Source organism: Sphaeramia orbicularis, chromosome 8, assembly GCF_902148855.1.
Source record: "Sphaeramia orbicularis chromosome 8, fSphaOr1.1, whole genome shotgun sequence".
Classification (NCBI taxonomy): Eukaryota; Metazoa; Chordata; class Actinopteri; order Kurtiformes; family Apogonidae; genus Sphaeramia; species Sphaeramia orbicularis.
In genome coordinates this window covers 51,945,448-52,017,536 of record NC_043964.1, presented here as the reverse complement: position 1 = coordinate 52,017,536, position 72,089 = coordinate 51,945,448, and the positions used below count along the sequence as shown (strand labels likewise).

Below are 72,089 nucleotides of genomic sequence, written 5' to 3'. Positions count from 1 at the left end.
TACTACGCTGAATATAACAGCAGTACTTCAGTCAAGTGACTCACTGTTAGTTCACCTGCAGTAGACCCCCTGTCCAGTTGATGGTGAGTGTGAATATTAATCAGAGTCAGTGTCAAGTTTGGTGTCGTTGTTTTGCTGAATTTCGCCAAAATTAGATGCTACTTTGCTAGTGCAAACTGTGAAGATAGCCGAGTCTCCTTAGTTATTTTAGAAAGTCCAGTAAATGTGATGGCATTGATAAATGCGGTGAAAAAAGAGGGACTGATGCGGTGGAGGATGAAGGACAAGCAAGGAATATGCCAGTTCTTATGGCATTTGGTGTGCTATATGTACGCATTTTCTACCTTTCATGTGTTATTTGATGGCATGTCAATTTGTGCCCAGATCTGTGGTTCACATAACCCCAACCCTAACCCTCAGTGCATGGGATTTGACACTGCGTGAACATACACAAGGACATCTTATAATGTCTACAGATAACACACCAATTAAAAGTGGCGTATATAATTATGGGAGTCGTGGTATCATGTTGGTTTATCAGCCAGCAGCAACTACAGTTGCTGCATCATTGAGATGTTTTTGAACATTAAATACTACTAAATATGTCTCATTATCATTAAAAAATAAAAATTTGAAATGATGGATAATAATATGTTATGACAGAATTTTTACGACCCTGTCTGTCAAAATGACGGACAATAAAAATATCTAGCACAACCTCTGCTCCGAAGCCCCACTCACTTCCCTCTGCCTGAACTCTGATGCTCTCCTCCTTTCACCTGATGCACGTGTGACAGGTTAAAATGCCTTATTAGGGACCGAGCCGAAAGGTAAGGCCCTCTCACAGTGAGAGGCCTTGCCTGCAAGCAAGGCCCTATTGTTATTCGTTTGTTTTTATATTCTTTTTCCGTGACGCTTTAAAGTGGATTTTGACCCCCCGAACATGCTCAAAAACTCACCAAATTTGGTACACATGTCAGGTCTGGCGAAAAATTTGATCAAATGTAAAAATTATACCCATAGATGCCAAAATGAGCTCTCTAGTGCCCCCTAGATACACAAAATCGGCCCTAGTGCCCAGTAGGAATGTCACAGAAACATGAAACAAATGCCAAAATGTTGGTCTGATTGAGCCGACAAATCCTACACTGACACTCATGAGCTAACTCCAACAGGAAGTTGGCAATCTGCCTTTGAAATTTACTCTAAGTTTCTGCAATTACTGCTTTTTCATTTTACACTTTTGACAACAAAGTTATACCTCATTAAATTCCCACAAGTCTGCAGAATCCAAAAGTGAAAGAATTTTTCAGATACGACCTACGGTTATGGAATAATGGCGATTTTTTCAAGACTGTGTTTACTTTCACATTTACAATGACAAAGTCCCTATAAAAATCTTCCTGGTGCATGTTTGACAATGCCTCTGTTTAGTGCAGTGGTTAGTGTTGCTGCCTGGTTAGTGTTGCTGCCTTGCTGCCAGAGAGACCCTGGTTCAAGTCCCAGACTATCCAAGTAGGAACTTTTTTTTTTTTTTTTCCTTCTCTCCCCCCTCACATTTTAAAACAGGTTTTGCTGTATTGTATTGTTGATACTGGACATTTTGCACACATTACAAAGTACACGGAGTACATTTTTTTCAAAATAAAACCCTTATCAAAAATAATACATAATGTCTATTAAATAACTTCTTTTCATTTTTATGACCAAACGCTCAACTGTTTGTCCAATGTTTCTTCATTCAAAAGTACTCTTTCTCACAGACACACATGCTCACACAATAAGGTTTTTCCAAAATAATAGCCTTAAATGTGATAATTTATCACTTTTATACTGAGTTATTCATACTATTTCAATTCATTTTTCAAACTGATTCTTTCTCTCACATACAAAACAAATGCACATACACACAGTGGTGTTTCCAAAATAAAAGTCTCATTTAAAGGTGATGGTGGTTTCAGCAGAGGGTCGCTGTTGTTCTGTACAGAAACCGACCGGCAGAAGCTTCACTGTGTCAATAAACAACTTCCAATCTGACTCAGCAGATCTACTGTGTGGTGTGCCCCAAGGCTCTGTCCTGGGACCAGTGCTATTCTTAAGCTATGTCCTCCCGCTTGGCCACATTATCTGACAGAATAGTGATGTCTCCTATCATCTATTCGCAGATGACATCCAGATATACTGCTCCTTTAAATCCTCTGAGCCCCACAAACTGAGTTCCTTAATAAACTGCTTGTCAGAGCTGAAGCAGTGGCTAAATGATAACAGCCTCCAGCTGAACTCCAGCAAAACAGAGACCCTCATTATTGCCCCGGACGGTGCAATCCCAGGGATCAAACATCACCTTGGAGACCTGAGTTCTTCGGTAAAGACCAAACTGAGGAATCTGGGTGTCATCTTTGACCAGGACATGTCTTTAGAATTCTACTCCAAACACCTAGTCAAAAACTGTTTCTTCCAACTCCGCAATATCTCCAAACTCAGATCTATGGTGTCCATCAATGAGCTCAAGATGATCATTCACGCTTTTGCGTCTTCTCGCTTAGACTACTGTAACAGCCTGTTCACATGCTTAAACAAGAAGGAGCTTGCCCGTCTACAGTTTGTCCAGAACTCTGCTGCCAGGCTTCTGACCCGCACAAACAGGAAAACCCACATCACTCCCATTCTTAAATCTCTCCACTGGCTCCCTGTTTTATATCATTTTCATTTCAAAATTCTGGTACTAACTTTCAGGGCTCTTCATGGCCAGGCCCCTGCATACATTGCTTCCCTGATCCAGCCCTACAGCACCACTTGTAGCTTGAGGTCTTCAGGACAGCACCTGCTGATGGTTCCATGCACCTGTTTTAGCACATGCGGTGACAGGTCTTTTAAAGCTGTGGCACCACGTCTATGGAATGACCTGCCTCCATATCTACGGTCCATGGACTCTGTAGAGAGCTTTAAAAAACACCACAAAACCCTCCTGTTCAAAAAGGCTTTTTAGTCTCCCACCTGACCCAGGGCCACCACAAACTGATTACACTCTATGTATTCATCATAAAGTACTCCATGTGTCCACCCCCCCCCCCCTCCCCCTCTCCCCCAGTCTCTCTATATCTCTATCGCTCTCTCTTTTCTCCTCCTTTACTCTCTCTCTTTAACCCCAACTGGTCAAGGCAGACGACCATCCTTCAGGAGTCTGGGTCTGCTCGAGGTTTCTGCTGTTAAAAGGAAGTTTTTCCTCGCCACTGTCACCAATCACAAGTGTTTGCTCCTGGAGGATTCTGTTGGGTCTCTGTAAACTTGATTTGATTCTGATTTGAATTGATAAAGCACTTTGTGACTCTGTCTGTGAAAAGTGCTCTATAAATAAAATTTACTTACTTACTTTTAATGCTGCAAAATTATATCTGAATGCCATGATCATGTCACATTTAACGTACTGGCTCACAAGCTGGGGAAAAAACAATAGCTCTACACTGAAGCCACTGGAAACTCTGTACAAGCAAACTCTTAATGTCTTGGACCTGCTCTGTCCCGGTCATGTGCTGTTGTATCCTTGGGCAAGACGATTCACCCTCCAGTGCTGCTACTCACACTGGTGTATGTAGGCATGGATTGGCAGCCACTCTTCCATCAGTCTCTTGATAGTGTGAATGAATAATGGATCCACTTCTGAGTTGGGATGATGTAATAAAATACAGGAACATCTGTCTGGTCTTCAACATCCTACATAGTTTAGCTCCTCCTCCACTGAATTCATTCATAAACCATAATAATATTAGTCAGATCAGCAGAAGCACCACACGGGGTGACAAATGCCGCGTTTCCACTACGTGAAACCAGCTCGGCTCGACTCGACTTGGGTACCAGATACTATTCCTGGAGATCGTTTCCATTACAGGATACTACCCACTTTACAGTACCTGGTCATCAAAGCGGTGCGGCGCGTTACTTCCATGTCGTCTGCTCAGAGAGTCGCTGATAAACCTACTCGTTGTGTGTTGTCTCATCAAACTCATGCTGACTTTTTACATAGGACACAAAAGACTGGATTTCCTGACTGAATGGTGTAGTTTTTCGGGCTGTCATCATGTGGCTTAACCTACCGCTACATTTACTGTAAACTTCCGCATCTGGTTTTTGTAAAACGGCAGGCAGAGACAACTGTCTGACCAATCAGTGGTCTGCAGTGTTTAAACGTCATGTTTTAGTGTCTGGTCCCCAGTCTTGGATCCCTGGCGGAGGTGATACCATAAAACTAGTACCAGGTACCAGAATCCAGGTCCTTTTTCATAATGGAAACGCAAAAAGGCCAAGTCGAGTCAAGTCAAGTCGAGCCGAACCGATACCACATAGTGGAAACGCGACATTATTGGTCCCATTCAGGAAAAGCACATTTAGTCAGTTATCATTCTGTTAAAGCAACACAAAACTGGAACTCACTTCGCACCCACACTAAAGATACACATACATACTCAACTTTTACCACCAAATCAAAAACATGGTTTGCAGACAACTACACCTGTACACATTAACCTATGGCTCTGTGTTATTTGTGTCACGATCATGGATGCTGTCTGTCCATATATGATGTGTGTTTACATCTCTGTCTGTGATTCTGTGCTGATGTGTTGTGTGATTACTAACGGCACTGTACCCGTGGTGCCATTGTACGATAGCATGAGAGACTAAAATCGCCTAGCATACCTCACAACATTTGAATACGGACATAAAATTGTGCCTAGTAGATAGTCAGGTAATGTTTCTATTCATTTGGCGAGGCTGATGAAAATCCGTACAAACGCACTCCTGTGCTGCAACATTGATCGATCGGACACAGAACGTGCATTATATAGTAGGATACTGTATGTACTGCTTCTGTTTGTTTGGATTATACGTGCGTTCTCTGTATGATTGGACTGATGCTTCACGGTTCTCTTTTATCTTTATTGATTTATCTTGTCTCTAAGCTGTCTTAACTCTCTCTTTTTAATTAATAAGCTGTAATACATTGTTTTTTTGTTGTTTTTTTTAGTGTGCCTATTGTCATCAGGCCGGGGACTACAGCAGGATACTAGCCATGTTGGCTAAAGCTGTCCCTTTTTACTATTATTGATACAGTTCATAAATTGGGACTGTCCATGATAAAGTAATAATAATAATAATAATAATAATAATAATAATAATAATAATAATAATAATTATTATTATTATTATTATTATTATTATTATTATTATTATCATTGCTAATAATTTTAAGGTGACAAAAGTGTAAAATGCCACATCATACGGTATAGCTTTAACATGTCCCTATGGTCCAATTCATTTCAACCTTTTCTAGGTAAACGTCCTTATGTCCTCTGCTGGAACTGACCCCTGACTTCAAACCTATCTGATGCCATCTTGTGTAGGTGTAGGTTAGAAAGACCTGACATCTACTGGATGTGCTCCCAGTGATTCCCCCAGTACATTAAAGGCCTGGCAGGCCACCAGGCCTTGCTTGAGGCAGGAGAGAGGCAGGACCACAGCAGGAGGTCCAGAGATGATCCAGGGAAAACCTGTGAGGCGATAAAGCACAGAGACTCCGGGGAAGAAGTCAAGTCAGTAACATGTATTCACTGGGGCATAAATAGAAGAGAAAATTAGGAGAGAAAAGGTCAGGGAGAAAGAGGAGCAGAGAGGAGGTCAGAGAGGAGGAGGAGGAGCAGAGAAGAACGCAGTGTATCCAGATGAGTCTCCAGCAGTCTATAGCAGCAGAACTAAGAGCAGCCTCAGCTGCCCTAACTATAGGATTCATCAAAAAGGAATGTTTTTAACCTACTCTTAAACATAGAGAGGGTGTCTGCCTCCTAGACAGAGGCAGGAGGTGGTTCCACAATTGTGGAGCTTGATAGCTGAAGGGCTCTGGCCCCCGTCCTATTTTTGGAGATTCTAGGGACCACCAGTAAGCATGTTGAGAGCGTAGTGCTCTAGATGGATTGTACGGAACTAAAAGCTCTTTCAGATAAGTAGGTGCCTGGCCATGAAGGGCTTTGTAAGTGAGGAGGAGTATTTTGAAGTCTATCCTGGCTTTTACAGGGAGCCAGTGCAGAGAAGCCAACACAGGACAAATATGGTCTCTGATACTGGTTCTAGTCAGTACACGGGCAGCAGCATTTTGAATTAACTGAAGGGTCTTTAAGGACTTTTTGGGACAGCCTGAGAGAAGTGAGTTACAATAATCTAGGCTGGATGTAATAAAAGCATGGACTAATTTTTCTTGTCGTTCTGCGTTAAAATATGCCTAATTTTAATAATACTATGCAGATGAAAGAAAGCAGTTCTAGAAATCTGTTTTATGTGAGAGTTAAACGATAGATCCTCATCGAAAATAATGCCTAGATTCCTCACAGTGGTTTTGGGATCCAGGGTAACACTATCCATGGTGACTACTTTGCTGGACACTGCATCCCTAACAGTTCGTTGGCCAAACACAATGACTTCAGTTTTGAGTATAACAGCAGAAAGTTGTTGGTTATCCAGTCTTTAATATCTTTAAGGCACTCCTTTAGTTTTGGCTAGCTGATTGGCTTCATCAGGTTTAATGGATAAATATAATTGGGTGTCATCAGCGTAGCAGTGAAAGTTGATGGAATGTTTTCTTATTAAGTTACCTAAAGGAAGCATGTATAGGATAAACAGTATTGGTCCAAGAACCAAGCCTTGAGGTACTCCATAACTAACTGTAGTGCACTGAGAGGATTCATTATTAATGTTAACAAAGTGAGAACAATCTGTTAGATAGGATTGAACCACATTAATACCGATCCTTTGACACTAATAGAATAGAATGCCTTTATTGTAATTATTCATATGTACAATGAAATTAAAAGAGACAACTGGTTTGTAGTGCAAAACAGTATAAAAGAAAAGTATAAATATATATACGGAATAAAAACAAGCATGTCAACCACCCAAGAAACAGTAGAAATAAATATATATTGCATTTTGACGCTGGCTGAACACTAAGGATGTATGTTAAATATGTATCTTTATTTGAAGTATTGTCATTGCAATGTGTTCAGTACCCGTATTGCACTTGGGTAATACAGGGTGAGGAAGCAAAATTTACAATGAACATTTAGTTGTTTTTTCTCAGCAGGCACTACGTCAATTGTTTTGAAACCAAACATATATTGATGTCATAATCATACCTAACACTATTATCCATACCTTTTCAGAAACTTTTGCCCATATGAGTAATCAGGAAAGCAAACGTCAAAGAGTGTGTGATTTGCTGAATGCACTCGTCACACCAAAGGAGATTTCAAAAATAGTTGGAGTGTCCATAAAGACTGTTTACAATGTAAAGAAGAGAATGACTATGAGCAAAACTATTACGAGAAAGTCTGGAAGTGGAGGAAGCAACAAAAAACGTACCAAAGCTTTTATTAAAGCTCTCAAATCCAAAATCCTAAAGGATCCAACCAAATCCATGAGAAAAATGGCAATTGAACTTGAGGTAGAAAACAAGAGCGTTAGAAATGCAGTAAAATATGATTTGAAGTTAAAATCTTACACAAGGACACCAAAACACTTGTTGACAACAGCAACAAATCCAACTTTAGCAATTTTTGGGAATCATGTTTATGGCCACCTTCTAGCCCAGATCTAAACCCTCTGGATTCTGCTATTTGGGGCGTTTTAGAACATGCTACCAATAGAACATCACACAGCAATGTTGACTTTCTTAAAGACACTATTAAAGAAGAATGGGAGAAGTTGTCACCTGAATATTTGAGGAACACTTGCACAAGTTTCAGGAAGCGTGTGAAGGCAGTTATAGAGAAAGAAGGAGGACACATAGAATAAAGACATTTTCTGTTATGTAAATTTTCTTGTGGCAAATAAATTCTCATGACTTTCAATAAACTAACTGGTCATACACTGTCTTTCAATCCCTGCCTCAAAATATTGTAAATTTTGCTTCCCCACCCTGTATGTGCTGCTAAATCTGGAGGTGAGGGCCAGGATGGACCTGTACCTCTTCCCTGAAGGCAACAGTGGGAACAGGCTGTGTCTGGGATGTGAGCCGTTGAGGGTGATGCTTCTGGCCCTGCGCAGACACTTGGTGTTATAGATGTCTGACAGAGAAGACAACTGGACTCCTATGATGCTCTGGGCTGACTTCCTGACTCTTTCCAGAGCCTTCTTGTCAGCCTGAGAGCTACTTCTATACCACACTAAGATGTTGTGGACAAGGATGATCTCCACAGAACTTCTATAGAAGGACAGCAGCAGTTCCTAGGACAGGTTGACCGTTTTCAGTGACCTTAAAAAGTACAGGCGCTGTTGTGCCTTTTTCACAAGGGCACTGGTGTTAGTGCCCCATGAGAGGTCCTGGGAAATGTATGTACCCAGGAATCTGAAGTCACTGACCCTCTCAATGGTGTCCCCTCATGAGAAGAGGGGGAAGGGAATCCTCCCTCTTCCTCCTGAAGTCCAGCACCAACTCCTTTGTTTTCGAGAAGTTGAGTGCCAGATTATTAAGGGAACATCAATTGTTCCAATGGTTGCAGAAGGATGTGATGGTCGACAGTGTTGAAAGCCACACTAATGTCTAATAAAACCAGTATAGAAACTAGACCCTTATCCGAAGCAGTTAGAAGGTCATTGGTGACTTCGACCAGTGCTGTTTCTGTACTATGATGTTCCCTAAAACCTGACTGGAAGTTCTCAAATAAATTGTTAGCTTGAAGGAAATCACATAACTGATTGGCTACTATTTTCTCCAGAATCTCTGACATGAATGGACGGTTCAATATGGGTCTATAGTTAGCTAAAACTGCAGGGTCAAGGCTGGTCTTTTTAAGAAGAGGTTTGATTACAGCAACTTTAAAGGACCGTGGTACATAGCCTGTTGATAATGACAAGTTAATCATATCAAGGAGGTGGAGCAAAGTAAAGGTAAAGTATCTTTGATGAGCTTTGTTGGAACTGGGTCTAAGAGACAGGCAGACGATTTAGATGAAGAGACTATCGAAGTTAGCTGACTGATCTCTACGGGAGAAAAGCTATCCATAAAACCAGATGGCTCAATAGTTAACTCTGTGGTTTCTGGGTCTGAAGGATTTAAAGGTGGACTATAATTTGTAGGATAAGACGCCATTAATTTGACCTCTGATGAGCAAGGTCTTAATGGTGAAGAAGTTCATAAAATTATTGCTATGGAGGGTAGCAGGAATACTAGGCTCATATGCACTGTGGTTCTTCGTCAGTCTGGCTACAGTACTAAACAGAAACCTGTGATTGCTCTTGTTTTCCTCAATTAATGATCAATAATAGGCTGCTCTAGCAGAACAAAGTGCCTTCCTGTATTTAGACTGTCCTGCCAGGCTGAAAGGTGTTCTGTTAATTTAGTAGAACGCGACTTTCTCTCAAGTTTTTGGGTATGCTGCTTTAATTGGTGAGTATGAGAACTGAACCAGGGAGCATGCTTCCCTTGATTTACAATCTGATTTTTTAGTGGAGCAATTAGATCTAATATTTTTCGCAGAGAGTCTGCTGTATTATCAACAAACTCATCAATTTGAGATGGATTAAAATTGACTGAATTGGGGGAAGAATCCGCTGTGTAATTCTTTTTTTTTTTTTTTTTTTTATGGGCTCAGCTGGCTGACAGGCAGCTGTCTGTACCGATAAGGCAGCAGCCGACACCAACTGTACTCCCAGTCATCATTGCCCATTTTTCTAACACCTTTGCTTGTGTATCCTCTTTTATTTGGACATTTTACCAGGGAGTATCTCACATTACTTTTTTTTTTTTTTTTTTTTTACTTCTTGTCTTGTCCAGCGTTCTAACAGCAGAATGGTAGTCTGGTTCCTTTTGGTGCTGAACAAATTTGCTTTGCCAAGGGTAACTTCATAAAGTATATGAAGCGCCCTTTGATATTCTACTGTGATTATTATGAGTTTTGTTGAACCACATTTCGATGCTGGACCTGACATGGGGGGTGGGGGTGGGGAGGGTAGAAGAAGGGGAGAAAACAAGAGAGAAGAAGGTGGCAAAGACCCTCACAAGAAAGTATCAACAATACAAACAGCAACAACCATGGAGACAATTATAATGATGACAATAACTACAACCAGAACTGAGTAAACTGGGCAGAAGAGAGAGAAGAAAACAAAAAACACAACAATGAGATACATAAGACCTATAAAATGAAGAATATAAGAAAGCATGAACAAAATGTCGTATACCACATTCGCACAAATAATACCTATAACAAATAATACCAGAAACAAATCCACACATCAGTTGTTCACATTCATCTGCTGTGACAGAGTGAACCAGGCAAACAGACTGAGGTGAAGAACACACACATGCAACCACAACCGCACTCCCTCCAAGGATCAGGGACCGACCAAGAGGGCCCCAAGGCCCGGCCATCCAGCAGACACCACAGAGGGGGGATCCAGCCCACCCCCCCCCCGACAGGCAACAGTGTGCCCGCCCCGAAGATGGTCGAGGGAGGCCCCCACCAGAGGCCCCACAGCAGCCGAGCACAGGCCCCAGGAGGCCAGGGACGCCAGACGCCACCCCCGGCCGGGGGCCGGCCACCCAGGGACAGGCAAGGCGCCGGTCCCCGAGCCCCACGAGCCCAGGAGCCACCCATCTCCCCAGGCAGGGGTCCCACCCAGCACACCGGGCAGCCAGGCCGGCCCAGACCGCCACCCGCTGCAGGCCAGTGCGCACCCCGATGCCACAGCCAAGTGCCCTGGGGGCCCGGAGGCCCACCTCCCCATCCCACCAAGCCCAACCCCCAAACCCCACACACACCCCAGTCCCCCACTCACCCACACAAGCATATGCACACACACCCACTGACTCCAAAACATACACACCACCCATCCCACATGTTCGACCATTCACACACACACACACACACACACACACACACACAGACACCCACAAACACCTCCACCCATGCCCATACACCCACCTACCCACATGCACGCCCACACGTACACATCTACATGTGCACACATACCCACACATGTACCCACATCCATCAACAGCCCCTCCCACCCACCTGCACACACCAGACACGTGTATCCGGAGTGCTGCCCCCCCCAGCAGCGAGCAGCCCCGCTGTGAGTCCCCCCAAGGTGCGGCACCCGAGCGCAACCCCAGCACCAACCGCAGCCCAGGGCAGCAACACCAGCCGCCAGGAACCCCACCGTGGTCCACCACCCCGCCAGCAACCGCCACACCCCCGATGCCCGCATACACACATCTTTCCCGGTCCCAACACGACCTGCGGCGGGCAAGAGAGCGGCTTTTTTAGTGGAGCAGTTAGATCTAATATTTTTCGCAGAGAGTCTGCTGTATTATCAACAAACTCATCAATTTGAGATGGATTAAAATTGACTGAATTGGGGGAAGAATCCGCTGTGTAATTCAGATGCAGGATTAGATTGAGAGCTGCTGGGATTTCCTCAAATTTAGATATAGCATGGTCTGATAAATGTCTAGTATAAACACTTTTGGCAGGGAGGGAGTCACTGAGTAACAGAAATTCAAAGGTTATTAAGCAGTGGTCAGAGAGGAGAGGATTTAGTGGAAAGACTACAAAGTCTTCAAGTTCCACACCATTCGTCAGGACTAAGTCAAGGGTGTGATTAAAGCAGTGAGTGGGTTTATGTACATATTGACTAAAGCCTATTGAGACTAATAACAGCATAAATGCATTACTGAGACTGTCGCTATTGTCGTCCACATGAACATTGAAATCTTCCCAACAACAATGACTTTATCTGTTTTAAGGACTAGACTGGAGAGGAGCTCGACGAACTCTGATAGAAATTCAGTGTATGGAGCAGGAGGACAATACACTATAGTAAATAGTATAGGCTGAAGCAGTTTATGGATTGGGTTGGATAGGCTAAGACTAAGACTTTCAAATGAGTTAAAGTTAGGCTTAGGTTTGGGATTTATTTGTAGACATTAATTAAAAATAGCTGCGACTTCTCCGCCTCAGTCTGAGCCTCGAGGAATCTGATTACTACAGTGAGTAGGAGGAGCAGCAGTAGTAGAAAATATAAACAGCAGAAGAGTGTAAATGTGTATTAATTTGTCGGACCTGATGGAACGCATTACTCAGAACTAGATCCGTGGAGGAGCGGCTTGGTGTACCGGTTCACCCCCCCCCCCGTAGCTTTCCACCTGGATCTGATGGAAAGCTATGGGGGGTGGGGGGGTGAACTGGTACACCAAGCCGGTCCTTCATGGATCTCGTTTATATTTTCTTTAATGCTGGCAAATGTCATTTTATTTGACTTCATTAATGCCACCTCCCATTACCGCGTCGTGTCCTGTCAGGAAGCCTGGCTACAGGCTCCGAGCGCTGGCTCCTGTCAGGCTTGCACACCGGTGAGCTTGGTGGGCTTGATACGTGTGCGAAGCGGGGCTTGGAGGTCGGAGCACAGCTTGGTTCTGAGTTCTGTAAATGAAACTAGTTCCATGATCTGTAAACAGAACCGGTTACGAGAACGGAAAAAAATTCACGCTCCCCTGAGGGCTTTTCAGCAGCACAGGTAGAAGGAGCTCCTGCCTGGATCAGGGACCACTGTCCGACTGACACAGATAAGCAGAACCAATTTATTATTTTTTTCAGGAAACAGTATCTCAAACTCAGAAAAACAGAGCCAATTTTTTTTTTTTTTTTTTCAAAAAACAGTATCTTGTAAATTCAGAAAAACAGAGCAAATTTATTTTTTTCCCACAAAACAGTATCTCATTAACTCAGAAAAACAGAGCAAAAAAAATTTTTTTCAGAAAACAGTATCTCGTAAATTCAGAAAAACAGAACCGAATTTAATGTTTTTCAGAAAACAGTATCTCATTAATTCAGAAAAACAGTGCCGATTTTTTTTTAAACTTATTTTTTCTCGTAATTACGAGATAATTATCTCGTTAATTCAGAAAAACAGAGCCAAATTTAATTTTTTGTGTGAATGCAATACGCTTCCGTAGGAAACACAGCCTTTAGAATGAGGGTAAAAAACTGAATTTTTTGTGACTTTCTGTGAAAACATCTCATTTGAGAAAACAAACTCACTTTGTTTTTCTTGTATAATTCAATCATAATTAAATGTTGTTACACCAAAGTTTAGAGGAGAAGGAGTAAGTTATGCAGCTCCATCTACCACAACTACTTCAGAAAAACATTTAGGAGAAACCTTAGTATGAAACCTTCCCTTTATTAAGTCAACTAATCTTTCCTCCATGTTTATACAGTTTAACTGTTGTTAATGTCGTTAATGATACTTTACATTTTAGTGAAATTCTCCGTTATATTGTCTTTCTCTCCACAGAATCTGATCTCAGGATTGTTCTGTTTGGGAAAAGTGGAGACAAGAAGACCAAACTTCTTCATTTAATCCTTGGGAAGCAAAGTTCATCGTCCTTAAAACCCCACCCAGCCAAAGAACATACAACCATTTATGGAGAGTGGAGAGGAAAACGACTAACAGTGGCAAAAACTCCAGACATCTCCAGTCTTACAGTGGAATCACTGGGAAAAGCAGTGAAGTACATGACACCTGGACCAAATGTTCTTCTGCTGTTGGTGAAGCCATCAGATTTCATTGAGGAGGACAGTCAAACACTGAGGTCCATCCTGAGTTTGTTTGGTCCAGATGCCTTCAAACACTCCATCGTCGTCTTCACACATGATCAGAGTAAAATGAGTTTCTCTGCCAATGAGCTCCTGAAAGACTGTGGAGGAAGACACTACAACATGTTAAAAGAAGACCGCAGTGTCTTAATGGAGATGATTGAAGAAACTAAAGGTAACAGCCTCGTTCCTCTGTCCACAGTCACCAAACCACCTTTAAACCTGGTTCTGTGTGGGAACAGAAAATCAGAGAAGACTTCAGCAGCCAGGGCCCTTCTAGGTCTGACTGAGCTTGGTTCAGGTTCTTCAGAGTTTGTTAAACATCAGGTGGAGGTCTGTGGACGTCGGGTTTCTGTGGTGGAGCTACCTGTCCTGAATGGAAGACCTCAGGAAGAAGTGATGAAAGAGTCATTCCAGTCCATCTCCCTCTGTGAACCTGAGGGTGTCCATGCCTTCATCCTGGTCCTACCAGTGGGTCCACTCACCAACGAAGACAAGGCAGAGTTAGAGGCCATCCACAACACATTCAGCTCTCGAATCAGGGACTTCACTGTGATTCTGTTCACTGTGGAGTCAGATCCTACAGCTCCAGCTGTGGTGAACTTTGTAAAAAAGAGTAATGACATCCAGGAGCTGTGCCAGAGATATGGAGGAACATCTGTCATTGTCAATATCAGAGGCAAACAGCAGGTCTCTGAGGTGTTGGACACTGTGGACAGAATGAGACTGACCAAGTACAAACCGTCCTACACAGCAGAAACATTTGGACGAGTCCAAATAGAGAAGATCACTGAGCTACAGGCTGAAATTAAAGATTTAAAAAACAAACGCCAAAACCCCTGTAAGTATTTAAATGTGTTTATAAAATGTTTGATAGAACAATAGTGTGTGTGTCAGCAGTGGTGCCTTTAAGTAACTGGAGCTTTGATCATGTTACAGGTGATGAAAATAAACAGAGTCCAAATTGTCTGAGGATTGTGTTGATTGGAAAAACCGGCAGTGGAAAGAGCTCCTCAGGAAACACCATCCTGGGAAGAAAACTGTTCAAAGCTGACTTCAGTCAAAGATCAGTGACTAAATTTTGTCAGAAAGAAACAGGTCACGTGGATGGTCGTCCTATCACTGTAGTCGACACTCCCGGTCTGTTCGATACAAACCTGACCAATGAGGAGGTCCAGGAGGAGATGGTGAAATGTATCAGTCTTTTGGCTCCAGGACCACATGTCTTCCTGTTGATGTTACAGATCAGCAGATTCACACCAGAAGAAAAAGAGACAGTAAAACTCATCAAAGAAGGATTTGGGAAGAATGCTGAAAAGTTCATCATCATCCTTTTGACACGTGGAGATGACCTGGAGGCTCATGGGAAGTCAATTGATGAATACATAAGAGACAAAAGTGATGATTCATTTAAGAAGCTGATCTCTGACTGTGGAGGAAGATACCATGTGTTCAATAACCAAGATAAAAACCCCACACAGGTCAGTGAGCTGATGAAGAAGATCGACTCCATGGTGAAAGAAAACGGAGGAAGCTGCTTCACTAATGAGATGCTTCAAGAGGCTGAAGCAGCGATAAAGAAAGAGATGGAGAGACTGTTAAAGGAGAAAGAAGAAGAGATGAGGAAACAGAAGGAGGAGCTGGAAAGAAAACATGAGCAGAAAATGATGGAAATGAAAAGACGAATGGAAGAACAAAGAGAAAAAACTGAAAGAGAGAGAAAACAGAAAGAAAATGAACTGAAAGAAATGGAGGAAAACATTAAGAGAGAACGTGAGCAGAGGATGAAAGAACAGAAAAAGGGAGAAGAGGAACAGAAAAGAAAGAAAAAACAAGAAGAAATTCAACGGCAGAAGTGGGAACAGAAACTTCAAGATCTGGAAAGAAAGATAAGATCAGAGTTAGAATGTAAAGAAACCATCGATAGAATACTGGAGGAGAGCAGAGAAGAAATGAGAAAACAACGAGAGGCCTGGGAGGAAGAAAAGAGACGAGAATGGAACAAACGAAAAGAAGAGGAGGAAGAAAGAAAAAGAGAGGAAGAAACAAAACTTAGAAAGCTTCAAGAAAAATATGAGCAAAAGAGAGAAGAATATGAAAGAAAAAGAAGAGAAGATGAATGGATCAGACGAGAAGAGGAAGAAAAACAGAGAAAAGAACTAGAGAAGAAATATCAGAGAGAAGTGGAAGATCTGAAGATGAAACATAAAGAGGAGGCCAGAAAGAAAGCAGAAGAATTCAACGAATTCGCAGAGAAACTCAAAAGGGAATTTGAAACTAAAAAGGAAAAATATGACAAACATATGAAGGGTAAAGATGAGAAGTACGACCTGTTAAAGGCTCTGTCTTTCCACAAAGAAAAAGAAAGGATGAAAAAACACCAGGAGGAAATCAACGACTTGGTCAAATGTATAAAGAAGAAGAGAAACAATGTGACAAAAATCAGTGAGTTACTGAGTAAACAGGAAAAAGAAATGGAGAATGTCAAAGGTCAGGAAGAAAAAGAAAAACTGCTTAAAAAACATGAAGCAGAAATAAGTGAACTGATAGAGACACTCCTGCAGGAAATGAACGCTTGTTCACTTCTTTAAAAAAAACTTATTTGGTTTTTAGAACAGCACCAGAATAAGAGTGCACTTTGAAATCTTATTTTTTCTGTTGTTTCCATTTTCTAAGTGCATCTTTAAACACACAGTGACACTGTATGAATATATGTATAACTGTAATAAATATCACTGTCACAGGAAATCATCAGTGCACAATGACTCTTGGGATATTGTAGGTTCCAGGGGATCTAATGTCCCTCTGCCTTTGAAATGAGACACAGCCTCCACACTGAATATGAGCATAGAGCCTGGAACTTCCTGTTGCCAGTAGGTGGCACCGTGTGAATTTGATCATGTACATTTTTATTCCAACAACTTCAGCTTTGTGACAGAACATCTAAATTGTCCACATCGCCATGGCCACACATTTCAAGGAAAAGTCACCATTTTCTGAACTTTGCATCTCAAAAGTCGTTATCTGAAGTCACTGGCTCTAATTGTGGGCAGTTTGTTCATTTTAACTCATTTGTTTCTTCTTTTTGGTTCAGGATTTGGCTCCTAGTGGCTGGACCTGTTCCATATTTATACTAAATTTAGTCCATTTAAGTCAAACCATCTTTGAACATCTGTACCAATGTTATCAGGCCATTTTACCACATGGTTAAAAATATTATTTTCACCACTGCCTTGGTCAACAGAATAACTTCCTTCACTTGAAATATTCACTATTTTTGGGACAGTGTGGTTTTCAGATGATGATTTATATGAAATGTTCATATCAGGTGGAAGTTTTCTTTTATAATCTAATGTTTTCTGTTGATTTATTTCAGTAAAATACATATAAATACTTTTCACATGCTGTTATAATAGTACTTGGGTGCACTGCTGTTTGCTATTGTTTATTTCTTTTTTATTATCTTTGTGTTCAGGTGTAACTCCAGTTTATTTCATATCTGTTTAGTGTCATCACATGTGATGTATTTACTCCCAAAACCTTATTCTACAAATGATCAGAAACAAACTAGAGCCCAACCGATATGGCATTTTTGGGGCCAATGCCGATACCAATACTGGGGGTTAAGAAAAAGCCAATATCCATTATGTCCGCCGATATCCAATATTGGCTGATAACCAATATATTGGTCAATATATGATATATGAACATTGATCTACACAGGATATAATAATGTTATATTAGATAATTGTGAACAGGTGGATTAACAGTTGCATAAATCTTTGTTTATCTCACACAGATAATTGACCCAACTTTCAAATGCTGAATAATAGTCTGATATTAGCCTAGTATGTGACCTATGGGGAACCACAGGTTGTAGATGTGGTAGTTTTTATGCTGGGGAGAGCAGACTTTTGAAAAAGATGTGAGTCTATATTTTATAAGTAGTGACAAAAAAATTGTTTGGTTAATCATTCTTTAACATGTAAGCCACACCTAATTTAATGAGTCCAACTACAAAGCAAGCAATGGAATCACAAAAACAATTAGAGCAAAAAATATTACCTTGCACAAAATTATATTTTCCCTCACAAAGTTTGATGTGTCTGCCTCATGGCACTACAAATTCCCATGTGGACTAAGGACTAAACTGAGCATGTGCAGAGTGAATTAGGTGAGTCCTAAGTTGTTCCTGATTGGAGCCATTGCAAGAGTTACATCTGACCCGTGTTACAACTGTGCCCAGTCTCCCCTACACTATTACTACTCAGTTGTGCCTGCAGAATGAGATTGTGAGGTAGACAGGAGGTGCACGGACATGGGTGTGTATAGTTCATAAGATTGGGGGGTGAGGGGTGTTAGTCGGCACCAGAGCAGGGGGGTGGGGTGGGGGGGATTAGCTTGGAGGTCCATCCTTGTCGGAACAGGGGGGTAGCGATCCGTGAGTCCGTGATTGTGTGCATGTGTGTGTGGGGGTGTGATAGCTGATTGTCCAAACAGATCTGAAAGTGAAGCTGACAGGCTTTACTGCTCTTCTAACTCTCTGGGCAGCACACACACACACACAGGAGCAGCGAGTGACAGAATCTCCATAGTAAAAAAGTTAATGAATCGGTTACATATTGGCCGATGTTAATTTAATCGGTGATAAACTATAATCGGCCCGATTAATCTGCTGGCCGATTAATCGGTTGGGCTCTAAAACAAACCTGTTCATCACAGACTTTGTACTCTATATTTTACAATAACACATTTAATGTTTAATTTTTCTTAAGGGGGAGGTGTAATTAATTCATGTCTTCTTTTAAAACAATGTAAATTTCCACGTTGTCACATTTGACAAGAGCATACGTTTAATTTTAATAAACATTTAACGAAGATCATTTTTACTCCATAATGAATTCAATGATTATACATTAAAATCATCATTGTGTGCTGGACTAATAATATGTATTATTCATATAAAACTGTAAAATAAATCCTGTGAAGTACTTTATATGATTCTGATTAATAAATGAAGTCTGTTGTAGAAATTTGCATTGGTTAAATTAACAGTTTAAAACATTTTATTTGACAGTTATTTGGTTTTTCCTTTTTTCAGTTCAGAGTGCAGACACATTTTCTGTAAATCACATTTTCTGTAAATCTTAAATTCTTTAGCGTCAAACCTGAACCACTACAGTAAAATCAACTAAACTTACCGTCAGTTTCATCTCCACAAAGTGTCTGTTCATTTAACACTAATTGACAGGAAGTAGAGACTCTTTATGTAGTTAATATTTAACATTTTTCAACATGAACAGCATTAACTCCCATAGTTTCCATGTTCATTTGAATTTCTTTTTGTTTTGAAACATATCGATCTAAAGTCACTGAGAAAACAGGGATTTAGATTTGCTCCAATCAACACTTTAGTTAAAAGTTTCAGAATAATATTAACCAAATGAAATTAAATACATTTTAGAAAGGTTTATGAATGAAGGCAGATACTGAGGAGTGTTTTATCTAAGTTGAGAATAAAGTATTTTTGCTTAAAAGTTTGTATGTAGAAATCCACATTACTAATTATTGGCTTTTATTTTTTTGTTTTGACCAGTTTAGTACAGATACAGTCTAAAGGACAAATCAAGAAAAATACAGTTAAGAAAACAGCTGAGAGAAACATAAGTCAGATAGTAGATGAAACCGAGGATAAAAAAAAATAACAGTTTTCCAGTTATAAGATGAAAATAAACGTCCTGAAGACAGAAATATCAACTCACCTGCTCCAATGACAGAGTAGTTTGGAAATGATTCATAAACTCATTCTAATATAACCCAACAAAGATCTGAGCTTCATTTATAACAGGATAAAACACTGTAGACTATACTTAGCATCAGCATTAACGTCTTAGCTCATTAGCATTAGCATTATTTCGCTAATGTGCTAACGTTAGTCCGTCATAGAGTCCAAAAAAGTCCATTATCGACCCAAACACGAGGCTCATAACGAAACAATAAACCAACTCACCGGAGCTGAAGTATGTCCTCTGTACACCGAAGTCAAATCCACTTCATTCTGTTTCTTTGTTCTAGTTTCTTTCTGCAGCTAAAAGCAGTAAGCGCGCAACCTGACCCCGGTTCAAAGGTCATTATGTGACGTAACTACCGGAAGAGCGCTAGATCATTTTATTTATAGTAAAATTGTTAACTGTTTAGTGTTTCCCGTGATGACAGTCACATTATATGGCAATATTTTTCGTTTTTTATTTTATTTTATTATTGTTATTATTATTATTATTTTTTTTTTTTACTTTACTTCACATACACTTTGTGCTTCACCCTCTGCACCACTTGGGGGCGGTAATGCAGCATAAGAAGGAAACGGAAGCTGAGCTCCTGTGAGTCAGTGAAGCCGGTCTGGACTGAACACTGGGACTGTTAGTGTCTGGTGGGTCTGGGCTTCTTATTATTCCTGAAACCTGGTGGAGCAGCTGATGAGGAAACATGGAAGACCAAGTTTAAAGATGGATTCTGACAGAAGGAGGTGAGTCATTTACAAACTCATGAGCGGAAAGTCACGGTGTTATTGTTATTGAACAGGCAGAGTTTAATTCCACTAAAAACAGCTGTTTATTCAAATTAAAAGGCAAAGTTTCTCACTTTAAATAGGATTTAGACTCTAGTATTAAATCCATAGGAATATATATTTGTCTTTTTTTTCTTCCCTTATTTTGACTGGTTTTGTTGTTTAGTTGTAAACTTTTTGTTTTCAGGTTCAAATGTGAACCTCCTCTGTTTTTATTGTAGTAGGAGTAGCGATATATATTATTAGTATTATTATTATTATTATTATTAGTAGTAGTAGTAGTAGTAGTAGTAGTAGGAGTAGTAGTAGTAGTAGTACTGTAGTAGTAGTAGTAGTAGTAGTAGTATATAGTTGTAGTAATAGTATATTATTATTATTATTATTATTATTATTAGTAGTAGTAGTAGTAGTAGTAGTAGTATTAGTATTAATAGTAGTAGTAGTATTAGTATAGTAGTAGTAGTATATAGTATTAGTATTATTATTATTTGTAGTAGTAGCAGTAGTAGTAGTATATAGTATTAGTATTATTATTATTATTATTATTAGAAGTAGTAGTAGTAGTAGTAGTAGTACAGGGTGGGGAAGCAAAATTTACAATGAACATTTAGTTGTTTTTTCTCAGCAGGCACTACGTCAATTGTTTTGAAACCAAACATATATTGATATCATAATCATACCTAACACTATTATCCATACCTTTTCAGAAACTTTTGCCCATATGAGTAATCAGGAAAGCAAACGTCAAAGAGTGTGTGATTTGCTGAATGCACTTGTCGCACCAAAGGAGATTTCAAAAATAGTTGGAGTGTCCATAAACACTGTTTATAATGGAAAGAAGAGAATGACTATGAGCAAAACTATTACCAGAAAGTCTGGAAGATACTATTAAAGAAGAATGGGAGAAGTTGTCACCCCAATATTTGAGGAACACTTGCACAAGTTTCAGGAAGCATGTGAAGGCAGTTATTGAGAAAGAAGGAGGACACATAGAATAAAAACATTTTCTATTATGTCCATTTTCTTGTGGCAAATAAATTCTCATGATTTTCAATAAACTAATTGGTCATACACTGTCTTTCAATCCCTGCCTCAAAATATTGAAAATTTTGCTTCCCCACCCTGTACATAGTAGTAGTTGTAGTATCAGTATAGTAGTAGTGGTATTAGTATAGTAGTAGTAGCATATAGTAGTAGTAGTAGTAGTTGTAGTATATAGTATTATTGTTATTAGTAGTAGTAGTAGTAGTGGTATATAGTAGTAGTAGTAGTAGTAGTATTATCAGTATAGTAGTAGCAGGGCAGTAGCACCAAATTCTGGGCCCATACACAAAAAGTCCTGATGGCCCCCCCACCCCGACACACACACACACACACACACACACACACACACACACACACACACACACACACACGTCCACCCATCTGCCAAGGGCCTTACCCACCAACACAATGGCTATATCACAGGGCTAACATTATGATTTAACCATAATTTGCAAGTCTGCTTAAGCTACTGTATAAGAAAACACAACCACGCAAGACTGTATTTACCCATTATATTTCCTGAGTGAACAAGAATGGGCCAAATTTTTCAATAGCCTATAATAATATGACATAAAAGGTAGCCAAACAAAACATGACTCAATAGTCATTTTCCTGTAAAGAAACAAAAAAGGCAAAACAAACAGATTTGAACAAGTATTCCAAAAATAAAAATAGCACAATTCTATACATTCCAATTTACTCTACAGAAAATGCCCACTGACGGGTCTTCTTGCTGGCAAAATCCCTGATGAGGTCTTTAAAGTCCAATGCTCTTGCCAATGTGCTTTCATAGCCTAACAAGCAAGGTGCGTTTCTCAAACTCTGTGTGGAGTGAACCATTTTGCGCTTTTCTCAAGGGGTGTTCACAGAGTAGTGACAGCAGTCTTTACTTTTTTGGAACACAATAACAGACCAGTTTATAAAATCTAATGCGTGAAGCTTGCATATAAGTTGATATTTATCATGTAATTTTGTTGAACAACAGGAAAAAAATACTTAAAAAAAAAAAAATCTTAACTTCCCATGGGCTCCCCTCTCCCTTGGGCCCCCCCACAGCTGTGTAGGTTAACACCCCAGATCAACGGCCGTGAGTAGTAGTAGTACTTCTTTTGACTGCTGTTTAGTTGTTTGGTTGTAGACTTCTTGTTTTCAGGTTCACATGTGAACATGTTCTCTGTTTTATTGGCTTTCAGATGGTGTTTTTCAGAGTTTTTCTGCTGTGTGTGCTGGGTTTTTGGATGGGAGGGGTTGTCCATGATGATGTCAGCAGAGGGGTGGGAGGGGTTGTCCTTGATGATGTCAGCAGAGGGGTGGGAGGGGTTGTCAATGATGATGTCAGCGGGGGGTGGGGTGGGGGGGGGGTGTCCATGAGGTGTTGGATATGGTGGAAAAGATGCAAGAAGACAGATGCAGATGCTTTCCAATGTAAATGTTTTCCAGAGCTCAGATAGAGAAGGTTTGAGAGCGACAGGTCATTACCACTAAACTGAATGTCCACTTTTAACCTAAACCTTCTACTGATCTAAACTGTTTAATTCCTGTTGATCCACTAATCCTACCAATACATGGAAATAATTGGTGTAAAATACAGTTCTTCCTCTTTTCATGGTCATCAGATATGAACCATTTGGATGTTCAGAGGCTCTGTAGTTACCGTGGAAACACCATCATCTTCTACAACATTGATTCACCAGTAAAACCCATGGAGCTGCTGGTTTTTAGAATCAGTTAATGATTCTGAACTTTTACTTGAGTTTTCTGTGCTCCGATATAAGAACTTTTATGTCCACTCTTTTGTAAATATGTAGTCTATAGAGTTTTATTACAAACTACTGTTAGTACTGTTTTTGTTTGGCGGAGAACAGACATATTGGTCACTTCATATGTCTGTCTGTGTTCTATCGATCACATTTCTATCATTATTGATATTAAACCATGACCAAATGATTGTCCATATTCTCTGGTCGACCTGATTCCAACCAGAACTAAACATGGAGAATCAGCGTTCAGTTTCTATGCTCTGTATATCTGGAACAAACTACCAGAAAATATCAGGTCTGCTGAGAGTCTGAGTTCTTTTAAGTCAAGGTTAAAGACTCACCTGTTCACTGCTGCCTTTGACTAAAAGGCTTTTGACTTTTTAAATTTTATATTCTCCTTCGAAACTCTGCACTGCAACTCTTACTTTAATATGTGTGTGTTTTTATATTTTAGGGTTTTGTGTTGTTTTCTTACTTGCTGTTTTTAATCACCTTTTACATGTTTCTTTTATAATGTTTTAAATGTGTTTCTTTTTCCCTTGTCGTTGTGTTTCAATGTCCTGTGTTAACCACCTTGAATTGCCTTGTTGCTGAAATGTGCGAAACAAATAAACTTGCCTTGCCTTGATTCATTTTTGCTAATATTAGGCAAAAGTTTTCTTTCAAAGGCCTCCAGGAAATGCACTGCCAATGGCATTTTCTGTCACGAGGGTGGTTTGGACCTAAATGCAGAACACCGAACTCCTGAATCAGTTCAGAAACATCTTTATTGAAGTCACTCATCACAGGGATCAGAATTAGCCCACTGGACCAGAGTCATGTGCAGGAGGCTCACCATGGCAGCCCCAGCAGAGACCAGGTGACCGGAGCCGGAAGAATCCACTGGATGCACCGGGGAGCAGGTGAGGAGCAAGGAACAGGTACGACAGGGACAGGTGTGGGGTTCAAAACCAGAAGAGCCGATAGAAGCCAGGAGCACAGAGACAGGGGACATGGTCCAGAGCCGAAGGCAGGTAGGTTTGCCAGGAGGCAAGAGAGGAGAACAGGTCAGGAAAGGAACAGGTCGGGTAGGTTTACCAGGAGAACAGGTCAGGAAAGGACCAGCTCAGGTAGGTGTACCAGGAGAACAGGTCAGGAAAGGACCAGCTCAGGTAGGTGTACCAGGAGAACAGGTCAGGAAAGGACCAGCTCAGGTAGGTGTACCAGGAGAACAGGTCAGGAAAGGACCAGCTCAGGTAGGTGTACCAGGAGAACAGGTCAGGAAAGGACCAGCTCAGGTAGGTGTACCAGGAGAACAGGTCAGGAATGGACCAGGTCGGGTAGGTTTACCAGGAGAACAGGTCAGGAAAGGACCAGCTCAGGTAGGTGTACCAGGAGAACAGGTCAGGAAAGGACCAGGTTGGGTAGGTTTACCAGGAGAACAGGTCAGGAAAGGACCAGCTCAGGTAAGTTTACCAGGAGAACAGGTCAGGAATGGACCAGGTCGGGTAGGTTTACCAGGAGAACAGGTCAGGAAAGGACCAGCTCAGGTAGGTGTACCAGGAGAACAGGTCAGGAAAGGACCAGCTCAGGTAGGTGTACCAGGAGAACAGGTCAGGAAAGGACCAGCTCAGGTAAGTTTACCAGGAGAACAGGTCAGGAATGGACCAGCTCAGGTAAGTTTACCAGGAGAACAGGTCAGGAATGGACCAGCTCAGGTAGGTGTACCAGGAGAACAGGTCAGGAAAGGACCAGCTCAGGTAGGTGTACCAGGAGAACAGGTCAGGAAAGGACCAGCTCAGGTAGGTGTACCAGGAGAACAGGTCAGGAAAGGACCAGCTCAGGTAGGTGTACCAGGAGAACAGGTCAGGAAAGGACCAGCTCAGGTAGGTGTACCAGGAGAACAGGTCAGGAAAGGACCAGCTCAGGTAGGTGTACCAGGAGAACAGGTCAGGAAAGGACCAGCTCAGGTAGGTGTACCAGGAGAACAGGTCAGGAAAGGACCAGCTCAGGTAGGTGTACCAGGAGAACAGGTCAGGAAAGGACCAGGTCGGGTAGGTTTACCAGGAGAACAGGGCAGGAATGGACCAGCTCAGGTAGGTGTACCAGGAGAACAGGTCAGGAAAGGACCAGCTCAGGTAGGTGTACCAGGAGAACAGGTCAGGAAAGGACCAGCTCAGGTAGGTGTACCAGGAGAACAGGTCAGGAAAGGACCAGGTCGGGTAGGTTTACCAGGAGAACAGGTCAGGAAAGGACCAGCTCAGGTAGGTGTACCAGGAGAACAGGTCAGGAAAGGACCAGCTCAGGTAGGTGTACCAGGAGAACAGGTCAGGAAAGGACCAGGTCGGGTAGGTGTACCAGGAGAACAGGTCAGGAAAGGGCCAGGTCGGGTAGGTTTACCAGGAGAACAGGTCAGGAAAGGACCAGCTCAGGTAGGTGTACCAGGAGAACAGGTCAGGAAAGGACCAGCTCAGGTAGGTGTACCAGGAGAACAGGTCAGGAAAGGACCAGCTCAGGTAAGTTTACCAGGAGAACAGGTCAGGAAAGGACCAGCTCAGGTAGGTGTACCAGGAGAACAGGTCAGGAAAGGACCAGCTCAGGTAGGTGTACCAGGAGAACAGGTCAGGAAAGGACCAGGTCGGGTAGGTTTACCAGGAGAACAGGTCAGGAATGGACCAGCTCAGGTAGGTGTACCAGGAGAACAGGTCAGGAAAGGACCAGCTCAGGTAGGTGTACCAGGAGAACAGGTCAGGAAAGGACCAGCTCAGGTAGGTGTACCAGGAGAACAGGTCAGGAAAGGACCAGCTCAGGTAGGTGTACCAGGAGAACAGGTCAGGAAAGGACCAGCTCAGGTAGGTGTACCAGGAGAACAGGTCAGGAAAGGACCAGGTCGGGTAGGTTTACCAGGAGAACAGGTCAGGAATGGACCAGCTCAGGTAGGTGTACCAGGAGAACAGGTCAGGAAAGGACCAGCTCAGGTAGGTGTACCAGGAGAACAGGTCAGGAAAGGACCAGCTCAGGTAGGTGTACCAGGAGAACAGGTCAGGAAAGGACCAGGTCGGGTAGGTTTACCAGGAGAACAGGTCAGGAAAGGACCAGCTCAGGTAGGTGTACCAGGAGAACAGGTCAGGAAAGGACCAGCTCAGGTAGGTGTACCAGGAGAACAGGTCAGGAAAGGACCAGGTCGGGTAGGTTTACCAGGAGAACAGGTCAGGAAAGGACCAGGTCGGGTAGGTTTACCAGGAGAACAGGTCAGGAAAGGACCAGCTCAGGTAGGTGTACCAGGAGAACAGGTCAGGAAAGGACCAGCTCAGGTAGGTGTACCAGGAGAACAGGTCAGGAATGGACCAGCTCAGGTAGGTGTACCAGGAGAACAGGTCAGGAAAGGACCAGCTCAGGTAGGTGTACCAGGAGAACAGGTCAGGAAAGGACCAGGTCGGGTAGGTTTACCAGGAGAACAGGTCAGGAATGGACCAGCTCAGGTAGGTGTACCAGGAGAACAGGTCAGGAAAGGACCAGCTCAGGTAGGTGTACCAGGAGAACAGGTCAGGAAAGGACCAGCTCAGGTAAGTGTACCAGGAGAACAGGTCAGGAAAGGACCAGGTCGGGTAGGTTTACCAGGAGAACAGGTCAGGAAAGGACCAGCTCAGGTAGGTGTACCAGGAGAACAGGTCAGGAAAGGACCAGCTCAGGTAGGTGTACCAGGAGAACAGGTCAGGAAAGGACCAGGTCAGGTAGGTGTACCAGGAGAACAGGTCAGGAAAGGACCAGCTCAGGTAGGTGTACCAGGAGAACAGGTCAGGAAAGGACCAGCTCAGGTAGGTGTACCAGGAGAACAGGTCAGGAAAGGACCAGGTCGGGTAGGTTTACCAGGAGAACAGGTCAGGAAAGGACCAGCTCAGGTAGGTGTACCAGGAGAACAGGTCAGGAAAGGACCAGCTCAGGTAGGTGTACCAGGAGAACAGGTCAGGAAAGGACCAGCTCAGGTAGGTGTACCAGGAGAACAGGTCAGGAAAGGACCAGCTCAGGTAGGTGTACCAGGAGAACAGGTCAGGAAAGGACCAGCTCAGGTAGGTGTACCAGGAGAACAGGTCAGGAAAGGACCAGCTCAGGTAGGTGTACCAGGAGAACAGGTCAGGAAAGGACCAGCTCAGGTAAGTTTACCAGGAGAACAGGTCAGGAATGGACCAGCTCAGGTAGGTGTACCAGGAGAACAGGTCAGGAATGGACCAGCTCAGGTAGGTGTACCAGGAGAACAGGTCAGGAAAGGACCAGCTCAGGTAAGTTTACCAGGAGAACAGGTCAGGAATGGACCAGCTCAGGTAGGTGTACCAGGAGAACAGGTCAGGAATGGACCAGGTCGGCCACAGAGGATCAGACAGGAGGTAAACACTGGAAAGTTTCACATCAAGGCAGAAGAACAATCTGACAGAGAACTGAGAGCAGAGGAGTGAACGTATTCTGTCAGTCTGATAGACTGCAGCTGAGTTCACAGGTGAACAGGGTTGGACTGATGAGGTGGGTGTGGCTGAGAGAAGGAGGGAGGAGCAACAGAGAGACAGACATGTGACCAGTTTCATTACATTGTTTGTCCTTTGTACTATCTTTATGCTGGACTGTTCTGTTGCTGCCTTGACCACAAAATTACCGTACTTTCCAGACTATAAGCCACTGCTTTTTTCTCGTTTTGAGCCCTGCAGCTTATCCAAAGACGCAGCTCAAGCATAGATTTTTACGGGCTAACGGCCACAAGGGGGCGCTCTAGCAGGAAGCGCAAAAGTGAGACAGTCAGGTGGAAGAGGTGATGTGAAGAGGAGAAGTTTTAAGATTAACTTTTAACAATCATTTTGCATGTCATGCACAAACTCTCATCATGGCAAACACACCAACAAATGCATATGATGCAGCAGGGGCGATTCTAGGATCAGAGGTTTAGGGGTGCTGAGCACCCAGAGGGCTGCTTGGCCAGGCAAGAGAAATTTCACTGTTTAGTACATTTTAACGCAATTTCAGACCATTTTTCCCACATTTGTGAAAGAAAAGTGTAATATTTTTTGGGTATGAGAAACTCTGTGACTAAACCATCAAATCTGATAAAAGTTTAAATGCTGAGCCACAGTAAAAGAGGAATGGATTAGAATCATAAAAGAAATAAACTCTAACCCTAATTTCTGGTGGAAGACAATCCTCCATTTTGATACAGCAGCTCCTTTACCTATACCTATACCTATACCTATACCTATACATATACATATACATATACATATATATGAGAATGGGTTGAACTCCAGAGGAATATTAGTGTCAGATCGACCAGATCTACTTCAAACACAGTCTGTACATGACAATACATTCACTGTACAGATTCTATCAGTAGAACATTTAGAAATCTGTATAAATGTACATAAACCAATATGTATGTGGAATAACACTTTATCATATACCGTCAAAACATCAGCGAACCAGCACTTTAGTCATTGGTTTTCCAATTAATCTGATTAAAATCTGTAACATTTAACACATTTGATCTGAGGCAGATCATTTCTAATAAACTCTAGACCAGTGTATGTGTTCAGTGTCTCTGCTCTCCTCTCTCTCTTTTCACTTTAACCAAAAGGCAAATAACCAAACAATGTGTTTTATATCTAATAAGAGATATAAAGTGATACATTTATTCAACTGACAACATCATTGTCATAGAATATTTGGTTGCTGTGGAAAATGAGGTTACACAACTTGATCTTATACTCTTACCTGAATCTGACTCTTGTTTTTTTTTTGAGAAAAAACCAAACAAAAAAACAAAAAACAAAAAACAATTGTTTGTTCCTGTCTACACACACACACACACACACACACACACACACACACACACACACACACACACACACACACACACACACACTAGGAGTTAATGTTCATGCAGTCAGATAAAGTGGGTCTCTCCTTGTCTTTAATCTGAACTCATGCACAGACTCAACAGCAGCTTCTCTCAGTCCAGTTCAAACAGAGGACAGAGGTGGACTGAACCACATGGAACATTTCCTAGACAGAAAAAACATCAGCTAACTCCCACCTAACAGTATAAACAGGGATCTACATTTAAATGCAGCAAAAATAGGGACTGGTGACAAGGGAGTAGGTGTGATTTGGACATTGGTGGGGACACAAACGTGCTCCAAGGCAGCACTCCAGAAAGCTGATATTTTTTTTTGTATTTGCAATCATAATTTCACATCATGTCGAGCTGATCAAACAAGCAAACAATCATAGTCAGAAAAAAAATCAGTTATTGACATGTTTATAATGCATATCTGAATATCTAAAGACAATACAAGATTTTAATGCATTCTGCAAAGTTATTCTAATGACTAACATATGCATCATTATTTACCTCACCTGTGAATTTCCAGCCTCTCCTCCTCTACCTCCTCCTTCTTCTCCTCTTCCTCCTCCCTCCTCTCTACTGTTTGTCACCTGACAAAAATATGTTGATTCATGACATATGAACAGATTATGAATACAATGATCATAGAGTTTGATGGTAGTGTTATTGCCTGAGCAAAAAAAGGCTTTTAGTTTCAATTATTACATGTAATTTATTCCCCCCAAAATACGGATAAAATCACAGCTAGAATCACATTTAGAATCTGAGGTTTTATTGTATTTTCCCCACAAATTTTCTTTATGTGTGTTTTTTAAACAGTTGCTCTCTTCCATAGAAATACATGAAAATAATAAGTAAAATAACTTTAAAAAGTGTTTCTGTTTGGCATTAAATAGTGTTTTTATTCAGTATCTGTGATGTTGAGCCTCTACAGTTCTAGACCCTTGAACTAACTTACACTTTGACTCCTAAAGAAGTGTCTTCTGACCGGTTTTCTTTTCTTTGACATCTTTTACATCCTAATTACCGAGCACACATGCACGGGGGTGCGCACACACAAACAGACACATGTATAAATGTACATGTAAATGACTCCACTGATATTCAAATCCATCTAGCTGATGTGACTCAGGCAGAACAAATGCCAAACATACTGACAACTTACGTAGCAGGTTCCTTTTACAAGTAGATGGAGTGACAGTGGGGACGGCCAATCACATGTACGTTAGCAAAACCAAAGAGCCAATCGGAGAGCGACATTTACATTAGAGGTGGGACTTCTAGCAGAGACCGACTGTTAACCCTTTGTGTGCCATAATCATTGACTAAACACTATGAACAGTGGTTGTATTGGTAGTGACTACACAGTAGTGGATGGATATTGGTAGGGACATGTCCCGTGCTGTATTTTTGTTGTTAAAATATTACATTTCAACCATATACTGTGTATGGTTTTGACATTTTTCTAGCATGTTAAGAATGGACATAAAGTAAACAAGAAAAAAGAAAAATTTCAGCAACCTTATAATATTTTAGGGGTGCTGGGAATCAATATAGGGGTGCTTCAGCACCCCAAAAATGGGCTAAAAACGCCCATGCTGATACAGCTTTTAAGTTAAAACCAATCGATGTGTCTGTCCAAGAAGGAAATAGAGCTGCAGCACACAACTGCCATTGAGAGCACCAACGAAAGAGAGACTGAGAAGGTGTGTGACGGAGCCTTTCTGAAGCTGTTCAACTGTGACACTGAAGAAGACGACTGCAGTGGTTTTAATGAGCAGAAGGAAGATGAAGATAGCGATCAATGACTTTTCTGGGTTTTTGAACCAGCCGTGTTACTGCCGTTTTACTGCCGTGTTACGGGCACTGTTTGGAAAAAAAAAAAAGCAGTTAAGGTATGGAAATAAATATTTATATAATCTTTCTGTCTACCATCTTTCTGTGTAAATATCTCATGTTACATCATGGACACCTGTGACTTATAGTCAGGTGTGCCTTCTATTCAGGTGTGACTTATAGCTCGGAAAGTACGGTACTCTGATGTGGGATCAGTAAAGTCTAATCTAATGTAGTTTCATGCTCCGTTAAATAAATATACCTGATTTTTACTGAAAAATCTAGATAATAACACTATAATAAAGGGATGTAAATTATGTATGAAAGGTTAAATATAGTGAAATATGTATTTGGTGGTTTTTGTTTCTTATAATTTTTCTGCTCTGAGTTCATATGATTGAAAAAACACAAAACATTCATTCTGAATCAAAGCAAATGTAAAATTGGGACTAAAACAAACCAGATTCTCCTCAACATCACATGACGTTTGATATTGATGCAGACGGGAAAATAGGATGGAACTACAGGACAAAAGAAACATTCTTGGTATTTAAGAGTTAATCCTTGGATGTATAAGTGTATAAGGTCAGGTTGGTTTACTGTCATATCTTTGTAATGAAAAGTTATTATTTCATATTCCAGATATTCCTCTAAAACAGGTAACTGACATCATGACTTTTAAATTTTTAACTTCACTTTTATATATCTGATGTAGTTGTAGTTTTAGTTTTTCTATCCAGACTTCCATTTACAACATCAGAACCTATCTATCTATCTATCTATCTATCTATCTATCTATCTATCTATCTATCTATCTATCTATCTATCTATCTATCTATCTATCTATTTTTTTTTTCTTAAATGGGGAAAAAAATATTTCACATATGAAATCATTGTTTTTTTGGACCAGAATATAATCCAAATGATTATTTTCAACAACACAAACTGACTATAGTGGTATAAAAACGGGCTGATTTCCACTTGTGACACCACTTGACCCACTGATCTCTTTTGCGCTGTTATACTATTTGTCTTTTTTCGTTTTTGCACTTTACAGACGGTCCCTGAGCTCAGTGTGCTGAGTCCAGTTCGGATCGGTTCGTTTTCATGAAAATCCGAATCCAGTTAATTCTCTACGTTATTCCAGCCACAAATATATGTGCTTTGTTCTTCAGCACCGTCATATGTACAGGTTATTTATCCCGGAAGCTGAAATCTACGCGTAAAGACGCCTTTTCATGAAGTTGCGCAACTTTACTTTCTTATTTCCTCGTTAGTTTTATTTGTGATCCTCTGTCGGAATCAGCAGGTGAGTGAACTTTCTAAACACCAGACGCATGTGAATGAACAAATGAAGTACAGCCCATGTTTTAGATGCACTATTGTGTAGGGTTTAGGTTAGGGACACACAGGAGAATATTCTGTCTCAGTCCAGAATGTCCGTCCTACCGACAGCTGTCTGATGTGGGGAATTAGAAAACATATCCTGAGAAGTGTTTTTAATGACCCTTTTTGTTCATTTTGTCATAATTCGGATGAAACATTAACTCATTTGTTTTGGGAATGTGCTTTTTGTCAGACATTTTGGTGTGATATCAATCTTTTTTTTTAAATAGAAAGCTGGATATTTCTCTAAACTTTAAAATTGAAGATATTTTATTTGGTTTCTTTATTACTGATTTGCCTGTTCGGAAATTGTTTATTCTGAATCTCATTTCCTTTTTAGCTAAATTTCATATTCATACAAGCAAATTTGCTAATCAAAAACCCAGCTTTGTAGTCTTTAAATCTTATTTGAAATCTTATCAAGAGACTCAACTTTTGCACTAACCCTAAAGCTATGAAAACTAAAGCCTTATGTAACGAATTTAAGTTGTAATTTATTTATTTTTATTTTATTTATTTATTTTTCTTTCTTCTTGTTTTGTTTTTTTTTTTTTTCTTTTAATTTGCTTGCCTATTGTGTAGTTGTATTTGATTCTTCCTGCCTCACCTCGAGCATTATGTTATGTTTTTTTTTTTTTTTTTCTTCTCTTCTATAAAATGTTTTGTAAATAAAGTATGACGGAAAAAAAAGTGTTTTTAACGGCCGTGTGTGTGTGTGTGTGTGTGTGTGTGTGTGTGTGTGTGTGAGATGTGATGAAGCAGGGAAAAAAACATCCAGTTTTCCTGATGAGTGCATTCAAAGTTAATCCAGTCCAACCGGTTTGAGGTTGTCCCAATAAATGTGTCAAATACCAACAACAAACAAATATGGAAGGAAAAGGGACACGATTCAGGTAGTCCGACAATACTGAACTAATATTCAGTGTCCCTTCAGATAAGGAGAGCTGTGTCCAAATCCTACAAAAATGAATTATGGTTCGGCTTCATATTTGATTGACTTTATTAAAGGGTTTATTGAAGACATATATTAAAGGTTATATTTAAAGGTACTTCTGTAGAATGAATGAATGAATGAATGTTTATTTCAGTTAAATACAAAATGCAAAACACATACATATTAAAAAAAAAACAACAAAACAAAACACATACATATTAAAAAAAAACAAACAAACATAAAATGAACACATTTTGTAACTGAAAAAGGAAGAAGCTGAAGCCGGAGGCTTATTTCTGCTTCTCCTCTTCACATCCTTAGTCCACACCTGAAGTTGCAGCAGATAAATACTTAAACACAAATTATACTACATTAAGTGTTATAAGTCATTTTGTAATCATATTACTTTCATAGCCCTTCATAATTTGACAAATTAAATTCTTTTTGAAACTCAACAGTGAGCTACACAATTTCACTTCATCCGTCAATTCGTTCCATAGCTTGACACCAATAACTGAAACACTGTGATATTTAACGTTTGTTCTTACTTTACATTTTTCAAACACAAACATCCCTCTTAAATTATAATGTCCTTCTCTTAACTTAAAAAATTTCTGAATACAAAAAAGGAAGGTTTTTACTTTTAACGTGAAACATAAATTCCATTGTTTTTAAATATACAATATCAAAAAATTTTAGTAAACCAGATTCTACAAAAAGTGGATTACTTGATTGGAGAATCTGATACATGTTATACAATCAACTGGCTATACACAGTGAATAACTATATATATATATATATATATATATATATATATATATATATATATATATATATATATATATATATATGTGTGTGTGTGTGTGTGACTATATATATAGACACACACACACACACATAGATAGATAGATAGATAGATAGATAGATAGATAGATAGATAGATAGATAGATAGATATTCACTGTGTATATAGACACACACAGTTTTGATGCTGGGGAGAGTTGACTTTAAGGAAAAAGGTGTTAGTCTAAGTAATGACATAAAAATTATTTGGTAAATCATTCTTTAAAATGTAAACAGTGGTTAATATTCAGTTTTAACCCCTACTGTTTATGACAAGGTATTCAAGTCCTAAAGTCTGTGGAGAAGATGACACATTCTTTCGGTTTTATTTTAACCAACTTCATACTGTTCTTACGTAACCCCTGCTTGTTGTTCCCTAAGTCCCACCATTCGTGTGCTCTTATTGGTTACACAGCCTGTCAGTCATCTTTACCAGTCCAGACCTGTCCTGGAGCAGAAAATCAGCAGTCTGGGTTCGTCCACTGAGGAGGAAGAGGTGAGTTTCTTTTTTTCTGTAGATATCAGTCGAATAAAGGAGTAGAAGCGAAATTCTGTGAACAATTACAGCGGGTGTGTTTCATTTATGTCCTATGTTTTTAACCCCCCCCTCCCCTGGGGGAGGCAAGGACTATTGTTTTCAGTTCCTCTTGTTTGTTTGTTTAAGCTTTAGCAGCAAAACTATTGGTTGAATTCACACCTAATTGGGTTTATAGATTACCAGTGCCCAGAATTACGGTGGCCCAGAGGTGCAACAGGCCAAAAAATTATCCACTAGACGAAAAAAATTATCTACTACAAGAAAAAAAAAGAGAACAGCCAAAAAAAATTATCCACTAGATGAAAAAAATTATCTACTACAAGAAAAAAAAGAGAACAGACTAAAAAAATTATCCACGAGATGAAAAAAATTATCTACTACAAGAAAAAAAAAGAGAACAGCCAAAAAAAATTATCCACTAGGCGAAAAAAATTATCTACTACAAGAAAAAAAAAGAGAACAGCCAAAAAAAATTATCCACTAGATGAAAAAAATTATCTACTACAAGAAAAAAAAGAGAACAGACTAAAAAAATTATCCACGAGATGAAAAAAATTATCTACTACAAGAAAAAAAAAAGAGAACAGCCGAAAAAAATTATCCACGAGATGAAAAAAATTATCTACTACAAGAAAAAAAAAAAAAGAGAAAAACAGCCCAAAAAAATTATCCACTATAAGGAAAAAAAAGAGAGAACAGCCTAAAAAAATTACCCACTAGACAAAAAAATTATCTACTGCAAGAAAAAAAGAGAACAGCCTAAAAAAAATTATCCACTATAAGAAAAAAAAGAGAACAGCCCAAAAAAAATTATCCACTAGATGAAAAAAAAAAAAATCCCCTATAAGAAAGAAAAGAGACCAGCCAAAAAAATTATCCACTAAAAGAAAAAAAAAGAGAACAGGCAAAAAAAAATTATCTACTAGCCCAAAAAATTATTCACAATAAGAAAAAAAAAAAAGAACGGGTGAAAAAAATTATCTACTATGAGAAAAAAAAAGAGAGAGCAGCCCAAAAAAATATCCACTATAAGAAAAAAAAAACATCATCCACCTTTTCAATTACGGGGGCGCTGTTTTCCTGAAAGGTGCCTTGCTTTAAAATTAAGGCCACCACAAAAAATAAAAGGATAGGCTGAAAAATTTTAAGGCTTTCGGCTAATGTGGCTAATGCTAAGGAAGTACCCCACTGGAAGTGGAGGTCGTGCGCTAAAAAATAAAGTTATTTTAAAATATAGATATTTCCATTAATATAGTTTGCAAAGCAGTTAAATGATTAAATACGGTTCCAGTGTCTGCTCAAGGTTAGGCATGGGCGTTAAATGGTTAAGGTTAGGGTTAGGGTATGGTTGGGGTTAGTTTTCAGTGGTAAATGGCCCTTGTGTGCACTGTGTGAAGGTTCGTTGCTAAGCTAATGCTAACGCGAAAAGTTGACGGCAACTTTGTGAACTACCAGTGCGAGTAAACAATTGTGTGATTACAGAGTTGAATTGTTCAACTGCCTGACATTCAATATCATTTTTGATGAATATTCGCTACAAGAAGTTCTAAAATTATTTTATTTTGAGAGGAGGAGAAGAGGAGCTTCCTGTGGAGCTCCACTATCATGGCATCGCCCATTTGTTGAGAGACAGCAAGTGCATATTGCGGCACCGACACCTGGTGCCGTGGCACCTAGGCTGGTGCCGCGAGGTACCGTGGCACCTCGGCTGGTGCGGCACCAAGGTTGATGCCGCTGGTGCCGCGACGTACCACGGTACCACGGCTCGGTGCTAGGTACCCCAGCACGGCACCGCGTACCATGGCTCGGTACCACAGCTCAGCTCGTTGCCAGGTGCCGAGGCACTGCGGTACCACGGCACACATCTTTATCTCCACAAAATGTCCTTCTTGATCTAGTGTTAGTGAAGACACTCCGTTTGAGTTGAGGAGGAGAGGTCTACCTGCAAACAAATGGGCGATGCCATGATAGTGGAGCTCCACAGGAAGCTCCTCTTCTCCTCCTCTCAAAATAAAATAACACAAAGTTGCCGTCAACTTTTCGCGTTAGCATTAGCTTAGCAACGAACCTTCACAAAGTGCACACAAGGGCCATTTACCACTGAAAACTAACCCCAACCATACCCTAACCCTAACCTTAACCATTTAACGCCCATGCCTAACCTTGAGCAGACACTGGAACCGTATTTAATCATTTAACTGCTTTGCAAACTATATTAATGGAAATATCTATATTTTAAAATAACTTTATTTTTTAGCGCACGACCTCCACTTCCGGTGGGGTACTTCCTTAGCATTAGCCACATTAGCCGAAAGCCTTAAAATTTTTCAGCCTATCCTTTTATTTTTTGTGGTGGTCTTAATTTTAAAGCAAGACACTTTTCGGGTAAACAGCGCCCCCGTAATTGAAAAGGTGGATGATGTTTTTCTTTTTCTTATAGTGGATATTTTTTTGGGCTGCTCTCTTTTTTTTCTCATAGTAGATAAATTTTTTCCACCTGTTCTTTTTTTTTTTTCTTATAGTGAATAATTTTTTGGGCTAGTAGATAATTTTTTTTTGCCTGTTCTCTTTTTTTTCTTTTAGTGGATAATTTTTTTTGGCTGGTCTCTTTTTTTTTCTTATAGGGGATTTTTTTTTTCATCTAGTGGATAATTTATTTTAGGCTGTTCTCTTTTTTTTCTTACAGTGGATAATTTTTTGGGGGCTGTTCTCTTTTTTTTTCTTGTAGTAGATAATTTTTTTCATCTAGTGGATAATTTTTTTTAGGCTGTTCTCTTTTTTTTCTTATAGCGGATAATTTTTTTGGGCTGTTCTCTTTTTTTTCTTGTAGTAGATAATTTTTTTCATCTAGTGGATAATTTTTTTAGGCTGTTCTCTTTTTTTTCTTATACTGGATAATTTTTTTGGGCTGTTCTCTTTTTTTTCTTGTAGTAGATAATTTTTTTCATCTAGTGGATAATTTTTTTAGGCTGTTCTCTTTTTTTTTTTTCTTGTAGTAGATAATTTTTTTTCTCTAGTGGATAATTTTTTGGCCTGTTGCACCTCTGGGCCACCGTACAGAATAGATGTGACTACATTTTGGAAAAAGTAGGTCAAAGTTCACAATTTATATGATTTTTTTTACATCTTCTTTTTCCTATTTACTTTTAATGGGTGAACAGTACCAACTTTAGAGTACCTGGTCGTCATAGCGACGCTGAGAGTTGCTGATAAACTCGTTCGTTGTGAAATATATTTTACTTTAGATATTGAAGTTTTATGAGGAATTTTTTTAGTATTAAGTAGTTATTGTTTTAACATAGGATTCCTTTGTTTTAATCTGTTTTACTTCAATAATGTTAATAGTGAGTTCTTTGTGACCAGGGTTTATGTAGTACTCGGTTGGAGTTTTAAGTATGTTATCACTAGGATAAGCTTGTTTAAGTAGGAACCATCTGTCTAAACAAGAGTTAAGTAGGTTCTGTTCTTCTAGATTCACGTCTGAACAAGCACATTCACACACATAGTGTTGTCAAATATAGGTGATAAGGGTAAACTTATTGTTGGCATAAGTTTTCTTAGAGTTAAGGCCCCACATCTGTTTGATCTTTTTAGATAACGCTAAGTTAAAGACCAACCCATTTGTACGGGTGAGCCAGCCCATAGGGTGAATAAATTGAGATCTCATCTAATGTCTTCATCGTCATTGTCTTTGAGTCCTCAGCGCTGAGTGTCCATCTTATTTATTATCTGAATAAATTTTGTCAACTTTGAGACCGATCTGAATCCAGACTCGTCCTTAGAGCTTCCAGTAAAGGAACACGCTAACAGTTGCCTGTTGTCCTGTCAGGGTCACACTGAATCTTTTCATCGTCCACTGAGGACAGAAGTGTCTGGACCTCCTGGAACGACCACAGTGTGGTTCTGTGGGCGTTCATCATGGATTAACCTACCAATAGATTTGCTGTAGACTACTGAATCTGTTATTTTAAATGGTGTGTCGCACGTTGATGACACATTCACGCAGAGACAGTTCTGTCCAATCAGTGTCTGCGGTGTTTACATCACATTTTAGTATCTGTTCACCCATTTCGGAACCTCAGTCGAGTAAGCAATAAAAAAATAGTACCGGGTACCAAGTTCTAGGTATTTTTATGTAATGGAAACGTAAAAAGGTCAAGTCGAGTTGAGCTGGTACCACGTGGTGGAAAAGCAGCTTAAGTTCCACTAACTAGACTTTATATTCAGTGCTTGATGAAGTTTACAGTTTTATCAAGTGAGGAAGCTAGCATTTAGCATTAGCTCACCCATCACCCCTCAGATGCCTATTGCTCCACCCCTTTTGTCCAAATATGGTCAATTCTGGCTCCAACTACCCAACATAGTAACAGCTTAATCGCAAATTAAAATGACAGTTTAGAAACCAAAGGATGAAAGCGATTTTAACCTGTTATTTAGTATTAATTGTTTCATGTATAAACAGCAGCTCATGTCATTTCACTGCTTTTGCACATTTTATTTAAATGTGCAAAATGTGAACATTTCAGTATAAATATAATTAGAATTTACTTTTTGTGATCACATGTTTTTTACCCCACCTTTGCCCCTATGTAACTGGGATAGGCTCCAAGTGACCCCCGCAACCCTAGTGAGGATAAAGCGGGTTCAGAAAATGAATGAATGAATGTTTTTTTATTCAGTAAAGGTTTATTTCCAGAGTTGTGAACACCTTTGTTTCATGTATTTACACTATATTTCCAAAAGTATTGGGACACCTGTACAGATCATTGAATAAAGGTGCTCTGATCACTTCTATGTCCAGGTGAATAAATCAATCATTTCAACATTCAGACTGATTCTCCAAACACTGTGTTGAATAGGTCGACTCTCAGGAGCTTAGTGAATTCAAGGGCGGTACCGTGATAGGACGCCACCTGTGAAATAAGTCCATTCGTGACATTTCAGCACTATTAAATATGCCACCGTCAGTTTTAGAACAAAGTGGAAGCAAATTGGATAACAGCAACTCAGCCATGAAGTGGTTGACTTTCTAAAATCCCAGAACAGACTCAGTCTGAGACCACGGTGTCCACAACGTTCACAGGGTCAATATCTACAGACGTCCAAACTCCACGTATCCTTCAGATTATCTCCAGAACAGTCGTATAGAGCTTCATGCAATAGGTTTTGACAACAGAGCAGCTGCATCCAAGCCTTCCATCACCAAGGTCAAAGCAAAGTGTGGGAAGCAGGCGCCACTGGAGTCTAGAGCAGTGGTCACTGTCCTCTGGAAGGACAATCACAACTCTGTCTACCAGTCCCAGGAACCAGTCTGGGTTTGGAGGGTCCAGGGGGGCAGTACTGAACCGACTGCATTGGGCCCAGTGTACAGTTTGATGGAGGGGGGGGTTATGGTGGGGGGTGTTTCCCAGGGGTTGGGCTTGAACCCTTATGCCACGTTTCCAGTACGTGGTACCGGCACAACTCGGCTCGACTCGGCTTGACTCACCCCAACCTTTTTTGTGTTTCCATTACGTAAAAGAACCTGGAATCTGGTACCTGGTACTAGTTTTTTGGGATCTACTTCGTCGAGGTTCTAAAATGGAGGAAGAGATTCTAAAACGTGTAAACACTGCAGACCACTGATTGGTCAGAGTTGTTTTTGTGCCATTGCATTATCAATGTGCGGCGACCCGCCATTTTAAAAAAAAAAAAAACAGATGCATGAGTTTACAATAAATATATCTGTAGGTTAATCCATGATGGCAGCCCAAGAAACTACACCATGGTCGGTCCAGGAGGTTCAGACATTTTTGCCCTTGGTGCCGACGAAAAAACATGCAACAAACAAGTTTATCAGCAACTCTCTGAGCAGATGACATGGAGTTACGCACCATGTCGTGATGACAACAAGTTCTCTAAAGTGGGTAGTATCCTGTAGTGGAAACGGTCCCCAGGAATTGTACCTGGTACCAGAGTCGAGCAGATTTGAGGAATCACAGCATTAGTTCCAGTCAGAGGAACTCTTAATGCTTTAGGAGAACAAGACATTTGGACAATTTTGTGGTTCAACATTGTGGACCAGTTTGGGGATGGAGCTTCCTGTTCAACATGACAATATCCATAAAGACATGGATGGGTGGGTTTAGTTTAGAGGAACTGGACTGGACTGGATTGGACTGAGTCCTGACCTCAATCTGATAGGACCCCTTTGGATGATTTAGAGACTGGGATACAGACCTTCATCCAACATCAGTACCTGAACTTACTGCACTTCTGGAGGAATGGTCCAAAAGTCCCATAAACCCCCTCCTAACCCTGGTGGACATCCTTCACAGAAGAGTTGAAGCTGTTACAGCTATAAATGGTGGAACAACTCCAGATAAAACCCACAGGTTAAGAATGAGACCATGTTAAAGATCATGTGTGAAGGCAGACGTCCCAGTACTTTTGGAAACATTGTGTGTCTGCTGTGAAAGGAAAAACGTTCTGTGTGGGTCCACGCCCACAGCTTGTCTTTAGCCATCTCTACATCTACTTGTTTTTTTTCCTTGACTCATGTGTCAGGTTTAAAGTGATTATCTACTGATGTCCATGGACCGGTTTTTCTCCAGGTTTTTATCTGATTAAAATAACTTTACGTCTGTGTTCACGGTAGAAGAATGTCGCCAACTGTTTTTCTCAGTCCTGGACCTAAGATGTTTCCTTTCGTAAATAAATTATGTGTGACATTTTATTTCTGTGCATTCGCCGGTAGAATCACACTGCTGTGGGATCTTCATCCTGATTGGACACATCTGACAGGAGGGTGGAGTTTAGTGTGAGAGGGGTGGGTCTACTGCAGTGTTCCTCAACCTTTCATGAACAAACGTCCCCTCACGTCATCATGAGCCTTCTGACCCCACACCCCCCAAAAAGTAGAGGTCGACCAATATGTTTTTTCAGGGCCGATACTGATTGTTAGTCAAGGAAGCAGATAACCAATATTCGGAGCCGATATTCATTTGCAGTCAAATTGAAAATATTGGCATCAAAATTTTGAATAACACAAACTCTAACACTTAACTTCATTTAAACTTTAAATGCCTTTAAGCATATGTTTATTGAACAGCTTTTCAGATTTGCAAGCTGTTAAATTTTATTTTTTTAATCTTAGAAAATAGACATCTTTGTTTCAAAATTCTAAAAGTGCAGAGAGGCTCCCAGGCTCAGCAGCATGTCTTATAAACTTAAATGAAAAATTAAATAAGTAAATAGCTCCTAAAAATTTTGTACTATAAATAAAGTTTTACAAAATTTTATCGTAAACATTTCTTTATATACTGTATACGGAAAAGTTTACTACACGAATGCTTGGTATCTTTTTTTTTCAGCACAATGTCATCTATATCATCTGTCTATTATATTTTCACTTTAACCCATTATATCAAGACAAAAGGACAAAAAACACAAAACATTTAAAATCTGATTTGAAAAATGTACGTAATTTATTGCCTAAATAACACAAAAGATGCATAACAAATCATTTCGAAGACTTATAAAGTGAATATTGGTTCCAAACAGAAGGTATATAAAATTAAAATTGTAATAAATTAAAACTATACCATATACTATATTTGACATAAAAGCATATCTTTACGTAGCCCCCCCCCCCCCCCCCCCCCGCCTTAGCTGCCACTCCATAAAAAAGGTTGACATGGAAATTCATCATTGACAATAATAACAGGCTAGTTGATATTGATACTTATACATATTCAATCAATCAAATTTTATTCATATAGCGCCAAATCATAACAGAAGTTATCTCATGACACTTTACATATGGAGTTGGTCGAAAGCAGACTCTTTGATGACTATTGATGACTAATTGAGACTACCACCCCCCATTTCCGTCTCAGCGCCCCCCTCTCAGTTTTCTCGTTCCCAACGCCCCCTGGTGGATGGTACCGCCCTCGTTGAGAACCACTGGTCGACTGTGTGAATGTGAGAGCGAATGAATAATGGGTCAATAATGTAAAGCGCTTTGGGTGTCTAGAAAAGCGCTATATAAATCTAATCCATTATTATTATCTATTATTATTGAACATGGAAGAAACATACATCCTTGATTTTCCTGCATCAAAACTGACAGTGAAACAAAGTGTAGAATTTTTATTTTGGTTCAGTGTTTGAACGCCGGCTTTCATTAGCAGATGTTTCCTCTGGATGTGTTTATTCTTCAGCTGTAACAGTGACTGACCTTCAACCAACCACATGATGGCGAAGGCAGCGTCTGGTGAGATCAGTCCCACTGTCTTCATTACCTGCACAGATACAATAACAGCTGTTTCCCTTTTAGTGCCTCTCTGTTCACACTTCACTGACGGTGATCAGTTGATTTACGTTGGTCTTGTTTTTACAGGTGTCGACGGTAAAGATGATTTAAGGCCTGTTGAACGCAGCAGCAGCCCAGAATTTCTGCGTCCAAACTGTGAGTCCCATTTTTAACTGATCAAAACCTTTTAAACTAAGTATTGATTCCAGTGTTTTTCAATCTTGGGGTCAGGAGCCCACGTGGGGTTGCCTGGAATTCAAATGGGGTCACCTGAAATTTCTACTAATTGATAAAAATAAAGAATAAAACCTGCCTAATATAAATCTGTGTTGAGTTGACAGAGCCAATCCCAAACTGTGGTTGTGAAACTGCAGCACTGTGGTTCTGTTTATTTTTCAAATGTTCATTGTGGTCAGTTTCAGATGCTGCAGCTCTTTCATAATTCATAGTTTGAGTTCTTGTTTGTTCAGTATTAATTGTCAGCCTTGTAAATCCAAGCTGGACTGACTGTACATATCCTGACCAAGGAAAATCAAATTCTCCCTTTGTGCAGTAATCTACACCTGGATTTACTGCCTCCGTCCATAATAATATACATTATATACAGGGTGAGTCAGAAAAAAACGCTCTTTCCATTTAAAGAAATTGTACTGCTAAAACGGAAACAGTGATTTTTCTTTTGACCATACAGTCATATTGATGTGGTTATTGAGCATGTCTGGTGATGTAGTCATAGATTTATTGCATTGCATAAGAGAGAGAAGGTCCATTGTTTATTGGGCACTGAAATACCTGCCAACACAATGTATGCCACAGTGAACAAACTTGAAATTGACAACAATTACAGGAGTCGGGGCTTTGCTTTCACACTCAGGACATAGGCCTACATGACAGTGCCCAGGGAGTTTTCATCATGGCAAGACCACAGCGATTGCAGGTATTATTTCCTCATCGAGTTGTCTGTTTGGGTCAGGAGAAAGAGTGGCCACCTAGATCCCCGGACTTGACCCCCCTTGATTTTTTCTTGTGGGGGTATCTTAAAAACCGTGTGTATCAGACTGTTCCACAAACTCTTCAGGAACTCCGAAATCGCATCACGGCTGAAATCCAAGCCCTACGACGAACACGAATGGCGAGAAGAGCTGTGTTAGAGATGCGACAACGAGCACAGATTTGCATCAGTCTGAATGGTAGCCAGGTTGAAGGTCGTGCCGGACGACTTCGTTGAGACAAAACATTTTGATGGCGAGTAAACATGCTGTAATGGTTGACAATTTCAATTTCATTCACGGTGGCATAAACTGTGTTGGCAGATATTTCGGTGCACAATAAACAATGGACATTCCCTCTGTTATGCTATGCCATAAATCAATGATTCAATTGCCAGACATGTTCAATAACCACATCAATATGACTGTATGATCAAAAGAAAAATAAGCATTTCCATTTCAGTGGTACAATTTCTTTAAATGAAAAGAGCATTTTTTCTCACTCACCCTGTAGACTAAATGTCCTCTAAAATTAACCTGGATTTGAAACAGAGGATAGAAAACAATTACAGGATCAAAAACAAATTAATTTGAGCAAAAAAATAAGTCTCTGTTTTGAATGTCTGGGGTTGACAGAAAGGTGTGATGTTAAAACGGGGTCAGGAGACAAAAAAAGTTGGAAACCACTGGATTATTCATTAATGACAGAAGTATTAAGTTCATTTAACTGAAGTCCCATCAGAATCATTTTACCAGTGTCTGAAATGTAGTTTTAGAGTCTGTACACAATACGATGGAGTATTTAATTATATTCAACCTGAAAGTCGCAGATGTGTTTATGGACGTAAAGTAGAAGAACATGTTGGAGTTTAATGAAAACAAAGTGAAATAATGGATTCATGTTCATAATGACACATTTCCATTTCAGTCTCCTTGCTGAGGATGGTTCTTCTGGGGAACAGCTGGACTGAGAGGAGTTCAGTGGGAAACCTCCTACTGGGAAAGACTGGTTTTAATATAGAAGAAGAACCAGAGCACTGTGTGAGCGTCAGAGGACACACTCAGGACAAAGAGCTGGTCCTCGTCAACTCTCCGGACCTGCTCGATCCTGACATCCCAGACGACAAAGTGACAGCGGTCATTCGAAGCTGTGAGCGTCTCTGTGACCCTGGACCTCATGTGTTCCTGCTGATCCTCCAACCAGAGGACTTCACTGAGGAACATAACATGAAGCTACAGAAGGTCCTGGAAAAGTTCAGCCGTCGATCATTTGATCATTCGCTGGTTCTGATTTCAACATCCAGAGAGGAGACGCCGGGACTCAGGGAGCATCGGTCGTTAAAGGACATGATCTCCAAATGCAAACACCGATATCTGGAACAGAAGAAACTAGAAGCTCCTGAACTGTTCACACACCTGGATCAACTAGTGAAAGACAACAACGGGCAGCATCTGAGCATCCACGATGCAGCGGCAGATCTAATTCAAGTGGTGAAACAGGATCCTGTGGGTAAGTTCTGGACCCAATCACCTGGTCTGCACTGGTGGAACAGGTTGGTTCTTGATCTTGAAGAACTATCACTTCCAATCAGCCCAACCTAGCATGAAAAGACTGGATTAATATCTCCATGGCGTCCGGTAAAGCTAACCTGGTGGACCGTGTGACGTAAAACTACAGGATTTGTTTTCATTTTCAGTTTTCTACCAGATCATGACAGATTAATATTCATACAAGATGTTTTCAGGGCAGGGAGCAGATACTGAAGGTGTAGATGAGCTGTGAATCAGGATACAGTTGTGTTCATCAGTTTACATACTGCCGCAGAATTTATGATTTTTTGGCCATTTTTCAAAGAATATGAATAATAATACAACAACTTTTCTTTCACTCATGGTTAGTGTTTGGGTGAATCCATTTACTATCAAACTAAAGCTCTTTTTAAATCCGACTGACAACACAAACTATCCAAATGACCCTGATCATAAGTGGACATACCCTAGTTCTTCATCCTCTGTTTTGGCCTCTTTACCATCAATAACAGCTTTAGTTTTTCTGTGGTCATTGAAGATGAGACGCTTTATTTTCTCAGATGTTAAAGCTGCCTGTTCTTCTTGACAAAACACCTTCAGTTCCTTTAAGTTGTTGGGTTTTCTTGCACAAACTGCTTGTTTTAGATTTCCCCAAAGTGGCTCAATGATACTGAGGTCAGCAGACTGAGATGGACACTCCTACACCTTCACTTTTTCTGCTGTAGCCAATGACAGGTGGACTTGGCCTTGTGTTTTGGTTAATACCAGGTCCCAGACTGATTCACATTAGAACCAGGTCCCAGACTGACTCACATTCGAACCAGGTCCCAGACTGACTCACATTCGAACCAGGTCCCAGACTGATTCACATTAGAACCAGGTCCCAGACTGACTCACATTCGAACCAGGTCCCAGACTGACTCACATTCGAACCAGGTCCCAGACTGACTCACATTAGAACCTGATCTCAGACTGATTCACATTAGAACCAGGTCCCAGACTGATTCACATTAGAACCAGGTCCCAGACTGACTCACATTCGAACCAGGTCCCAGACTGATTCAAGTTAAAACCAGGTCCCAGACTGACTCACATTCGAACCAGGTCCCAGACTGACTCACATTCGAACCAGGTCCCAGACTGGTTCACATTAGAACCAGGTCCCAGACTGACTCACATTCGAACCAGGTCCCAGACTGACTCACATTCGAACCAGGTCCCAGACTGACTCACATTAGAACCAGGTCCCAGACTGACTCACATTCGAACCAGGTCCCAGACTGACTCACATTCGAACCAGGTCCCAGACTGACTCGCATTCGAACCAGTTCCCAGATTGACTCACATTAGAACCAGGTCCCAGACTGATTCACATTAGAACCAGGTCCCAGATTGACTCACATTAGAACCAGGTCCCAGACTGACTCACATTCGAACCAGGTCCCAGACTGACTCACATTAGAACCTGATCTCAGACTCATTCACATTAGAACCAGGTCCCAGACTGACTCACATTAGAACCAGGTCCCAGACTGATTCACATTAGAACCAGGTCCCAGACTGATTCACATTAGAACCAGGTCCCAGACTGACTCACATTCGAACCAGGTCCCAGACTGATTCAAGTTAAAACCAGGTCCCAGACTGACTCACATTCGAACCAGGTCCCAGACTGACTCACATTCGAACCAGGTCCCAGACTGGTTCACATTAGAACCAGGTCCCAGACTGACTCACATTCGAACCAGGTCCCAGACTGACTCACATTCGAACCAGGTCCCAGATTGACTCACATTAGAACCAGGTCCCAGACTGATTCACATTAGAACCAGGTCCCAGATTGACTCACATTAGAACCTGGTCCCAGACTGATTCACATTCGAACCAGGTCCCAGACTGATTCAAGTTAGAACCAGGTCCCAGACTGATTCACATTCGAACCAGGTCCCAGACTGACTCACATTCGAACCAGGTCCCAGACTGACTCGCATTCGAACCAGTTCCCAGATTGACTCACATTAGAACCAGGTCCCAGACTGATTCACATTAGAACCAAGTCCCAGATTGACTCACATTAGAACCAGGTCCCAGACTGATTCACATTAGAACCAGGTCCCAGATTGACTCACATTAGAACCAGGTCCCAGATTGACTCACATTAGAACCTGGTCCCAGACTGATTCACATTCGAACCAGGTCCCAGACTGATTCAAGTTAGAACCAGGTCCCAGACTGACTCACATTTGAACCAGGTCCCAGACTGACTCACATTCGAACCAGGTCCCAGACTGACTCGCATTCGAACCAGGTCCCAGATTGACTCACATTAGAACCAGGTCCCAGACTGATTCACATTAGAACCAGGTCCCAGATTGACTCACATTAGAACCTGGTCCCAGACTGATTCACATTCGAACCAGGTCCCAGACTGATTCAAGTTAGAACCAGGTCCCAGACTGACTCACATTCGAACCAGGTCCCAGACTGACTCACATTCGAACCAGGTCCCAGACTGACTCGCATTCGAACCAGGTCCCAGATTGACTCACATTAGAACCAGGTCCCAGACTGATTCACATTAGAACCAGGTCCCAGACTGACTCACATTAGAACCTGGTCTCAGACTGATTCACATTAGAATCAGGTCCCAGATTGACTCACATTAGAACCAGGTCCCAGACTGATTCAAGTTAGAACCAGGTCCCAGACTGACTCACATTAGAACCAGGTCCCAGACTGACTCACATTCGAACCAGGTCCCAGACTGACTCACATTCGAACCAGGTCCCAGACTGACTCATATTAGAACCAGGTCCCAGACTGACTCGCATTCGAACCAGGTCCCAGACTGACTCATGTTAGAATCAGGTCCCAGACTGCTTCACATTAGTACCAGGTCCCAGACTGACTCACAGTAAAACCAGGTCCCAGTCTGACTCACATTAGAACCTGGTCCCAGACTGACTCACATTAGAATCAGGTCTCAGACTGATTCACATTAGAACCAGGCCCCAGACTGATTCACATTAGAACCAGGTCCCAGACTGACTCACATTCGAACCAGGTCCCAGACTGACTCACATTAGAACCTGATCTCAGACTGATTCACATTAGAACCAGGTCCCAGACTGACTCACATTAGAACCAGGTCCCAGACTGATTCACATTAGAACCAGGTCCCAGACTGATTCACATTAGAACCAGGTCCCAGACTGACTCACATTCGAACCAGGTCCCAGACTGATTCAAGTTAAAACCAGGTCCCAGACTGATTCACATTAGAACCAGGTCCCAGACTGACTCACATTGGAACCAGGTCCCAGACTGACTCACATTGGAACCGGGTCCCAGACTGACTCACATTGGAACCAGGCCCCAGACTGATTCACATTAGAACCAGGTCCCAGACTGACTCACATTCGAACCAGGTCCCAGACTGACTCACATTAGAACCTGATCTCAGACTGATTCACATTAGAACCAGGTCCCAGACTGACTCACATTAGAACCAGGTCCCAGACTGATTCACATTAGAACCAGGTCCCAGACTGACTCACATTCGAACCAGGTCCCAGACTGATTCAAGTTAAAACCAGGTCCCAGACTGACTCGCATTCGAACCAGGTCCCAGATTGACTCACATTAGAACCAGGTCCCAGACTGGTTCACATTAGAACCAGGTCCCAGACTGACTCACATTCGAACCAGGTCCCAGATTGACTCACATGAGTACCACATCCCAGACTGATTCACATTAGAACCAGGTCCCAGACTGATTCACATTAGAACCAGGTCCCAGACTGACTCACATTCGAACCAGGTCCCAGACTGACTCACATTAGAACCTGATCTCAGACTGATTCACATTAGAACCAGGTCCCAGACTGACTCACATTAGAACCAGGTCCCAGACTGATTCACATTAGAACCAGGTCCCAGACTGATTCACATTAGAACCAGGTCCCAGACTGACTCACATTCGAACCAGGTCCCAGACTGATTCAAGTTAAAACCAGGTCCCAGACTGACTCACATTCGAACCAGGTCCCAGACTGACTCACATTCGAACCAGGTCCCAGATTGACTCACATTAGAACCAGGTCCCAGACTGGTTCACATTAGAACCAGGTCCCAGACTGACTCACATTCGAACCAGGTCCCAGATTGACTCACATGAGTACCACATCCCAGACTGATTCACATTAGAACCAGGTCCCAGATTGACTGACATTAGAACCAGGTCCCAGACTGATTCACATTCGAACCAGGTCCCAGACTGACTCACATTCGAACCAGGTCCCAGACTGACTCGCATTCGAACCAGGTCCCAGATTGACTCACATTAGAACCAGGTCCCAGACTGACTCACATTAGAACCACATCCCAGACTGATTCACATTAGAACCAGGTCCCAGACTGACTCACATTGGAACCAGGTCCCAGACTGACTCACATTGGAACCGGGTCCCAGACTGACTCACATTGGAACCAGGCCCCAGACTGATTCACATTAGAACCAGGTCCCAGACTGACTCACATTCGAACCAGGTCCCAGACTGACTCACATTAGAACCTGATCTCAGACTGATTCACATTAGAACCAGGTCCCAGACTGACTCACATTAGAACCAGGTCCCAGACTGATTCACATTAGAACCAGGTCCCAGACTGACTCACATTCGAACCAGGTCCCAGACTGATTCAAGTTAAAACCAGGTCCCAGACTGACTCGCATTCGAACCAGGTCCCAGATTGACTCACATTAGAACCAGGTCCCAGACTGGTTCACATTAGAACCAGGTCCCAGACTGACTCACATTCGAACCAGGTCCCAGATTGACTCACATGAGTACCACATCCCAGACTGATTCACATTAGAACCAGGTCCCAGACTGATTCACATTAGAACCAGGTCCCAGACTGACTCACATTCGAACCAGGTCCCAGACTGACTCACATTAGAACCTGATCTCAGACTGATTCACATTAGAACCAGGTCCCAGACTGACTCACATTAGAACCAGGTCCCAGACTGATTCACATTAGAACCAGGTCCCAGACTGATTCACATTAGAACCAGGTCCCAGACTGACTCACATTCGAACCAGGTCCCAGACTGATTCAAGTTAAAACCAGGTCCCAGACTGACTCACATTCGAACCAGGTCCCAGACTGACTCACATTCGAACCAGGTCCCAGATTGACTCACATTAGAACCAGGTCCCAGACTGGTTCACATTAGAACCAGGTCCCAGACTGACTCACATTCGAACCAGGTCCCAGATTGACTCACATGAGTACCACATCCCAGACTGATTCACATTAGAACCAGGTCCCAGATTGACTGACATTAGAACCAGGTCCCAGACTGATTCACATTCGAACCAGGTCCCAGACTGACTCACATTCGAACCAGGTCCCAGACTGACTCGCATTCGAACCAGGTCCCAGATTGACTCACATTAGAACCAGGTCCCAGACTGACTCACATTAGAACCACATCCCAGACTGATTCACATTAGAACCAGGTCCCAGACTGATTCACATTAGAACCAGGTCCCAGACTGATTCACATTAGAACCAGGTCCCAGACTGATTCAAGTTAGAACCAGGTCCCAGACTGACTCACATTAGAACCAGGTCCCAGACTGACTCACATTCGAACCAGGTCCCAGACTGACTTACATTCGAACCAGGTCCCAGACTGACTCACAGTGGAACCAGGTCCCAGACTGACTCACAGTGGAACCAGGTCCCAGACTGACTCACATTAGAACCAGGTCCCAGACTGACTCGCATTCGAACCAGGTCCCAGACTGACTCATGTTAGAATCAGGTCCCAGACTGCTTCACATTAGTACCAGGTCCCAGACTGACTCACAGTAAAACCAGGTCCCAGACTGACTCACATTAGAACCTGGTCCCAGACTGACTCACATTAGAACCAGGTCCCAGACTGATTCACATTAGAACCAGGTCCCAGACTGACTCACATTAGAACCAGGTCCCAGACTGACTCACAGTGGAACCAGGTCCCAGACTGACTCACATTAGAACCAGGTCCCAGACTGACTCGCATTCGAACCAGGTCCCAGACTGACTCACAGTGGAACCAGGTCCCAGACTGACTCACATTAGAACCAGGTCCCAGACTGACTCGCATTCGAACCAGGTCCCAGACTGACTCATGTTAGAATCAGGTCCCAGACTGCTTCACATTAGTACCAGGTCCCAGACTGACTCACAGTAAAACCAGGTCCCAGACTGACTCACATTAGAACCTGGTCCCAGACTGATTCACATTAGAACCAGGTCCCAGACTGACTCACATTAGAACCTGGTCCCAGACTGACTCACATTAAAATCAGGTCCCAGACTGATTCACATTAGAACCAGGTCCCAGACTGACTCACATTGGAACCAGGTCCCAGACTGACTCACATTGGAACCGGGTCCCAGACTGACTCACATTGGAACCAGGCCCCAGACTGATTCACATTAGAACCAGGTCCCAGACTGACTCACATTGGAACCAGGCTCCAGACTGATTCACATTAAAATCAGGTCCCAGACTGACTCGCATTCGAACCAGGTCCCAGACTGACTCATGTTAGAATCAGGTCCCAGACTGCGTCACATTAGTACCAGGTCCCAGACTGACTCACAGTAAAACCAGGTCCCAGACTGACTCACAGTAAAACCAGGTCCCAGACTGATTCACATTGGAACCAGGTCCCAGACTGACTCACATTGGAACCAGGTCCCAGACTGACTCACATTGGAACCAGGTCTCAGACTGACTCACATTAGAAACAGGTCCCACACTGACATACATTAGAACCAGGTCCCACACTGACTCATGTTAGAACCAGATCCCAGACGGACTCACAGTGGAACCGGGTCCCAGACTGACTCACATTAGAACCAGGTCTCAGACTGACTCACGTTAGAACCAGGTCTCAGACTGACTCACATTAGAACCAGGTCCCAGACTGACACACATTAGAACCAGGTCCCACACTGACACACATTAGAACCAGGTCCCAGACTGACTCACATTAGAACCAGGTCCCAGACTGACTCACATTAGAACCAGGTCCCAGACTGACTCACATTTGAACCAGGTCCCAGACTGACTCACAGTGGAACCAGGTCCCAGACTGACTCACAGTGGAACCAGGTCCCAGACTGACTCACATTAGAACCAGGTCCCAGACTGACTCACATTAGAAACAGGTCCCACACTGACATACATTAGAACCAGGTCCCACACTGACTCACGTTAGAACCAGGTCTCAGACTGACTCACGTTAGAACCAGGTCCCAGACTGACTCACATTAGAACCAGGTCCCAGACTGACTCACGTTAGAACCAGGTCTCAGACTGACTCACATTAGAAACAGGTCCCACACTGACATACATTAGAAACAGGTCCCACACTGACTCACATTAGAACCAGGTCTCAGACTGACTCATGTTAGAACCAGGTCCCAGACTGACTCACATTAGAACCAGGTCCCACACTGACACACATTAGAACCAGGTTCCACACTGACTCACATTAGAACCAGGTCCCAGACTGACTCACATTAGAACCAGGTCCCAGACTGACTCACATTAGAACCAGGTCTCAGACTGACTCACATTAGAACCAGGTCCCACACTGACTCACATTAGAACCAGGTCCCAGACTGACTCACATTAGAACCAGGTCTCAGACTGACTCACATTAGAACCAGGTCCCACACTGACTCACATTAGAACCAGGTCCCAGACTGACTCACATTAGAACCAGGTCTCAGACTGACTCACATTAGAACCAGGTCCCACACTGACTCACATTAGAACCAAGTTTCAGACTGACTCATGTTAGAACCAGGTCTCAGACTGACTCACATTAGTACCAGGTAATGAACCAGATCCGTTCCTGAATCCTGGGGTTTTAATCACACTTTCTTTCCTGTAGATTCAGTCTGGAATGATTTCCTGCTGATGGACATTTTGATTTGAAGTCATTTATTTTTTTCTCTTTGTTTGAAAGCTTTAATGTAATTGATGTAATGTAATACTTTATCCTGTTCTTAATCACCTGCATGAGAAGACAGTATATAACTGTAGATCTGTGAACAGAGTTTGGAGTCTACGGTCTAATGTTTGGTTTTTGTTCTTTTATAGCACATGAACTTAGGATTGTGGTGTTTGGAAAAAGTGAGGACAAAAAGAAAATGCTGTGCAACACCATCATCGGTAGCAAACAGTTTAATTCTCTGAAGTTCAAGCAAACCAAACAATGTGAGATCAGCAGTAGAAAGTGGAAAGACAGAAGTCTGACGGTCGTGAAAACTCCAGATATCTTCAGTCTGCCGGTGGAAGCAGTGAGACAAGAAATGAAGATATGTGCAACGTTTTGTCTCCCTGGACCAAACGTTCTTCTGCTGTTAGTGAAGCCTTCGACGTTCACTGAGGAGAACCGACAAACACTGAGGTTCATCCTGAGTATGTTTGGTCCTGATTCCTTCAAACACTCCATGGTCGTCTTCACACATGATGAAAAAATGAGCGTTCCAGTTGAGGAGCTTCTGAAAGACTGTGGTGGAAAGCAGTACATGTTAAAAGAGGACAGTCAAGTTTTAATGGAGAAGATTGAGAACATGGTACGAGGAAACAGGAAACCCTTCCTCACCTTCACTGAGGAGACCAAGTTTGAACAGATGAGGCCACCTTTAAACCTGGTTCTGTGTGGGAATAGAAAATCAGAGAAGACTTCAGCAGCCAGGGCCCTTCTAGGTCTGACTGAGCTTGGTTCAGGTTCTTCAGAGTTTGTTAAACATCAGGTGGAGGTCTGTGGACGTCGGGTTTCTGTGATGGAGCTACCTGTCCTGAATGGAAGACCTCAGGAAGAAGTGATGAAAGAGTCACTCCAGTCGATCTCCCTCTGTGAACCTGAGGGTGTCCACGCCTTCATCCTGGTCCTACCAGTGGGTCCACTCACCGATGAAGACAAGGCAGAGTTAGAGACCATCCACAACACATTCAGCTCTCGAATCAGGGACTTCACCGTGATTCTGTTCACTGTGGAGTCAGATCCTACAGCTCCAGCTTTGATGAACTTTGTAACAAAGAACAGAGACATCCAGGAGCTGTGTCAGAGATATGGAGGAACATCTGTCATTCTCAACATCAGAGACAAACAGCAGGTCTGTGAGGTGTTGGACACTGTGGACAGAATGAGACTGACCAAGGACAAACCGTCCTACACAGTAGAAACATTTGGACGAGTCCAAATAGAGAAGATCATACAACTAGAGAAACACATCACCATGCAACAGGATGACATGGAACGTCTGAGGAACATGAACACCTCCTGTACGTATTTTTAACGTCTGTTGATTGTTGTTTCTCTAATCTTACAGGGTTTTCCAATTATTATACTTGAACTGAAGATACAGGAAAACTGCTGAAACTTAGGATTTCATATTAGCCCAAGTAGACGAAGTTTTAAAGGGTGGTGTGTGTGTGTGTGTAGGTGTGTGTGTGTGTGTGTGTGAGAGTGTGAGTGTGTGTGTGTGTGTGTGTGTGTGTGAGTGTGTGTGTGTGTAGGTGTGTGTGTGTGAGTGTGTGTGTGTGTGAGTGTGTGTGTGTGTGAGTGTGTGAGTGTGAGTGTGTGTGTGTGTGTGTGTGTGTGTGTGAGTGTGTGTGTGTGTAGGTGTGTGTGTGTGAGTGTGTGTGTGTGTGAGTGTGTGTGTGTGTGAGTGTGTGTGTGTAGGTGTGTGTGTATGTGTGTGTGTAGGTGTGTGTGTGTGGGGGTGTGTGTGTGTGTGTGTGTGTGTGAGTGTGTGTGTGAGTGTGTGTGTGTGTGTGTGTGTGTGAGTGCGTGTGTGTGTGTGAGTGTGTGTGTGTGTAGGTGTGTGTGTGTGTGTGTGTGTGTGTGTGTAGGTGTGTGTGGGGGTGTGTGTGTGTGTTTGTGTGTGTGTGTGTGTGTGTGAGTGTGTGTGTGTGTAGGTGTGTGTGTGTGTGTGTGTTTGTGTGTGATGACCACTGGGGCTGACCTTTAATGACCACTGGGGCTGTCCTTTGATGACCACTGGGGCTGACCTTTAATGACCACTGGGGCTGACCTTTGATGACCACTGGGGCTGTCCTTTGATGACCACTGGGGCTGACCTTTAATGACCACTGGGGCTGACCTTTGATGACCACTGGGGCTGACCTTTAATGGCCACTGGGCCTGACCTTTGATGACCACTGGGGCTGACCTTTGATGACCACTGGGGCTGACCTTTGATGACCACTGGGGCTGACCTTTAATGGCCACTGGGCCTGACCTTTGATGACCACTGGGGCTGATCTTTGATGACCACTGGGGCTGTCCTTTGCTGAACACTGGGGCTGACCTTTGATGACCACTGGGGCTGATCTTTGATGACCACTGGGGCTGTCCTTTGATGACCACTGGGGCTGACCTTTGATGACCACTGGGGCTGACCTTTAATGACCACTGGGGCTGACCTTTGATGACCACTGGGGCTGACCTTTGATGACCACTGGGGCTGACCTTTAATGGCCACTGGGGTTGACCTTTAATGACAACTGGGGCTGACCTTTAATAGCCACTGGGGCTGACCTTTGATGACCACTGGGGCTGACCTTTAATGACCACTGGAGCTGACCTTTAATGACCACTGGGGCTGACCTTTGATGACAACTGGGGCTGACCTTTGATGGCCACTGGGGCTGACCTTTAATGACCACTGGGGCTGACCTTTGATGACCACTGAGGCTGACCTTTGATGACCACTGGGGCTGACCTTTAATGGCCACTGGGGTTGACCTTTGATGACAACTGGGGCTGACCTTTAATGACCACTGGGGCTGACCTTTAATGACCACTGGGGCTGACCTTTAATTGCCACTGGGGCTGACCTTTAATGACAACTGGGGCTGACCTTTGATGGCCACTGGTCGCTGACCTTTAATGACCACTGGGGCTGACCTTTGATGACCACTGGGGCTGACCTTTAATGACCACTGGGGCTGACCTTTAATGGCCACTGGGGTTGACCTTTGATGACAACTGGGGCTGACCTTTAATAGCCACTGGGGCTGACCTTTAATGACCACTGGGGCTGACCTTTAATGACCACTGGAGCTGACCTTTAATGACCACTGGGGCTGACCTTTGATGACAACTGGGGCTGACCTTTGATGGCCACTGGGGCTGACCTTTAATGACCACTGGGGCTGACCTTTGATGACCACTGGGGCTGTCCTTTGATGACCACTGGGGCTGACCTTTGATGACCACTGGGGCTGACCTTTGATGACCACTGGGGCTGACCTTTAATGGCCACTGGGGTTGACCTTTGATGACAACTGGGGCTGACCTTTAATGGCCACTGGGGCTGACCTTTAATGACCACTGGGGCTGACCTTTAATGACCACTGGGGCTGACCTTTAATTACCACTGGGGCTGACCTTTAATGACAACTGGGGCTGACCTTTGATGGCCACTGGTCGCTGACCTTTAATGACCACTGGAGCTGACCTTTGATGACCACTGGAGCTGACCTTTAATGACCACTGGGGCTGACCTTTGATGACTACTGGGGCTGACCTTTGATGGCCACTGGGGCTTACCTTTGATGACAACTGGGGGTGACCTTTGATGGCCACTGGTCGCTGACCTTTAATGGCCACTGGGGCTGACCTTTAATGACCACTGGGGCTGACCTTTAATGACCACTGGGGCTGACCTTTGATGACCACTGGGGCTGACCTTTGATGGCCACTGGGGCTGACCTTTGATGACAACTGGGGCTGACCTTTAATGGCCACTGGGGCTGACCTTTAATGACCACTGGGGCTGACCTTTAATGACCACTGGGGCTGACCTTTAATTACCACTGGGGCTGACCTTTAATGACAACTGGGGCTGACCTTTGATGGCCACTGGTCGCTGACCTTTAATGACCACTGGAGCTGACCTTTGATGACCACTGGGGCTGACCTTTAATGACCACTGGGGCTGACCTTTGATGACTACTGGGGCTGACCTTTGATGGCCACTGGGGCTTACCTTTGATGACAACTGGGGGTGACCTTTGATGGCCACTGGTCGCTGACCTTTAATGGCCACTGGGGCTGACCTTTAATGACCACTGGGGCTGACCTTTAATGACCACTGGGGCTGACCTTTGATGACCACTGGGGCTGACCTTTGATGGCCACTGGGGCTGACCTTTGATGACAACTGGGGCTGACCTTTGATGGCCACTGGGGCTGACCTTTAATGACCACTGGGGCTGACCTTTGATGACCACTGGGGATGACCTTTGATGACCACTGGAGTGACTGTTTGTTTTTTCTTTCTAAAGTCAATAATTAGCTCCTGTGTTTTGTCCACTTTGAGCTGCAAAAAATGAGAATCCCACCAGTTCACAGCATCTATCTATCTATCTATCTATCTATCTATCTATCTATCTATCTATCTATCTATCTATCTATCTATCTATCTATCTATCTATCTATCTATCTATCTATCTATCTATCTATCTATCTATCTATCTATCTATCTACCTACCTACCTACCTACCTACCTACCTACCTACCTACCTACCTACTTACCTACCAATCTGTCTAAACTGCAGTTGTGTTTGTTTCTAGGGGATGCTGGTCTGCAGAGTCCAGATTGTCTGAGGATCGTGTTGATTGGAAAAACCGGCAGTGGAAAGAGCTCTACAGGAAACACTATCCTGGGAAGTAAAGACTTTAAAGCTGCAGCGTGGCAATCATCAGTCACCAAATTTTGTCAGAAATCAACGAGTCAGGTGGACGGTCATCGTGTCACTGTGGTCGACACCCCAGGTCTGTTCGACACAAACATGACTAATGATGAAGTTACTGAGGAATTAGTGAAGTGCATCAGTCTTCTGGCTCCAGGACCACATGTGTTCCTGTTGACACTTCAGATCGGCCGACTCACAGCAGAAGAAAAAGAAACACTAAAACTCATCAAGAAGTTCTTTGGGAAGAATTCTGAAAACTTCACCATCATCCTTTTCACACATGGAGATAAACTGGAAAATGATGAACTGTCCATCGATGAATACATAGAAAGTGGATGTGATGGTTCCTTCAAGAAGCTGATCACTGACTGTGGAGGACGATACCATGTGTTCAATAACACCAAAAATACAAATCGCACACAAGTCAGTGAGCTGATAAAGAAGATTGTCCACATGTTGATGTTGAACGGAGGCAACTGCTTCACCAATGAGATGCTTGAAGACGCTGACGTGGCAATAAAGACAGAGATGGAGAGAATCCTGAAGGAGAAGGAGGAGGAGATGAGGAGGCAGAAGGAGGAGCTGGAAAGAAAACACGAGGAGGAAATGATGGAAATGAAAAGACGAATGGAAGAACAAAGAGAAGAAACTGAAAGAGAGAGAACATTAAGAGCTCAACATCTAGAGAAAATGGAAGAAAAGCTTAAAAAGGAGTGTGAGGAGAGGAAGAAGGAACAGGAGAAACGAGAGGAGGAGATCAGAGAGAGAAAAACCATGGAAGAAATTCAACAGCAAGAGTGGGAGGAGAAATTTAGATCCCTGGAGGAAAAAATAAAATCTGAATCAGAGTCGAAGGAAAGCGCGGACAGGAAGTTTCGGCAGATTCGAAAAGAAATGAGGAAGAAACAACAGACATGGGAAAACGAGAGGAGAGAATGGTGGAACAAACGATACAGAGAAGAAGAACAAAAACGCCAGGAAGAGGAAAGGATCCTTTTACAACTTCAGAAAGAATATGACAGAGAGAGAGAAAAATATGACAAGAAAAGACAAGAAGAAGGAAGAAATCGACAGGAGCGGGAAGAAAAAGAGAGAGAAGAATTAAAGAAGAAATATCACAAAAAGATGGAGGATTTGAAGGAGAAAAATGAAGAGGAAGCCAGAAGACAAGCAGAAGAACTCAATGAGTTCAGGGAGAAATACACCAAAGACTTTGAAGGTCTGATCGAAAAGTACAACGAGGAGCTGAAGGACATGAGGCAAAGATTAGAAAAAGCCGTTCGAGAACAAGAGGAGCAGAAAGCCGAAAAGGCGCTTCTACGCGATCTGTCCACCCACAAAGAAGAACAGCTGAAAGAGCAGCTGAAGAAGCTGCAGGAGAAGTACCAAGAAGAAATGAGGGACTTCGAAAAGAGATACAGGAAGAAGTGCATCATCGCCTGATCACAATTCAAAGAGTCCTCCGAGAAAACGGGGAGAAAAGTCTGTAACAGAACGCCGTGGGTTTGTCAGGAGAACACCAACGTTCAGGACTGAAGTGAACACAACCCACCACGTCTTCTCTGGTTGAACATCCACGTTCACTTATCATCTGTGACGGTCTGACGCTGCAGGTGAAGTCGTATTAGTGTTGATGGTCTTATTCCAGTGGGACCTGTCAGTGGGTGGACAGATCAGACACCAGGAGAACATGAACACCTCGAAGATGAGGAGTTAGAGAGGAAAATGTCCAAGAGGGCGATCTGAGACACTTTGACAAATGATGATGGTTTGTACCAAAAGTATCTAAAGAACAACAACCGGATCTCACCAGTCCAGCTTCTATGAGAGCAGAATATTATCACCACCGGTCTGATATCAAGCAGGTTTCCCCTTTTCCCCATAAACAGCTCAGAGCCGAGGCCTGGACTCCACCAGACCACTGCAGGTGTGTGTGGGATCTGGACCAAGACCTGACCGCAGATCCATGTAGTCCTGGAAGTTGTGAAATGGATCGGACTTGTTTAACCAGTTCGTTCCACAGATGAACAATAGTCCTCGGATTGGTGTCAAACATACGACCTGTGGGTCAAAACCCGTCCACCAAAGGATCCAGTCTGACCTGTGGGATGGATTTGTAAAATGCAAAACTAACACTGGGGTCATTCCATATGAAATCAACAGATTTTAAGAAAATTTCCCACCTGACCCTCTCAGATTTTTCTACATTTTTACATACTTACAGAATGTTATATATGATGGGAAAATACAAAATTTCAAGGCTTAATTGTAAATAGTTCCAAAGTTATGACCATTTGAAGTAGGTAGGGGGTACCCTAAAATTGCGACCAAAATTAAGACTTGAAATTTTCAGCGCTTTTCAGGCTTCTATAACTTCTGAACAACAAGAGCTAGAGGTCTGAAATTTTCAGAATCATTTCACAGGAATCTATAGTCCTGAGAAATGTGAAAATATTTATAATAAAATATAATAAATTTATAAATAAATAAATAAATATAATAAAATTTATAATTGAATGTTGCAGAGAATGACAAAGTTGAGATTTTATCCATCGCAAACTTCTAAAATGCTACATTTGGCCACTCATTACACAAAAACTAATCATCATATTCGTTAGAAATTTTATGTGCTATATCTTGGCTTCTTAGGGAATGGATCTGTGTAAAATGAAGGTCCTATGTTATGTTATGTATGATATATGAACAGCTTAAAATAAAAAAAATCTGTCCGACCTTTGGATTCAAAGGTCAGTATTAGCATGTGGGATAGGTAGTATCACAAAATAAAAGACACCATGTGAAAGGACAGGAATTGCCCTAAATTTTGACGCCAAGCACAACTTGCTTCTATAAATTCTATATTTTAGCCGAAAACGTCCATATTTAATTTGAACATTTAACACAGAAGGATTTATAGAAGCGAGTTGTGTTTGGTGTCAAAATTTAGGGCATTTCCTGTACTTTCACATGGTGTATTTTTTTTTCTTTTATTTATTTGGTATCTAATTTTGGTCGCAATTTTAGGGTACCCCCTACCTACTTCAAATGGTCATAACTTGGAAATATTTACAATTAAGCCTTGAAATTTTGGATTTTCCCATCATATATAATGTTCTATAAGTATGTAAAAATTCAGAAAAATCTGAGGGTCAGGTGGGGACCACTTGATGAAATTATATGGAATGACCCACTGAAGATATTAACTATCAGTTGTGCCAAACTTATGTCAGTTCAGGTTCCACATTCAGATTTAAAGTGGGTCAGAACCAGTCAAATAAGAGTATCCTATAAGTAATGACAACTACAAGTTTTTCTGTTTCAGCGTAAAAAAGTAGTTCCGTTTCAGACCACTGACTGTTCTGCCTTTGTTTATTTGATGTTAAGTTAAAGAAATCAATGAAATTAGGAGAAAACAGAAAGTAACAGCATCCACAAGATTTTACCAAAAAAGTCAAGTAACTCTAATCTTTTATTTGTGATATTGTACATTTGTGTTGCTGTAATATGTTGGAAATATACATTGTTAGACTCTTCTCAGAATATGTTTGGTACCTGAAGGTTGGTTCATGGTGACATTTCTCCAGATCAGGGGTCTCCAATACTGGTCCTCAAGGGCCGGTGTCCTACATGTTTTAGATGTTTCCCTCTTCCAACTCACCTGATTCAGATGATAAACCTGTCCTCCAGCTCTGCAGAAGACTGATAACGACCATTAGGTGGACCTGAAGAGGAAACATCTAAAACATGCAGGACACCGGCCCTTGAGGACCAGGACTGGTGACCCCTGCTCCAGATGTTTAACACCAGAGGTGGGTCATCCCAGCTCCATAGAGTTAAAGTCCTGCCATGCATTTGTTCCAACCGTTCACTGAACCAGAGCACAGCTCCTCATCCGGGTCAATGACGGGATGATTAGTGGAATCACCTGTTAGTGAACGCACACAACTTTTTTAAATTAATGTATGTTTATGAATATGAAATTTAACATGTAAAAAGATTAATTATAAATTACATTTTGGGATTTGTTTGGTCAAAATGAGTAATTCTATTCTCATTTGTAATTTCAATGGTGTTGATTAAACTGGAAGAAATGGAATTTGTAAAAAAGAATAAATGCAAAAATGAATAAATATAGAAATATATAAATAAATATAAGTGAGTTTGCTTCTTAATTACCAAATATACTTGTATTATTAATATTTAAAGTTGCACAGGTTGGTGGGATATACACTACAAACAAAAAAGTTAAGGATATATATATATATATATATATATATATATATATATTTTTTTTTTTTTTTTTTTTTTTTTTTTTTTTTTTTTTTTTTTTTTTTTTTTTTTGTTTTTTTGTTTTTTTTGTAATATTTTTTGGTCGTTTTTGCCATTTGTAAATAAAACTATGTCTGGTCATTAAAAAAAAAGTTTCAATTTAATTCACACACAAAAAAGTAAAAAGTGCTGTGCAAGAATCCCAAGTGAAAAAAAAAAGCCCAAAAATTAAAAGCATCCTTAACTTTTTGTTTGTAGTGTATGATGGGTAAAATTCTAATACAGATTTCCCTGATTTTATCACTGATACAATAAAAAAAAAAAAAAAAAAAAAAAAAAAAAAAAGGTAACGCTCAGGATTTACACCAAATTAAATTGAAGATACTGTTTCAGAACTGTTTTGTTTTTGATGTTATTTGTTGTATTTGTAAAATGATTCACTGATTTGTTTACTGGTACATTTAGAGTTAGTTTCAAACCATTAATTAACAACTGAGATTTAATTCTTAAAGCATTAATGTACATGGTTCCTGATTGGTTGGATTATTAAGGATTCTGGAATTACTTTAAATACTGAGTTAAATTCTTTATTAATGACAAGGGAAGAATATGACATGAAAATTTTCATCATGACGAAGATCCCCATCAGAGTTAAACAGACAACTAACACATTTGATCCCTTTAACATGATATATGTGTATGAATGAAATGAATGAATGAACAAACACAGTCTATGCTTTAAACTATTTATTTTAGCTGCTTTTATTTGTATTTTTATAGTACATGTTATATGTGATGAACAGATTGGATGGCACTTTTAATTTCACTGTACTTGTTACAACCACAATAGACCTATTCTATTCTATTCTATTCTATTCTATTCTATTCTATTCTATTCTATTCTGTAACGACGTATTAGGGCCACATAGGAAAAATAAAAACACTTGTCACTATGAGAATAAAGTTGTAATATTTTGAGAATAAAGCCAAAATATTATGAGAATAAAGTTGTAGTTAAAAAAAAAAAACCTCATAATTTTATATTAATAATGTTGGACTTTTATGACATTAAAGGTGTAATACTTTGAAAATAAGAAACACAAAAACACTTGCCACTATGAGAGACGAGTGGGTACGACTTTATTCTCCAAAATTATGATATTTTCCTGCCTGTCGTTTAATTATGACATTATTCTCGTAATGTTATGGCTTCATTCTCGTTAAATTTTGACTTTTTTTGTATTCGACTTTGTTCTCATAAAATTACGAGATTTATCTTGATGCTTTATGACTTTATTCTCATAGTGACAAATGTTTTTATTTTCTGAAGTGGCCCTAATACGCCGTTGTTCTATTCTATTCTATTCTATTCTATTCTATTCTATTCTATTCTATTCTATTCTATTCTATTCTATTCTATAACGATGTATTAGGGCCACATAGGAAAAATAAAAACACTTGTCACTATGAGAATAAAGTTGTAATATTTTGAGAATAAAGCCAAAATATTATGAGAATAAAGTTGTAGTTTAAAAAAAAAACTCATACTTTTATATAAATAATGTTGTACTTTTACGACATTAAAGTTGTAATACTTTGAAAATAGGAAACACAAAAACACTTGCCACTATGACAGACAAGTGTGTACGACTTTATTCTCCTAAATTACGATATTTTCCTGCCTGTCTTTTAATTATGACATTATTCTCGTAATGTTATGGCTTCATTCTCGTTAAATTTTGACTTTTTTTGTATTCGACTTTATTCTCATAAAATTACGAGATTTATCTTGATGCTTTATGACTTTATTCTCATAGTGACAAATGTTTTTATTTTCTAAAGTGGCCCTAATACGCCGTTGTTCTTTTCTATAAGAAGGGCTTGTCAACAAAATTTAGATAAAATAGTAGTAAGGTGTGTTTTGTCCTTTTGTCACCTGCAGTCACTATTATCGTCCAGCAGAGGGCAGTGGTAGCACTGTAGAGGATTATACAGGGTGTCTCAAAAACATGTATACACACTTTAAATAATATTAAAGTAGGTGTTTATTAAAATTCATTTAATTTTCCAAATGTAGTAGAATTTCCAAACGTCATTTTATTGTTTAGTCTGTTCCGCCTGTTCTCAAACTGACTTCCGTTCTGGCCCAGACACTGGAAGTCTAGTGCTGTGAGGTCTGGTGTAGGCTGACCAGGAGCCTATGAGCCACATGTGGGACAAGGAGTGTGTTTGTGTGGGACAAAGCGGGACACGTAACCATAACGCTGGAACAAAGTCTACATTTTTAAACAATGTGCATCTTATTGCCGAGCTTCTAAATATAAATAACAACAATTTGATTTGGTTGCACACAGTATGCATATTTTTGCACTGGGCATTTGTTTTTTGCTTTTTTTTCACAAGGTTTCAACAACTTTTTTTTGCTTGTGAAAATAAAACAAAAAATCTACTTGTAAAAACCCAAAAAAGAAACCTCAAGTTTCAAATATTGTAATTAAATACTTTCAGAAAATCAGCTTTTTTGTTTTTTTTATTTGAGTACATATTCTCAACCTTTAAAGGTAAACTAATTCATGTGCAATAAAACAAAAAGGCAGAACTGACAACATTAGAACAGCTGTTTCCACTTCCAGCCAACCTAACATGACTTGGACCAAAAACCTTTGAGCATCCAAACACAGAACAGTCAAAAATTTAGCATTCTAACACAGTGATAAAAATAGACTAAGATAAAGTAAATATCCAGTAGAATTTTGTCAAAAAATAAATATCCACATACTCAGCAAAAGCATATTTGTTTGTTGTGTCTCAGTTCAAACTCCAAACTTAAAAACAGTTAAAAGGGAATATGGATCAAATCTGACCAAACATCACATACATACGGTGTCATACTCACCTCCATAAGTTCATTGTAATTCTAGCTAAAACACTAGTTTTTGCAACACACAACATGCATGAACAGCCATGTACACACACACAGACACACACACGCACACACACATGCACACACACACACACACATGCACACACACACACACACACACACACACACACACACACACACACACACACACACACACTAGGGTGGTCCAACAATCCTGGTAAAAAATATAGTTTCAGATAACCTCAATTCGAACCCTGCATTAGGTTTTGGCATTCAAAAGATGATTTAGGAAAATATTTGGAAGAAAAAGGAGATGTTTTCGAGGTTGCACAAGTTGCTGGAAGTTTCCTGGAAATTGACTAATTGTGCATTTTCAGCATAGATGAGCTGAGCTGACCTGCTAAGAGAAGAGCAGAACTATCAAAACCAAGGTTTGAGTGCTTTGTCTAGCAATACAGGGTGGGGAAGCAAAATTTACAATGAACATTTAGTTGTTTTTTCTCAGCAGGCACTACGTCAATTGTTTTGAAACCAAACATATATTGATGTCATAATCATACCTAACACTATTATCCATACCTTTTCAGAAACTTTTGCCCATATGAGTAATCAGGAAAGCAAACGTCAAAGAGTGTGTGATTTGCTGAATGCACTCGTCACACCAAAGGAGATTTCAAAAATAGTTGGAGTGTCCATAACGACTGTTTATAATGGAAAGAAGAGAATGACTATGAGCAAAACTATTACCAGAAAGTCTGGAAGATACTATTAAAGAAGAATGGGAGAAGTTGTCACCCCAATATTTGAGGAACACTTGTGCAAGTTTCAGGAAGTGTGTGAAGGCAGTTATTGAGAAAGAAGGAGGACACACAGAATAAAAACATTTTCTATTATGTCAGTTTTCTTGTGGCAAATAAATTCTCATGACTTTCAATAAACTAATTGGTCATACACTGTCTTTCAATCCCTGCCTCAGAATATTGTAAATTTTGCTTCCCCACCCTGTATATGCATTAAGTAAGGCCGCTGACATCTGTGGTACTGGAGTGAAGAATTGGTTGTCCTGGCATTCTGTGACTCCAGTGTGACACCAGAGCAGAAGCAGCTGATGGTTCACAACATGATGGAAAATGAAGGTTCTTTCGGTTCCACTAAAGCGTTGGGATGTCCTTAATCCATCAGATTATGAAGGGAAGCAGATCAGGGATTTTGTCACCACCAGCACCATGCGTTTCTTTAAAACTTTGGATCTGCCACAAACATTCTTCAGAATTCCTCCAGAAGACTGGGCTGATGATGCAGACTTTCAGAAGGCTGCTAAAATTGTGCATTCCAGAAAAGTTGTCAATGATGTTGCTGAAAGAGGGGTGGAGCTTATTCCAGACTTCAACTGTAGCCGAACAAAAAATGAAGATCACCAACAGTACTGGCTCCAAGTTGTCAAAGAACACAGGAATATTTTTTATAATTTCAATAAAACAACAGTGGTTGCTGGACTTTCTAAGTAACATTTTTATGCGAGCTGCTGTTTGATTTTGAGAGTAAAATTACAGATTATTCTAATATGCCTTATTCATTTGGCTAGTTATGTTATAGTATATAGAGCAATCTGTGTCTTGTGCAACCCCTAAATATTAATTAATTTGCATAAAATTCGGACCGAAGTAATTTGGCCAGATATGGAACCAAATGCAGGGTTCTAATCCAGAGAATCTGAAAAAAAAATGTTTTGGACCACCCTAACACACACACACACACACACACACACACACACGCACACTCATTCCTGTTACCCAATGTTCATTCTTGTTACTAAATAACTTTTTCTAAAAAATAAAGATAAACCATCGGATTTTTTCAATTATGTGTGGTCCATTCTTTGTCCAAGTATTTAATGAATTGCATCATAAAAATTTTGATAAATTTGAGGTTTGGGTCTCCTTTAAAATGAAAAAATGACTTTGCAGTTTTAACCCTTTCATACACGAATTATGACAACCATAGTCAAGATTTTTTTCTTTCTTCTTGTTTTTATCCCCCCTTAGGCATGAAAAAAAAAAGCAACTGAGTTTTTCTTTATGAAGTTACAAAAATGTCCATGCGTTTAATTTTTGAAGTAAAGAAACGTGTTTAAAACCCAATATCAGAAAGTGAGATAAAAACAAATGAAAAGATTTTAGTCCTACTAATCTGATGTTTTCTCACATTTTAACATATTCTACTGCTAGTTATTACTCACTTCATGGAGGTAATATGCAAAAAAAATCAAACACACTTTTTGTCTAACAAATAACAACTGATTTACACTAAAACATGTTACTGCAGATCAGGTTTATCAAGAACAGCAAAGTTACAGTAATGGGATGAATTGCAGTTTATGGGATGATGTATAAGCGTCCACTGTGTTGGCTGATATGAACTAAAACAACAAAACCTATGAATATACAACAGAACAGCTGGAGAATAGCTGTCCACTGGAGTGACCACTATGCATGAAAGGGTTAAGAAAACTACAACTTGCAAGCATATATAGTTATTTTTTTAATCAAAAATATTAATTATTTTAACATGTAACCAACCATTTCTTTAAAATAAACACTTTGTTGAGAGGAAAACAAAGGAATTAGTTGACAAGCTTTTAAGTGTGCTTTTTAAATGTCACATGAGTTTTGGTAACAGGACTGAGAAAAATGTAATCATGTTCCACTTAAAAACCTTGTAAAAAATGAAATAAAGTTGCCTGAGATGGACCAGTACACACTTTGAATAGTTAAATATGTGTGTTATTAGATTCAGTGTTGAAAAAAGATAAAAAATAAAGTTTAATTTGGAAGAGTTATAACAAGTAAATGGCACCCATTCGGTGAAATGGCCCAAACGCACTTTCTTCCGCAGTTTCTCTCCTCTTCTTCTCTGCTGCAGCTGCGGGAGTGTCAGAGGTCTGTGTGGGAGGGGGAGGGGCAGGGGGAGGGGCCAGGCATTGGGGCAGTGTGCGCACACACACACACACACACACACACACACACACACACACACACACACACACACACACATGAACGGAGCCACACAATCTCTGCACAGCAAAAGACTTAAATTAATATATTGGTTACATATTAACCGATGCTGAGTAATTGGTGATAAGATATAATCGGGCTCTAGCACGAATCAATGGGCACTGAAACTGTGAAAACACTTAGGGATGTGCATGTGTGCGCATGCTCAGTAACGTTAGGGAGCTCCACTTGACAGGTAGTGTGGCTCAACAGGACTCCTGAACACTGAGTGTAATCTGCAAATACAAGGAGAGAAGAAGAAGGACAGGTAGTTGTGGGACCCAGTGTGCTCAGGTGGTCTTCCACTCAGGCTTCTGTTCTCCTTCTCAGAGGCAGTTTGTGAAGAGGAATGCATGGCTCCTGTGTTCACTCTTAAGAGCGTTTCACCTGTGCTTTTCAGGTTAGTACACTTTGAAAACCACACTAAAGGAACAGTTAAAGGTAGATGTTTAGTGGCTGAAATGTGGTAGACTTTGTTTATGTAACTGAAGTTTTTAATGACATTAATTTCAGAGGTCACCACATGGTTGTCTTTAAAATGGCAGATGCTGCTGTAACAGGCACAGACTGTACTCTTCTCTCCAACTCCTGAACACATAAAAGATTATTTTACTTTTATTCTTGCTATTTTGCACTTGTTCAAACTTCAAGTGATGTGTATTTTGTACAGTGTTTTGAAGGATTGAACAAAGGTTTAATTCAAAGAAAAACTTTTTTACATGTGAAGGATGTGTTTAGTAGTTTTTGTAATTGTACATTTAGTATTTTGTATTAAATTAACATTCCTGGTGAAGAGTGTTTGCTGTTCCAATGAGACTACAGCCTTAAAATTACTAAGAGCACTTTGGGATGAAAGTATTGTTTCCAGTCAAACATAAAAAACAGACGTGGGTTTCAGCTTTAGTCTTTTAATAACTGTATATTGACCCAAATGGACTCTATGCACAGCCCCACTACTCCCTGAACTTCAGGTGGGTCCTTTATTTCCTGTCTTTCATTATTGGACACACTGATTAATCCAGGTGTGTCTGCTACTTCTTGTTGTGACTACTGATTAATTAAGCACACCTGTGTGCCCAGTAATGAAAGACAGGACATAAAGGGCCCACCTGAAGTTCAGGAAGTAGTGGGGCTGTGTGTAGAGTCCATTACTCATATCAACAGATGAAAACTGAATAATACTAATACTAGGCAATCACAGGTTGTACACAAGCATCGAAAGTGACATCATTACCAGATGTTTACACATGAACCACTGTGGACATTCAACTCTGCATTAAGTGCATTCTAGTGAAACCAACAACATTTGTGTTTTGTTGCTTAACTTCTGTGAACTCATGTGAATATTCAGTCTATCAGGTGGTTTGCCAGTGCGTACTGATGTTCTGAGCGCAGGTGATCGGTCACTTTGCTCAACACTGTCCTTATAGGTGGGGTACGATATCTTAGAAAAACACTTGTAGCAGCTACATTTTGAAAATACTCAATTCAAAAGTCCAAACCCCTTTCTTCAGACATCCCCCTGAAGCCACGCCTCCAGAGTACTGGCACGTGCAATGCTTGTTCCCGAGGGTTTACGAGCGCTGCACAGCAACAATTCACCGGCTCCGACCCCAGCTCCGGTTCCAATCCTGATCCATTCATACCTCATTCAGTCTCCTCCAACCCCCCTGCTCTTCCAGAACAGCCCCAGTTCAGACCTATCTGACTAACGTTACATTTACTGCAGATTTATGTTTGTGACTAAACAGTTTGCAGGTGAACTTTCCATCCTAATATAACTAATATAGCCAAGCTCTGGCTCTGGCTTCACTTCCTGTACTAGCGCTTCCAGCCTCTGAGAACGCACGATTCATGCACGAAGAGGGGTACGCGCAGAGGGGGGAGGGACAAATGACAGTTGAGTTTGATAGACATATCACCGTTCAGTCATTTTGATAGGGCACTCAAAATGATCGGATGGTGTTTTTTCAGTCCTGTCCGTTCCACAGGTGATTACATTTTTTTTATTTTTGTGTTAGAGCATTTAATTAATTAGATGTAATCAGGGTGTGAAGAGGATTTTAGGGTGTATTCACACCTACCACGTTCGGTCCGTTTAAAACGGACCAGAGTTCGTTTCCCCAGAAAGTCTGGACTTTTTTTTAGGTGTGAATACAAACATGCGAACACCGATTCAAACCAAACAAGCGGACCAAGAGTCCGCTTCCAAACGGACTCTGGGCTGGTTCACTTCTGGTGTGAATATAACCGACCTCGAACCGAACCAAACCAAGGAATCTTGTGCCTTTTTGTGCTTGACGAGCCACCGTAGCCGCTGGAAGTAGCCGAGGTTTATGGGTGGTCAGAGCTAATAGCAGCAGCTATGAGCTGTGGACAGACGTGGAGCAATGAGGAGACTGAATGTGCCATTGACATTTGGTCAGATGCCCGTGTTATGAAACTGGCTCCGACTGAGCTCTTCTTGAGTGTAATACTGACAGACTGAAGTTCGACAGTACAGAAGGTAAAATTTGCTTGAAAATCATGTCGGAAAGTTGTGAATAAAAGAAGACAACATAAAGAAATTGTGAAAAACTTTAGGAAGAATATGAGTTAGGTGAACATATTTGGACATGAAGACACAGGTCTGGTAAACGTTCACATCAAAAACTGAGAGAAGATTGAATTTTTGGAAAAGAGGAGCAGATGAGTGGAGTCTGTTAGAAAAACTGATCATTCTGAAAAATTTCTTTTGAATTAGGAGAATCTTATTGAGATAAGTGGGACAGGTTGCCGTCCAAACAGTATTGCAATAAATAATGTAAGGATAAATTAAGCAATAATAAAAAATCAAGAAACAAGAATGATTTATCAATGAACAAACTCTGTTCAAAATGCCAATTGACTTCATGAATTTTTTACAGACATGATTAATGAGATTTCCTATTCAATTTTTCATCAACAATAACACCCAAAAATTTAACATAAGATACCTGGGTTATTTCAAAGTTATCTATGAATATTTTGTTGTTTTCCTTATTATACTTCTTTTTTTTGTTACCAAATTTAATTTACGGTATATATAGGCTAACATCTTCATTTCAGATGTCAAAAAGTGTTTGCGGCTCCCAGTGTTGTCTTTTCCGTGGAAACCGGGTTGAAATGGCTCTTTGAGTGTTAAAGGTTGCCGACCCCTGCCATAGGGAGATCATTGATGTAAATCAAAAAAAGGAGAGGCCCAAGAATCGAACCCTGAGGAACCCCACACATTATCTTAGCTCTATTTGAATTATACTTATTGAATAATGCATACTGTTCTCTACCATTTAGATAATCTTGTAGCCATGTCAAGGCAACATCATCAAATCCATATTTCTGTAATTTTGCAATGAGAATGTGATGATCAACTGTATCAAATGCTTTGGATAAGTCTAAAAATATGCCAAGAGATATTTTTTTTGTTATCTAGGTCTGTAGAGATTTAATGAACAAACTGCAAAAGAGCCATTTCCGTTGACATGATTTTTCTGAAGCCATATTGATGGTTATATAATATATTACTTCTGTCCAAATGTTTTATTATTCTTGTGTACACTAGCTTCTCCATTACTTTAGAGAAAAAGGGTAAAGCAGATGTAGGCCGATAATTTGTGAATGTACTGGAATTCCCCGATTTAAACAGTGGTATTACTTTGGCTACTTTGAGGTCACTTGGTACAACACCTGATTTAAAAGATACAGATCTAATATATGTCAACGGCTCAATAATAGAGGAAACTACTTCCTTAATCAAGCCTGCTCTTATTTCATCATGTCCTGCAGAGGAGTCTCTCATTCCAAGTATGATGTCATGAACTTCTTTTATGGTAGGAGGGTCAAAC

The 72,089-nt window shown here is 41.1% G+C and overlaps 2 protein-coding genes across 10 annotated transcripts in view; both read left to right on the top strand.

Annotated features, from left to right (window-relative positions):
* Window positions 1–16,389, top strand: part of LOC115424931 (GTPase IMAP family member 8-like) — a 29,658-nt gene extending 13,269 nt beyond the window's left edge. For all 8 annotated transcript variants that reach the window (XM_030142332.1, XM_030142337.1, XM_030142331.1 and 5 more), the window contains 2 exons: window positions 13,345–14,487; window positions 14,586–16,389. In XM_030142332.1, coding sequence (XP_029998192.1) covers window positions 13,345–14,487; window positions 14,586–16,237 — 2,795 coding nt within the window. In that variant the 3' untranslated portion in view covers window positions 16,238–16,389. The remainder of the gene's footprint in view (window positions 1–13,344; window positions 14,488–14,585) is intronic.
* Window positions 16,390–31,814: 15,425 nt separating this feature from the next.
* Window positions 31,815–60,189, top strand: LOC115423336 (GTPase IMAP family member 8-like). Of its 2 annotated transcripts, none has more exons than XM_030140052.1 (7): window positions 31,815–32,029; window positions 34,299–34,379; window positions 42,623–42,675; window positions 42,802–42,870; window positions 44,632–45,213; window positions 53,410–54,600; window positions 57,899–60,189. In XM_030140052.1, the coding sequence occupies exons 3-7, from the start codon at window positions 42,654–42,656 to the stop codon at window positions 59,461–59,463; spliced, it is 3,429 nt and encodes a 1,142-aa protein (XP_029995912.1). In that variant the 5' UTR covers window positions 31,815–32,029; window positions 34,299–34,379; window positions 42,623–42,653; the 3' UTR covers window positions 59,464–60,189. The 2 variants fall into 2 exon arrangements, with proteins under 2 accessions (XP_029995912.1, XP_029995911.1); XM_030140051.1 differs by having other exon boundaries at window positions 42,593–42,675.
* Window positions 60,190–72,089: the final 11,900 nt, after the last annotated feature.

What these genes read in the sequence shown, in the direction of transcription:
- LOC115423336 (XM_030140052.1), top strand. Translation starts at nt 42,654, where the DNA reads ATGATGGCGAAGGCAGCGTCTG. An exon ending in AGAATTTCTGCGTCCAAACT is followed by an intron (nt 42,871 to 44,631) that starts GTGAGTCCCATT and finishes TTTCCATTTCAG; the next exon opens with TCTCCTTGCTGAGGATGGTT. An exon ending in GAGGAACATGAACACCTCCT is followed by an intron (nt 54,601 to 57,898) that starts GTACGTATTTTT and finishes GTTTGTTTCTAG; the next exon opens with GGGATGCTGGTCTGCAGAGT.